The sequence below is a fragment of the Chenopodium quinoa genome, unplaced genomic scaffold (genome assembly GCF_001683475.1).
Source record: "Chenopodium quinoa cultivar QQ74 unplaced genomic scaffold, ASM168347v1, whole genome shotgun sequence".
Taxonomy (NCBI): domain Eukaryota; kingdom Viridiplantae; phylum Streptophyta; class Magnoliopsida; order Caryophyllales; family Amaranthaceae; genus Chenopodium; species Chenopodium quinoa.
In genome coordinates, this window is record NW_018742345.1 from 1,085,875 (window position 1) to 1,157,963 (window position 72,089).

Genomic DNA, 72,089 nt, shown 5'->3' on the forward strand with positions numbered 1-72,089 from the left:
CGTTCAGGTGACGAATGCCTTTACTTCTTCCAAGCAATCAAGAAAAAGACCAGATTTGAATGGGGGGATGAGGCTGAGGCGGCCTTTCAACGGCTGAAAGAGCACCTCCACTTTTTGCCAAGGCTTGTTAGTCCACTGCCTAGGGAGGTGTTATACATGTACTTAGCCGTCTCTGATCATGCCCTCAGTGCCGTTCTCCTTGCTGAGAGAGACGGTGTTCAGCTTCCGGTCTATTTCATTAGCCATGTCTTAAAAAATGCTGAGCTCCGGTACCCCATGGTAGAAAAATTTGGCCTTGCCCTGTATATGGATTTCAAGAAATTGAAACCATATTTCCTGGCTCATCCGGTAGTAATCTACATCGACCAGCCCCTCAAGCGGCCAATGTCTACTTTAGAGTCATCCGACAGAATGTTGAAATAGGCTATTGAAATGCAAAGTCTTGAAATCACTTTTGAACCTAGAAAGGCAGTGAAAGGTCAGGCGTTTGCCGACTTCATTGTTGAAATGACACGATCGGTGCAACCGGATAATATTGACCAGGTTTGGAAAGTGTATGTAGACGGAAGCTCAACGAAGAACGGCTGCGGTGCAGGAATCATATATGAGTCCCCTAAGGGGGACAAATTTGAATACGCACTGCGGTGTAAGTTCCAAGCCTCAAATAACGAGGCGGAATATGAAGCCCTGCTAGCCGGAATCCGCATGTGTAAGGCGGCAGGGGCAACCAAAATTGACGCCTATTCTGATTCACAGTTGGTCGTCAGCCAGTATGAGGGAGCATATGAGGCAACTCATCCGGATATGATCAAATATCTTCAGGCAGTCAAAGAAGAGACTGGGACACTTGAGGAATTCAACCTGAATCAAGTGCCCAGGTCAGATAACAACAAGGCGGATGCGTTGTCTAAATTGGCTTCTTCCGCCTGCTGTGATACTCCTCAGTCGGCCTTTTGGGAAGTTCTTGAAAAGAGAAGCATACATGAAGAGCCCATTGGAATCTTAGACCAAAGCTCTACCTGGATGGATGGCATCCGGGCATATTTAGCAGACGGTAAGCTTCCAAATTCACCACAGGAGGCAGCCGTCATGAAAAAGCGAGCGGCAAACTTCGAGTTGAGAAATGGAGAACTCTTCAAGACGGGTTTCCTCAAACCTTTATTGAAGTGTGTTACCCTATAGAAGGGGAAAGAAATTCTCGAAGAATTGCATGCCGGATATTGCGCCTCTCATATAGGTTGTCGGTCCTTAGCCGTCAGAGCCAGGCGGCATTACTTTTGGCCTACTCTTGAAGCAAACGCCAAGGAGTTAGTCAAAAGATGTGAAAATGCCAAAGGTTTGGCCCACTGATTCGCCGTTCGGCTACTGATCTGACGGCAATCCACAGCCCAGTCCCATTTGCCAAATGGGGCATGGATATCTTGGGTCCTTATACGCCTGCTCCAGGCGGAAAGCGCTACATTTTGGTGGCTGTGGATTATTTCACCAAATGGGTAGAAGCTGAGCCGGTTAAGAACATCAAGACAAAGGATGTCATCTCCTTCATCTGGAAGAACATCATCACCCGGTTTGGGGTACCTATGTCTATGGTGTTTGATAATGGCCCTCAGTTTGAGACCCCCCAGCTCAAGACTTGGTTGGGAGATCAGGATATCTCACATTGTTTTGCATCAGTCGGCCGACCCCAAGCAAACGGCCAAGTTGAAGCCTTCAACAAACTCATCTCAGACGGCATAAAAAAGAAAATTGAAAGAGCCGGTGGTTTATGGGCAAAAGAATTAATTTATGTCCTGTGGGCCATCCGAACTACTGCTAAAGGGGCAACCGGAGAAACCCCATTTCTTATGATATACGGTGCTGAAGCCGTCTTACCCATTGAGCATTATGAGCCAACTCTCAGAGTTATGCTCTATGATGTAGAGGCAAATTGGGAGGCCATGCGGCTGACATTGGACTCCCTCCCGGAACGCAGGGGCAATGCTGCCCTGCGCCATGAGATATACCGTCTGAGAATGACCAGAGCTTATAACAAGAAAGTACACAAGCGTCCCCTGAAAGTGGATGACTTCGTGTTACGAAAAATGGAGGCAACCGGTAGGGCCAATGAGGCTGGGAAGCTAACCCCTAATTGGGAAGGTCCCTACCGGATTTATGAAGAAGTCAGGAATGGCATCTACCGTCTGGAAACTCCGGACGGCCGCCGCTTGCCTAGAACTTGGAATGTAGACAATCTAAAAAAGTACTACTTCTAAGAATGTGTAATTTTTGTAAACAGTAAGTCAATTAATGAAAATTCAAGCTTTGTTTGCAGAATTATTTTTGCCATTTTTATTGTTCGTCCGCCAGGGTAATACCCAGACGAACCCTGTGTTTAACTTACTAAGTTTGATACTTAGTTTGGTTGAATATTATAACTTCTTGTCCGTCTGGGTAAAACCCAGACGGACTCTTTATTTATTTAATTACGTTTGATAGTGTAATTTAATAATTGCTGGACCGCCTGGGTAATACTCAGACGGACTATTCGTTCAACAAACTAAGTTCGATATTTAGTGTAAATCCAATGTTTTAATAATGCTCGGCCAATGATCCGATTAAAAACTAAGCACAAAATGCTTAGTAGCTATACAACCGATCTCAAACAAGACCAAAAAAGGCCGATATAGCCGGATGGTTGCTTATTTTATAAAACCGTCTGTCCCAACATGGAAAAAGGCGTCCAGCGACACCCCTCCGGGTGCAATCGTCGCAGAGAACAGACTATTTGTCGGTTCTACGTACCCATGCAGACGGCAAAAATTGAACGACCAAATTGGTCAACTCATAGTCGTCTGACCAGAATAATCTATGAAGAACGATTAAGTAACCGAGTACCGGATGCCCTGAGGCATCAGTCGGTCATCGGCTGAAATTCTTACTTAGGTTATTTATTTCAAAGCTGCACTAACTTCCCCTATTGGGGCAAAAGGTTATGTGTAATGGCTACGTGTTAACCCCAGACGGAATATAACCGCCTGGATAAGAAGCTCAAAGCACCCGCTTTTATGGCCGGTTGTGCACTTGGTTTGGGGCAATCACCATTGTGATTGATTGGCCTAAAAACACTCCATACTTCTCCTAGTATCAAGTGTTTACAAGCCAATCAATCAACTTAAAATAAAACCAACCATCCAGCCGTCCAGGGGCAAGAGCACCCGGACTACAAACTGCCGCATGCTTTTTTAAGTTAGGCAAAATAGTAATGAATTGCAAACATAACGCAAAATTCAAATCGAAAATTCGTAACACAAACAGGTATAAAAGAACCGACTGAGTCGGAATACTTCATTAATATGGCTTAAAGGCCAGAAGTTGTGTTAACCGGAGTTACATCCGATGAGGAAACAAAAACGAAATTGTTAATCCAACCCCATGGTTAGTAAAAATACAACAAAACACGGCATACAAGCCGGTAAAGAAATAAAATGGCATACTGCCGCAGAATTTGGGGAGGCCCGCCTAAGGCTGAGGTGGATGCTGCTCCGGCTGAGTCTGGCTGTTCTGGCCTTCGTTATGCTCATCTGCCGCCGGCTCCTCGTCATCAGAGACTTCATATCCTTGCTCTGCCGCCCAATCTTTGAAGAGCGGCGGTGGAGCATCACCCAGTTGTTGGGCATCATACACCGCAGTGGCGTAATCATACCTCAGCTTATAGACCTCAAAGTCTATTTCTGGGTAAAGGAGGTTCCAGGTGATCTGCAACCGGGCAAAATTGTCCCGCTCATTCTCCTCTGTCATTCGTTCCTGCTCTTGGGCCAGCTCGTCCGACTGCTTGTTGCGCATATTGATGAGCTCGACCCTCAGGCGGTTATTGTCTGTTCGGAGTTAGGCGTTCTCCTTGTTAGCATCTTCTAATGCCTTGAGATCTGATTTGGCATCTTTCAGCTGCTTATCAAGGTCATCAGCCCGGCTGTTAGCTTCATCGTTTGCAGCCGTCAAACTCCGGATTAGCTCCTCATGTTTCAACTCTACTGCTTTAATCTTTAAATTACACATATAATCAGAATTTTAAGAAAAGTTGAGGTTTTCTAGGGCCCTCCGTTTGGCGTCATTTACCTCTTCTTGCTTCCGCCTGAAGGGGCCCCAGAGATTGTCCACTCTCAGCATAGCCTGAGACAATAACATCCGGTTTATGAGTTACTTAGCTAAATTAAAGAAAAAAGATATCAGGTAGAGGGATTTTTTACCTCAGCCAGAGAACCCATTATCCGGTCGAAGTCCACGACCTGCAGATCAGGTATGGAGTTCTTCTCAGACCGGGTGAGGGTCCTCACCATCCGTTTTGCAAATCTTGCAAGATCCGGCTCGTCAAAAGTCAGATCTGCATCAAAAGTAACGCTTTGTGAGATAGAAGCAGCGTAGTCGGCATTCATCCATTACCGGCTACTGACTAACCCTTTTGAAGGATCAACCTTGGTCTTGACTCTCATAAAATCAAGTGGCCAAGGTATTTCAGTTCGCTCCTTACCTTGGGCTTCCGGATGGGTCTCCGACTTCTTCTCCTCCCCAGTGGTTGCCGCACCGCTTGCAACCTCAGGTGGCTCGCCACCCTTTGATGCCGTAGAGACATCCGGCGCCTTCTGCTGTGAGCGTTCTGAGCTTTCGCTTAATTTTCTCAGTACAGCAGGAGATTTTCCCCCAGTCGTTGGACGACCGGATTGGGCAGATGTTTGCTTCTGGGTTGAAGGGGGGTCCTTCTTGGCGGCTTTTGCAGCCGGAGCCTTCTCCAGATCATCTCCTTGCCTTTTGAGCAGCTTGGAAAATGATCGTGGAACCCTCTTGACGGACTCCTGAGAGATAAATAAAGGGTAAGTATACCCAACCGGTAAAAAAAAAAACAAATATGCAAACACATAAAGTCAGGCGGTCTTACCCCGCCTTTCTTCGAATCTTTAGCCTCGACGGCTGCCTTTTTGGCAAGTACCGCCTCCTTGCGCAGCAGCGCCGCGGACTTAGCCGGAGTTTTTTCCTGATCTACCATCCTCAAGGCTTCGTCTGCAAGAGAAAGAATTTAAATTTAGAGAAAATTAAGGCAAGTTTGCAATTAAAATAAAATAACAATCATTCCGGATGAGAAGTGTTCTACCCCTTGGAAACATGGTACTTAGCCCGCAGGCGGACAAGAAGCACTCGTCCTTGAAGAAGTCCGGATGGGGAATCCAGTTTTTGGGTACAATAATATGAGTCCCATCCCCCATGGGATCAGTTGTTGTTTCAAAGAATCCCGGCTCCATTATTTGCTCCAGGGCCTTAGTAGATAGTGCCGGGAGAGGGCATTTGCGTCCAAGGAGAGCCGGTTCAGTATTGTACCGGCGCAGTGTCCGGTTGTGTCTTAGGGTGGGGGAGGAAATCAAATAAAACTTGTCCTTCCACCCGGACCATTTGGACACTTTGTCAAAAGTCATTAAGTATTGGGGCAAGGTAGTCAGAGTGTACCATGCCCCATAGCCGCCTGGAGCCTTGCTCAAATAGTGCATGTGAGCGAAGGCAGAGAAACTGGGGTTCAAGTTCTGAAACTCGCAGGCGGCGATGTAACTTAAGATATTCACCCACGAGTTAGGGGTGAGCTGCCAAACCCCAAGATCGTACCCCTTGAGGATTTTCCTAATCCCGGGGTGGAGGGGGAACCGGAAGCCGGCTTCGATAACCGCCTCGTAGCAGATGAAGTAATCATCTGCATGGTCAATGTCGTCACTCCAGGCCATTACAACATCAGCCGGAGGGACAATAATCTCCCAACCCCTTCCAAAGGGGTGCTTCTCCTTGAAGGCCCTAAACCCGCTATTAAGGAGGGCGATATTACTCGGCAGCATCCGGGTCTTTTTGGGGTTGGGGTTGTCAGCAATCTTGGGCGGCTGCTGATAGTCAGCCGCAAAATCATTCTGGTCGAAGCCGGAAGATTCGGCTCTTGATCCTTGGCCAGCCTCAGCACCGCCGGCTTCGTTAGAGGAGGCGGCTCCCTCGCCGTCTACCTCTCTTATCCCAGAGCTCCCGGAGGTAGAGGGAGCCTCTTCATCAGATCCTCTCTCCTCCCAATCCCTCTGTTCCCCTTCCAGGAAAACCTCATCGGCTGGCACTCTCATAGTGCGCCGGCTCTTAGACCGTCTGGCCGTCTGTTTCGTTCTGGCCATTGTGTCCTGCACAGACACAGAGAGGGAGGAATTCGGAGATGAGCATATTGGTTCTGACAATCTAGAAGAGGCACCCCCTGTTCTAGACTCAGCCGTTCCTGGGGATAGGCTTAGTGTCCTAGGCAGTGCCGAGTGAGTGGATTGGGAACTCATTTATATTCTCTAAAAAAGCCAGGTATACAGGCGGAAAAAATGGTATACAAATTGAAAGGGAGGAAAGCTAAAATGGTACAGGCGGTTACCTCGCTTTTACTCTGGAAAAATCTGAAAACCGCTACAGCCGGTGAACCGGGTGATGAACTGCTAGCACTCGGAAGCTTGAAACTTGATGTGACGCAGACGGGAGCAGAGAAATCTCTCTCTAGAATCTCTCTTTTTCTCTCTCTAAAAAGTCAATGTGAACGTAAAGTGTGAAAAGGAGGGGGGTAACTTTCTATTTATAGAAAGTAAAAGTGGGGGGAAAATTTCTTATTTGAAATTCAAAAATTTTACCCGTTACTGTTCACCTCTGATAGGTGGACACGTGTCACAGGCCCCACGTGATATGCACGTGCGACCTGTGAGGGGCAAATGTTTAGGGTAAAAATACCCTAGACACGTGGACCAATGAGAGGAAGCCACGTGTCGAGCTCAGGATGGCCCACGTGGCCTAACATCCTCTTGACACTTGGCGCCCTCAGATACACCTCTGAAATTGCGGCCTTCAAGGGCCCAAATCCCTAGGAGCGCTGTTTTACGGCGCAGCCCACTGAAAGTCGGTCAAGTGACCTAGATATGGGCACGCTTTCCAAGGACCCTATAAATAGGGAGATATTTCCCACTTTGGGGGACACATTCAATCATTTATTACACCTGCATTCTCTTACATCAGAGAAAGACCTGAGCTTGGAATCCGAGCAAATACCCACCTAAATTTCCGTTCTCTTTATTCCGTTTCAAGTTACTAACTTGACCGTCGGAGGCGGAGCTCCAACCACCCGGAGTCTCCGTTATTTTGCAGGTACAGCTCAGCCGGATCAGACTTTGTGACGTAACCTCCCAAGGGACAAAAACACCCAAAACAAGACTAATATGAGTAGGGTTAGTCAATAGTTAAGATTATTTTGAGTTAAAGTGTTGTTGTGATTAGAATGAGAAGGTGGTTAATAGTTGAGATTATTTATGTTAATTTTTCCATTATTATGTATTTAATTTATTTAGAAAATTAATAGAGGATTAGTAAAAAATAAAGTTTAACTGGTAAAAATGATTTTAGTTTGGTAAAATTACTTTCACTTGAGTAAAATAATTTATGAAAAATAGACAAGAATAATCCCAAATTTGTTCGATTCGCTTAAAATAATCTCAACTTTTGATTATTTTTTAATAATTCGAACTTTAATATGAATTTGCTTCTAATGGTCCCAACTGGTCATAATACTTGTTATAATAAGTCACCTGACACGTGTCAGGACGTGATTGGTAAAAAAAATAATTTAATTTAAAAATTAACTAGAAATAAAAATTTAAAAAAAAATAGAAAAACCTTAAAAGAATTTTTTAAATTTTTTTTTAAAAAAACCTCCACCGGCCAGCCACCGCTGCGCGCTTGCCCTCACGGCTGCCAGCACCTGTCCCGCGCCTGACCTCTAGGCGTAGGCTGGTGGAAATCACTGGTGCAAATGACCCTTCCCTCGATGGCGAAGCTCGGCCACCTTACGCCTTTCCCTTTCCCACGAACAGCCCTTACTCCTCAAATTCCCACACCCAGATGCGCCGCCTTCAATTCCTACCAATTCCACCGCGTAAACACCCCTCCCTCCTCGAAACGACCCTCGTCCCCTTTTCGCATGCCCCCAAAACGTTAAATCAGACTCAAACTACCCACATTACCCAACGGGAAGCCTATCGTGAACAATCCAAAAAATCAAATGGGAAGGGGAGACGAGTGGGTTGAGCTTTGCCGGCGGGGGAGGGGGGAAATGAGGCAGTGCAATGGTCGCCGACAAGCCTTGGAGTCAGCAAGGTGTCGACCGTTGAAGGTGGGAGTTAGGGGGTGGCGGTTGTTATGTTGTATCTGTGGTGGTGTTTTTTTTTTTTTTTTTTAAATAATTTTTTAAAGTTCATTAATTAAACAATTAATAATTAAATCAATAATATAAATTAAAATTAAAATTAAACTTATATTTGACCAATCATGAAATGACGAGTGTATATTAATTTTTTTTTTTCTTAAAAAAAATTACATATTCAATAGGTTACAAGTCACCCGGGACCATTAAAATCAAATTTACCTTAAAGTTCGGATTATTAAAAATAATCAAAAGTTGAGATTTGATTATTTTGGGCGAATCGAGCAAAGTTGGGATTATTCCTATCAATTTTTCCAATAATTTAAGTACAATAAAAATAATTTTAAGTCAATAATAACACATACTTCGTACATCTTATTTTTATACCATTTGAATAATCCTTTTTGATACATTAAATATTTTTTTTTTAAAAAATACATTATATAAGTGATATGATATCGTATGTCTAAATATCCTACATTAACAAAAAGGATTATAAAATTGTATTTAACATTCAAGCCAAAGACTTTATACTAAAATTTTATCAACCATCTAGGTATCGCTCGGGCACAAAACTAGTGTTACCACCTCCGATTTTTTTAGTTGCAACTTTTGAATATTTTATACTCCCTTCGTTTTTAAATACCTGCTCCATTTATATTTTTCACACTATTCATTCGTCCTACTTTGATTAATGTTTGTGATTTATACATAAGAAAAAATATAGTCTTGTCTCTTGTGGGTACTTGTTGAAATCGTCTCGGTGAATACATTATTAATTTTCAATTGTTAGAATTTATACTTATTTATAATTAAGATATTATTAATCAAAGATTAGCATCGACATTCGTGCCCAAGAGAAATGGAGCAAGTATTTCAAAACGGAGGGAGTATCTTTCAAATAATACCCCAAAGTTGCAACAAAAAAAAATCGGAGGTAATATTTAAATTCAAGGCATTTACATTTTATATGATGACATGTGGCATCCTAATGTTGGCTTGACATGGTGTAACATTAAACTTTCTCATTAAAAACTAAGGCATGACATGGAGGATAATAATATTTTCGGCTATTTCATAAAATGACACTGAGCAATTTAAAAATTCACCAAATGTCATCGGATTTTTCAGAATTCACCAAATGCCAGCCAGTTTTTTTAAAAAATTCACTGGGTGCCATTAATGACCAACGGCCGTTAACTCAGTTAGTCATTAGGATTTAATCATGACACTTGTCATGATATGATTGGATCATTTATCTTAATTCATAAAAAAAAAAATTAAAAAAAAGTTAAAAAAAAACACAAAAATTTTATAAAAAAAGAAAACCCCAAAATTTTCCCAGCCACCCCCCACCCCCCACCCCCGCCAAACCCTAGCCCTTCCCCTCATCTCGCCCGAAAACGGCCGGTCACCATCTTAACCACCAACAATCGGCCAGCCGACCCTTTAGCTCCCCACCTGACCCACCGCCGACTAGGGGGTGTTCAAAAATACCCGACCCGTTTGACCCGACCCGCTGACCCGCAAAGTACCCGACGTGTATTTTTTTACTTTATTCCCCAATTTGCGGGTCGGGTACCCGATCCGCTAAAATATCAGTTTCGCGGGTCGGGTAATGGGCCGACCGCTGACTATAACGGGTACCCGTTAAATACCCGTTTATTTTTTTTAGCTGGAAGTCCCTTTAAATCTTTAATCCTTTAGGGAATTAGGGACTTTAGGGTTACTCTTCTTCCTCTTACTCTCTTAGTAGCCGCACACACTAACTCTTCTCTCTTCTCTCTCCTCTTTCACTCAGTCACTCACCCCTCTTCTCTATCTTCTTTCACTCCCTCTCAGGCGACCTCATTCCTCCCTCTTACGCGACCTCCATCAGACCCTCTCAGAGTCTCAGGCGACCTTCATCAGCCGCGCAAGGGTTAGTCTTCGCTCGATTTTTTGGGTTAATTTATTTGTTTGTTAATTCTTTGCATGTTAATTCATAGATTATCATCCTCCCTCTTATGCTTGCTAAATCTTTGATCAGAATTGTTTTCGGAGGACTTGACGGGGGCAAAATTGAATCAAACAAATGGAAATGCAGACTCTGGTGATTTTGAGATTTTGATGAGATCAGTTTTTTTGAGAATAAAATATCAGATATTTTTTTTAATGAAATCAGCAAGTTCTTTTAATAGATAAACACATCACTTTTTGTTTTTGATGAAAAAAGTTAAAGTTTTAATAAAATCAGCAGGTTTAAATCCATATTAACAACATAGTTTTTTTTTTTAAAAAAAACATATATATTAAAATTGCGGGTACCCGCTTTTAGCGGGTCGGGTAATGGGCCGCCCCACTAACTACCCGCACTTCCGGGTACCCGAAAACCCGGGTACCCGGGTACCCGGTTATGAACACCCCTACCGCCGACCCCCGAAACCTCCCTCACAAACTGCCCTGACCGCATAAAACCGCAAACACGGGCATCACCCACCAAAAAACCACCCACACAGCCGTCCCGATCGACCCGAAAACCCCCAATATAAAGCCCCTACCCCCTTCTCCCACCGTCGAAACGACCGATTTTGAGGGTGGGGAAAGGGAGGAGGGGCTTTTTACTGGTGGGTTTTGGGGTCGAGGCGGATGTGTGGGTGGTTTTTGTGGTCGGGGCGGGCAGCATGGGTGGTTTTGGGGGTTGGCGGTGGGTCAGGTGGGGCACTAAAGGGCCGACCAACCGATTTTTGGTGATTAAGGTGGTGGCCGACCGTTATCCGGCGAGATAAGGGGAGGGGCTAGGGTTTGGCGGTGGCTGGGAAAATTTTGGGTTTTTTTTTTCTTTTTTTAATAATTTTTATGAATTAAGATAAATTGTCCAATTATATCATGACATGTGTCATGATTAGCCCCTAATTACTAACGGAGTTAACGGCCGTTGGTCATTAATGGCCTCTGGTGAATTTTTAAAAACTGGGTAGCTTTTGGTGAATTCTGAAAAGTCCGATGGCATTTGGTGAATTTTTAAATTGCTTAGTGGCATTTGGGGAAATAGCTGTAATATTTTTTAACCTTCTTAATTGAAAATGTTTTTTTTTTATTATTATTTTTTTATTTTATTTTGTTTTTAACTACCTCAATTTCATATTATTTGCAACGATTAGGGGTGTTCGCCGTGCGGTTTGGATCATAAAATGCACCAAACCACAAAAGTGCGGTTTGTAATTTTTTCAAACCGCACCAAACCGCACTTTTAAAAAAACCGCACCAAACTGCATCGCACTGTAAGACGCGGTTTGGTGCGGTGCGGTTTGCGGTTTAACCGTATTTTATTAAAATTGTAATTATTCTTTTTAAAACAAAACTTTTATTTTATATTATAATTATTAGTTGATAAAAATATTAAACTCGTTTTATTAACCTTTAATTAACTAATAGTAAAAAATTAGCTCATATATTTTAGTTCTTTTATAAAATTTTAATGAAAATATAGTATAAAAATCGCAAACCGCATTAAAGTGCGGTGCGGTTTGGTCTCAATAATTTTGGAAACCGCACCAAATCGCAAACCGCGGTTTGATCATTTTAAAAAACCGCACCGCAATTTTCAAACCGCAAACCGCACCAAACCACAAAATTGCGGTTTGGTGCGGTCTAAACCGCCGTATAGCCCTAGCAACGATTAAACATTTTTCTTCTTTACTTTATGTCAAATTGTTTCAAATAATATGAAACGAAGGTAGTATATGTGTTACCTCTCTATCTAATTGAAAAATTCTTCATATTTATATAACCTTCCTATTTAACTTTTTTGTTCTTAACTCTTAGTTATTGCACAATAAAATATGTTGTACAATCTAATTAGCAAGAAATTAAGCACACCAATGGTACGTAATTTATTGGATATTAATATTCTAGATTCAAGGTCGTCTGTTCTGATTTACTGAATTGGGCTGAGCTAAACTGAATAAAGTTGAAATGAATTGTTTACGAGAGAATATATTATGAACTAAACTGAAATGATTGAAGTTGAACTGAACTGAAATTAGAGAACAGACCCTCAATACGCATCAAACAATAATATTACATCATTAATTATTTAATCTTGTAGCGTAAAATGAATAAAATTTACCAATGATTGATCTGATCTTACTCAATTCATTTGTTGCTCTAACTCATACCTCTATTAAAAGAAATTACATGCATGCTAAAACTTTAAATTTATAATAACGTGGAGCATCTCTCGGATCAATAACTAACTAGTTTGACTACTAAATCTAATGGAATCACTCAATGATAAATATTTCTACCATAATTGGAGATTTGTGGTACAAACTGCCTTAACCGAGTTTTAGAAATAGTATTCCATATTTGAACCCATCATAATCACAACAATTAACACTAGAGATTTAACAATTGTAAAATGACGAAGTCGTCCACCATCTAGAGCAGCACCCCGAGCTAGAACTAGTTTGAATACAAAATTTAATCTTATGGAAGTGCTCGCAAATGAAATATTTTTATTCCATTTTCTTTTCGGGCCAATCTAATACGAAGCAACAAGTTTATCACAAAGTCTTATATGTGGCTGGCCACACACCAGCCACTATAGGCGTTACTTTGCTAGTGTAATGGGGGTTACTTGATCAGTGTTAAAGGGGTTACTTCATCATTGTTATAAAGTTATTCGGTCAGTGTTATAACGGTTACTTGATTGGTATTACACGGGTTACTTGATCAATGTTATAGGGGTTACTTTAAGTAGTCAAATATATATATATATATATATATATATATATATATATATATATATATATATTGTTAAATCAGAGGCAAATTAATATGAATATACTTCTCTGTATTCTTCTCATTGATATTCACGGCCAAATACATGTATATATACTATTAGGGTAACAAAACCCCTAATATTCTACCATATCTTTTCACAAGATATATTTCCTAAAATATAGCACAATTATATCACAATAATATCTCCAATACCCCCCTCAAGTTGGAGCATCGGGTCACAAATGCCCAACTTGCGGAGTAAAAATTCAAACTTGACCTTATATATATTACTAGGGTAACAAACCCCTAATATTCTACCATATCTTTTCACAAGATATATTTCCTACAATATAGCACAATAATATCTCCAATAAATATATATATATATATATATATATATATAGGGTCAAATGAGAAGTTTCTTAAAATGAGAAGAATGAGAAAGATTTTATATGCATAAAATTTTCACTAAATGTGCATATTTTTTGAATAAAATGTACAAAAAAAAAAAAAAAATTTGACCGAAATTGAATGTGCATATTTTTTGCACATAATGTGCATAAGTTCTCGTTTTTCCAGAATTTGCTAAAAAAGTATCAGGTTCAAAATCAAATATGCACTTTTAGTTCAAAATAAATGCACATTTCATGCTTCTCATTGGATCTATATATTTCAAAAACAAGTTGATAAAATCCACTTCAAGTCAATAATAAAGAGAAATTACCTTACAATTACCAAATTGCTATGTCTATTGTTTGCATTAACGCGGTAACGTCATTGTACTAAAGTATAACTTTTTCTTGAAATCAATTTTTGTTTACTTTATGTAACAATTACGAAGTACTAATGATGTAGGTTACAATATTAATTCAACTTGACCTATAATTTTTTGGAAATGTAAATTATGTTACGTATTAAACTTTAACTCATCAACTCAACTTAGTAACATACACAGCTCAATACCTTCCATATAAATTCCCACCATCACTCTTTTCTTCTAAACCTCTTCTTTTGCGTTGTTTCGCAAATATAAACCCAACCATTTCCACAAATACACATCCTCAACTTTTTCTTCTATAAATTTTATAGCTTAAACAACATAAAAGCACTCATAAAAGCACATTGCAAAAATGGTGGCACATAGTTTTAAGCCGTTGCTAAACATTTTCGTAGTTCTCTTATTAAACATCAACCTTTGTTCGTATTTTTCTCATGCAAATCCAAATTCTGCAAACTCAAGCTCACATGATCTAGTATCACCGTTGAAGGGACTTAAACTAAATGGTTCGTTCGAATTCAGTAACACTAGCGTTGTAGCATATGACTTTGGTAATAGATTTCATTTCCTACCCTTGGCAGTTCTATTACCAAAAACAGTCTCTGATATATCCACGACAATCAAATATGTTTTCGGCTTAGCCAATAACTCAGAGCTCACCATTACAGCAAGAGGCCACGGTCATTCACTTCAAGGTCAATCACAAAATAATGGTGGCATAGTCATCAGCATGGAAGCACTAGAAGAACAAAAGATGTATATTCAAACAGGGGATTTACCCTATGTTGATGTTTCGGGTGGTGAATTATGGATAAATATTCTACATGAGACGGTGAAACAGGGATTAACTCCTAAGTCATGGACCGACTACCTTTATTTATCTGTCGGAGGAACCCTTTCAAATGCTGGGATTGGTGGTCAAGCATTCAAATATGGACCTCAAATAAATAATGTCTATCAATTGGAAGTTGTCACAGGTTAGCTTTATAAACTCTTCGAACATATTCAAGGACTTAAATACTAGAATATCGAATAGTTAAGTTTAAACATGTTAAACATCTTATTATTCAAGTAATACGTATAAGAATGTTACATTCATTAACATCATGCAATCTAATGGAGAATAAAAATATCATGTGCATGTAAGCATGTTAGGAGATTATAAAATTATTTGTTTTTTTTTTTTTTTTTTTTTTTTTTTTTTTTTTTTTTTTAATGGGTGCAGGAAAGGGAGATATAGTGAATTGTTCTGAGAAAGAAAACGCCGATCTCTTTCATGGTGTTCTTGGGGGACTAGGACAGCTTGGTATCATCACTAAGGCTAGAATATCACTTGAACCGGCTCCCAAATTGGTAAGTATCCTATAATTAAGGCTATAACTTATCTGATTCATCATTCTATTGAGAATTGTCTCAGGACTCATCTTACACTCTCACAGGTAAAATGGATTAGAGTGCTCTACTCGAATTTCAAATTATGCACCAAGGATCAAGAGCAACTAATATCGTTGAATAATACATTTGATTATATTCAAGGATTCGTCATGACAGGTTTGAGTTCAACCCTTAGTCGTACAAAACCTCTGCAGGCTGGTCCTCCTTCAAGATCTGAAGGCAAAATTCTCTACTGTCTAGAAGTAGCGAAGTACTTCAATCCTGAGGATGCAAACACAACAAACCAGGTTAGAGTCTCCAAAAACAACACATTTCATATGATGATACATATGCAGTATGCAAATAATTCATTAAAACTAAATCTGTTTTGTTTTAAATGCAGTTTACAGAAAATATTTTGTCATCATTAAACTACATCCCACACACAATTTTTCTAACAGATGTACCATATGTGGATTTCCTCGACCGAGTTCACCTATCAGATTTAAAACTCAAAGAGAAAGATTTAGCGAATGTAACACAACCTTGGTTGACTGTTCTTGTTCCTAAGAGTAACATACAGAGCTTTGCAAAAGAAGTTTTTGGTAATATCCTCGCCAACACAAGTTATAATCCAATCCTTATCTATCCATTCAACCAGTCAAGGTATTTACATATCTAATTTGTTGTTCCCTAAAATTTTATCTAAAAAAAAGAAAAGTAAATGTATGTGTTATATATACATAACAGTTGGAAGCACAACACATCTATGGTCACACCAGCCGAAGATATTATCTACCTAGCAGCATTTCTAACATCTGCACCCTCATCTTCTTCGGGACCAGATGGACTTGATAACATTTTAACAATCAATAAAAGAATACTAGATTTCTGTGAGACGGCCAACCTGGGGGTAAAGCAATATCTTCCGTTTTATGAAACTCAAGATGAATGGCGAGCTCATTTTGGGGATAGATGGGAAGTTTTTGCACAGAGGAAATCAACTTTCGACCCTCTATCAATACTTGCACCAGGGCAAAGAATCTTCAGCAGAGGACCAGTTTCTTCATGATATTGGTTGCCAAGCACATCACCTTAATTAAGAGCTTGATTCTGTGACAAGACAACAACCATATATCTACAACCTACAAGTTCATGGAATACAACCTTTATTGATGTGCACAACTGAAGCTTTTTCATTCGAAACTTTTTTTTTTAATCAAGAAATCCAATTATTTTTGTATGAAATTATATATAAGTCGAAGGAAATTCATTTGCATCATATGCCAATGAGAGCATAAGGTCAATTAGACATCTTGAAGACCAAGAAAACTTAAGTTTTTCAATACAGATTATATGGCAATGGTAACCAAAGGATGTACGTTGAAATCGACCTACAAAAAATGGCACAACAATTTTACTTTTTAGCAGTCAAAGTTAAAAAGAAGCATATAACCATGAAAGATTAGACACACTAGGGTCTGTTCTCTTCAGCTTATTTTCAGTACAGTTCAGTCTAGGTTTAATCAGTTCAGTTCAGTTCTTAATTTCCTTCTCTCATAAAATATTCATTTCATTCAGCTCCAATAAGTTTAGTTTAGTTCAGTTCAACTCATTAAATCAGAACAGACCCTGAAGGTGTTATAATCATAACATTCCATGAAAGATTAGACATGATAAATATGTTACAGTCAAACATTTTAACAAGTTACATATTAGCTTTATGAAGGCAACAAACATAATTAGCATATACTAGTATTTTTAAAAAAAAAAAAAAATGTACTGTATATTAAAAAACAATCACTTCAATTATATTTAAAAAATATCACAACCCGGTACATATAATACCCAATCCGTTTTTATCCCGGGAGCCAAATATCCAAACCGTTTAACTAGACACAATATTGACCCACAACCGGAATTGACATTGCAACCTGGATTTCTTTATTGTGTAACTTCATTTCACAATTGGTAGCCCAAAGAAGGATGGGAGTGACAACCTAGCGAAGAGGGAAAAAATATTTAATTACTTACTGATTATGACTGATGAGTAACCTATGCTGTACATAAAATGCTGGCAAGTGCGAAAAAAATTTTAAATACAAGATATCAGAACTTATGAGCAGAATCTAGGTAATGATCTGGGATTCATATTGTTGGATGATTTTGATCTCATCATCTTCGCTACCTGAGTTTGCATTTTCTGACACACTTTCTCCAATTCTGTCACCCTGCATTGCATTCCTTGTAAATGTGCTCTGATGTTTTCATTCTCTGTCATGACATCGAATTTTCCTGCATACAGCACAATCTGTTGACTTGATTCATCCTTTCGGCTTCTGGCTCCACCTCCAGTACCAGGGGAAGAGGAGCATGATTTTGGGTTATTTGCATCATGGAGCAAACTTTTAAGCTTTGTTTGCTGAGAGAGAAGAGCTTGCACTGTAGAACTTGATGGGAACTTTGCGTTTTTTGAGAGGTGAACACAGGCTTCTGCTGACAGCTTCTCATAGTTCAAAGCAGAACAAATGTTAAATGTTTCTTCTTCGGTTAAATCAGTATGTACCTACACAACAACAAATTTCTTGTCTGGTTATTTCAAGATGAGAAGAAACCGCCATAACAAGCTAACTGTACAATATAAATTTCCAGATGATAACATAATAAAGAATCAAATGCAAATTACCTCCAAGTACATATCCATGGCATGGTACATTTCATCATAAGAGTCTCTTGACGAGTCTGGTAATGCAGTTGCAAGTGCAATGAATTTAGAAGGTTTTAAACATGGATCTGGGGCTACTTCTGCCAAATACGAATCCAACAAGTGGGATACTCTGATGATTCTATCATTTGAAACCTTAGGCAGACCGCCGCCAAGGAATGATTTCAGTAACCTCAAAACAAGGTTCACATCATATAAATAGTTCATTCCGTGTGGAGAAGGAACGAGGAGGCTATCCAATGTTGCTTCATCCATTCTTAAGCCAATTATACCTTCTAATCTACTTCTGGTGCATTTACTTACGTTAAGGTTTAGCAAAATTCTCAAAAGCCCCATCAAATTCTTGAAAGAAACAGACCAGTGATCAAGGGAACATAAATTGCTGACGACCATCTCAATTATTCTACACTTCTCATCAGATTGGGCAGAAATGAATTTCAATTTCTGGTAATGGAGGAGGAACCTACCTATCATCCCATGATCAAGCTTCCGAGAAACCATATTTTTGACAGCCAGTTCAACCAGATTCTGATTTAGTACTGATAGATCTTCAAACCACCAATTTGCTCGAGAGCAGCTTGTTTTCAAGCTCTCAGTACTCCGAGAATCACATGAGATCCGAAAACCAAAGCTCTCAGGTGAAGAAGTAGACGGACATGGGCTAGTTTCAGAAGCCACTGCCAACCTTCCAACAAGAGTATCCAAACATTTCTGAACTACACTGGCGGTTTTGACATCTTCGGGCATATTTTGGTTTTGGTTTTGCTTTAAAGCCAACAAAAGATCAGACCAAGTCCAGTAGCTTATCTCTTCAAGTGACTTTTCAGTGAGCTCAATTAGATTCTCTGTCCCGGACACAGACCTGCTCATTTCCATGAAGTAAGCCGCAGAATGAAGGAAGCTTAAATTAGTCGGACTTATTTCAATGCTGCCATTATTGTAACAAAACCTTGCAACCAGCTCGAATGTCTCAGCTCCGCCGGGGAAGTCATGAAATATTACTTTAAAACTACTCCCACTGCTTGCAGATTTACCAAATAAATGGCTTAATCTACCCGAGAAAGAAGATATACGTTTCTGCAACACCAAAGTATGGATGAAATGTGATTATCAAACTGTTAAAAATCAGAGTACTACTTACAACAAGAAAAGATTGATGGGGAACTAGTTTTACAACTACTCAAGCATTTCAAGAAATAAAGTCATACTTCTCTTCTTACTTCTCTACTAGGGTGTTAAAGGAGACTGCATAAGACTGCTGAAAGTCGTTATACCCTCATAAACCTTGTGATTACTAACAAAGTTACTTAAGCACATACCTAAGCTAATTCATATTCTTCTTTATCTTACCTCAACTCCTCAAGTACCCTTTTCAGATCTTCAACACTATCACAACGTTATGGAAACTCTGACACTCAAATTTAAAATAATGAAACCTTCTCACAAAGGAACCGAGTCTAGCACTTGGACACAAACCCATGCCCGAGTAACATAGTTCGAGGAAGCGTAGGGCCATAAGGGGGGAGGCAAAATGAATGCTCTGAGCATAAACAATAGTCCCTTTCAAGAGCAGTAAAAGAAACAGACAAAGGCACTCCAACCAGAAAGAGGATAATTATAGCAAAGCAGAACCCAAAGTTCAAAATCATAACCTCTTTTACTTTTGCTCATGATATATGCGAAAACTACCGTACAGAAAAGGGAATAATACTGATGACAATTGGACCCCACCACACTGTAATTTTGGTTGCATATTAAATTATGGACAGCCTATACTCCATTTTTGAAAGGGAAATGTATAGCAGCATCGAAATCTACTACTCACAACTGGGTATAATCTTTCTAGACTTTTAAGCATAGTGTTGATAATTTGTACTAGAATAATTAAAATTTCTCATCAATTGCTAAGTATAGATCAAATATTGATATCAAAATCATGAAACATCTTTCGCATAACAGCTGAGCCGAACAATTGGACATGGACCAATTCCATGTAACATATTCACACATATTGAGTAGTAAATTAAGCTAAAAAGCTCAAACATTCTACAATTTTGAAGTGATTGTTTAATTAGAAAATCAAATAAAAGAACTGAGAAATTGGCTCATATGAACAAGACTATAAAAACATATGAATCAAAGTGATTGTTTAATTAGAAAATCAAATAAAAGAACTGAGAAATTGGCTCATATGAACAAGACTATAAAAACATATGAATCAAATATAAAGCGAATCTATAATTTAAGTACAGAAATTATGAATTTAACCCAAAAAGTTGGGAAAAAAGCTAGTCAATGAGCAAAAGAAGATTTACCTTATCTACCATGAAAACAGCTTCACCATTGACATCTGTTATGGGTCCAGCCCAATTTGTGGTAAAATGTATTTTGTATTTGGCCCATTTTACTTGGTCAAATTTTATTACATTTTGCTAGTTTGTAGTAAGTCTTTTTGGGCTTATTTTTGGTGGCTTTCTTAGAAAGCTTTGGGGTAAAATTTTTGTGAGATTAGGGCAGCAGCCAAGTGAAGTGAGGAGTGGAATTCATTCACAAAAAATGACAACACACAAAAGAGAGAGAAAGTGAGTATTTCATTTTCGGATTTTTCTGGACAGCCTTTAGAGATTTGTCCGTTGCCAGAAATTCAACCGTTGGATCATCCTCAAATTTTGACAGCTTGTTCCTGACATCAAGGGCTTCATTTTGGACGGTGGAGATCGTCGTTTGAGCTCTAGTTTGGTCAGAATCGTCCTTGGACAGAAGCACTGTTTTTGGGTGATTTCTACTCCTCTTGTTCTCTAATTTTCATCTCTTATTGTTTGTTGTTGTTGATGGGTGTATAAACCTTTTGTAGACTGATTTGGGTTTATTTTACCCTCAACTATCAATAAGAGAAGTTAGGGTGGACTCCTTAACGGTCCCGTGGTTTTTTATCCTTCACATCGAAGGGGTTTTCCACGTAAAAGTCTCGTGTGTTGATTATTATCTTTTCTTCCTATTATTGTTGGTGCTATTGTTATTTTGCTACTGCATTATTGCTGGTTGTGTGTGTGGTTATTTGGTTGTGAAATAATTTGGGTTGATTTGTTTGAATTATTGGTTGATTGTCTTGAGTTGGTGATTTTGTGAGAGTCGTAGTGACCTCTTCCGATCCCTACAACTTGGTATCAGAGCCGTGGTTAATATAATCACATTATGGAGTCGAGTAGTAGTAGCTCGATGGTTAAATTGACATCAACTAATTATTCAATTTGGAGACCTATGATGGAAGACTTGTTATATTGCAAGGACTTGTTTGACCCTATTGACTCTGTCACTGATAAAGATGGAAATGTTTCTAAACCATCTAAACCGGATAAAATGGAAGTTAAAGATTGGGAAAAGTTGAAAAGGAAGACTTTGGGGACAATTAGGCAATGGGTTGATATTAGCATATTCAACCATGTGTCACAAGAGTCCGACCCTTATGAGTTGTGGAAGAAGTTAGAAGGTCTTTATGAAAGGAAGACCGCCCATAATAAAGCTTCATTGATTAAAAGACTTGTTAATTTGAAATTGAAAAATGGAAAGTCTGTTTCTGAGCATCTTAATGATTTTCAGGATATTATTAACAAGTTGACTACTATGAAAGTTACTCTTGATGATGAGCTGCAGGCTTTGTTTTTGTTGAGTTCTTTGCCAGATAGTTGGGAGACCTTGGTTGTGACTATTAGTAACTCTGCTCCAGATGGTGTGTTATCTTTGGATGTGATCAAAGATAGCATGTTTAATGAAGAAATCAGAAGAAAGGAGATGGGAGTTGATAATTCACATGCTCTTGTTGTTGAGAATAGAGGAAGAGGCAAGAGTAAGGGTCCCAAAGGTCGTGATAACTCAAGGAGTAGGTCCAAATCCAATGATGGAAGAAATGTGAATACCTGCCACTACTGCAAGAAGCCTGGTCATATCAAGAAGTATTGTTTCCGTTTGAAAAAGGAACAGAGAAAGAAGAATGATTCACAAAAAGAGGGAGATGATAAAAACACTGCAGCAACAGCTTCCAAAAGTGATGATGAGGTCACTTTGATTTGTGCAACTAGTGAGTGTCATCATGTTGACAGTTCAGACACAGAGTGGTTAGTAGATACAGGGGCTTCATACCATTGTGTTCCCAAGAGAGAGTACTTCATGAACTACAAGTCTGGTGATTTTGGTAGTGTGAAGATGGGAAATCAGAGCTCAGCAAGCATTGTTGGGCTAGGTGATATTCGTGTGAAGACAAGTGTTGGGTGCGTGCTTACATTGAAGAATGTGCGCCATATTCCTGATCTACGCCTTAATTTGTTGTCTGCTAATGTTCTTGATTTAGAGGGTTTCCGACATACCTTTGGTGATGGTAAGTGGAAGTTGTCTAAGGGTTCGATGACAGTCGCTCGGGGTGAGTTGTGTTGCTCTTTGTACAAGACATATTTGAGTGTATGTTCTGGTGAGATTAATGCAGTGGAAGAGAAGAATTCTCCTAATTTGTGGCATCGAAGATTGGGACATATGAGTGACAAGGGATTAAAACTTTTAGCAGGTAAAACATTGATTCCTGTTGATAAAACTGTTTCTCTTGACCCTTGTGATCATTGTTTGGCAGGAAAGCAGCATAGAGCTTTCTTTTCCAGGAAGTCTACTAGAAAGCAAGCCAAGTTGGAGTTAGTACACTCCGATGTTTGTGGTCCCATTGAAGTTGAATCTCTTGGTGGCAATAGATATTTTGTCACTTTCATTGATGATGCTACTCGAAGAACTTGGGTGTATATGTTGAAGACAAAATGCCAAGTGTTCGAGGTCTTCCAGAAATTTCATTCCATGGTAGAAAGGGAGACAGAAAGAAAGTTGAAGCGTCTTCGAACTGACAATGGTGGTGAGTACACTTCGAAAGAGTTCAAGTATTATTGCTCACAGCATGGCATAAGACATGAGAAGACAGAGCCTGGTACACCACAACACAATGGAGTTGCAGAAAGGATGAACAGAACCATTATGGAGAAAGTGAGATGTATGCTTAGAATGTCTGACCTTCCTAAGACATTCTGGGCTGAAGCAGTTCAGTGTGCCGTTTATTTGATCAACCGTTCTCCATCAGTTCCTCTTGGTTTTGACATTCCTGATAGAGCATGGAAAGGGTGTGATCCTTCATATTCACACTTGAGAGTCTTTGGATGCAAGGCATTCATGCATGTGCCGAAAGATCAAAGATCGAAGCTTGATTCCAAGACTAATCCATGTGTCTTTGTTGGCTATGGTGATGAAGAGTATGGTTTCAGACTATATGATCCTGAAAAAAAGAAGGTTGTGAGAAGTAGAGATGTAGTATTCTTTGAGCATGAGAAGGGTGCAGATCTTCTGAGTACAAGGTATTCTTCTACTTCAGAATTGTCTTTTGATACTACTGATGATGTTTCTTCTCCTACACCTGTAAATCAGCCTGCAAATGAGAATGTTGAGGAGAATCATGAAGATGTTGGTGAGGTACAACCTGATGGTGATGTACCAATTCATCATAATGATGATGGCGTTCATGAGGATGATGGTGTTGATCATGATGAGTCTTCATCAAATGAGGAAGAAGTACATGAAGAGGTTCATGAGCAGGGGGAGCAACCTACCCCTCAAGTTGTGGATACACATGTTCGAAGGTCAACCAGAGAGCACAAGCCTTCAACAAGGTATCCAAGCTCAGAGTTCATTCTACTCACCGAGGATGGAGAGCCAGAAAATTATCGAGAAGTGTTGTCTCTTGAAGAGAAAGATTTGTGGCTCGATGCAATGAAGGAAGAAATGGATTCCTTACAGAAGAATGAAACTTATGAGTTGGTGAAGCCTCTCAAGGGTAAGAAAGTCTTGAAAAACAGGTGGGTTTTCAAGAACAAGAAAGATGGTGAGAAGATTGTGAAGAGGAAAGCCAGATTGGTGGTCAAGGGATGTAACCAGAAAAAGGGCATTGACTTTGATGAGATCTTCTCTCCAGTTGTCAAAATGACTTCTATCAGAACTGTGCTAGGGTTAGCTGCAAGTCTTGATCTTGAGTTAGAACAGCTTGATGTTAAAACTGCCTTTTTACATGGTGACTTGCATGAAGAAATCTACATGGAGCAACCTGAAGGATTTGAGGAAAAGGGGAAAGAAAATCTTGTTTGCAAGTTAAAAAAGAGTCTTTATGGGCTTAAACAGGCACCAAGGCAGTGGTACCGAAAATTTGATTCGTTTATGACAAGTAATGGTTATAAGCGGACTTCTGCAGATCCTTGTGTGTACTTTAAGAGGTTCCCTGGTGGCAAGTTCATTATCCTTCTTTTGTATGTAGATGATATGCTGATAGTTGGACAAGATTCAGAGATGATTAGCAACTTGAAGAAAAACTTGTCCAAGTCATTTGACATGAAAGACTTGGGTCCCGCAAAGCAAATCTTAGGCATGGAGATTGCTCGTGATAGGAAAGCGGGAAAATTATGGCTATCACAAGAAAAGTATATTGAACGGGTTCTTGAAAGGTTCAATATGAAGCATGCCAAGCCTGTTAGTACACCACTTGCACCACATTTCAAGCTAAGCAAGAAAGCTTGTCCTACAACAGAGAAGGAGAAAGCAAGTATGTCTTCTATTCCATATTCTTCTGCTGTTGGTTCTTTGATGTATGCTATGGTTTGTACTAGGCCAGATATTGCACATTCTGTTGGATTAGTGAGTAGATACTTATCCAATCCGGGTAAGGCTCATTGGGAAGCAGTAAAGTGGATCTTCAGATACTTGCGGGGCACTTCCAAGTTAAGTTTGTGTTATGGAAGTGGCAAACCTTTACTTGAAGGATATACAGATGCAGACATGGCAGGTGATCTTGATAACAGAAAGTCTACCTCAGGTTATGTGTTTACTTTTTCAGGGGGAGCCATCTCATGGCAATCCAAGCTACAAAAATGTGTAGCATTGTCAACAACTGAGGCAGAGTATATTGCAGCTGTGGAAGCTGGCAAAGAGATGCTATGGCTTAAAAGGTTCCTTCGTGAGTTGGGTTTGAAGCAAGGAGAATATGTAGTGCTTTGTGATAGTCAAAGTGCTATGGATTTGAGTAAGAATGCAATGTACCATTCTCGTACCAAGCATATTGATGTTCGATATCATTGGTTACGAGATGTGATTGAAGAAAGGCATTTGAAACTGAAGAAAGTCCACACCGACAAGAATGGTGCAGATATGTTGACTAAGATGGTTCCCGGAAGCAAGCTTGATGTTTGTAGCAAGCTTGTGGGAATGAGCTTCAAGTGATGCTTGAAGCGTGTTGGTCTTCCCCGTGTTGGGCTGGAGGGGGAGATTGTTATGGGTCCAGCCCAATTTGTGGTAAAATGTATTTTGTATTTGGCCCATTTTACTTGGTCAAATTTTATTACATTTTGCTAGTTTGTAGTAAGTCTTTTTGGGCTTATTTTTGGTGGCTTTCTTAGAAAGCTTTGGGGTAAAATTTTTGTGAGATTAGGGCAGCAGCCAAGTGAAGTGAGGAGTGGAATTCATTCACAAAAAATGACAACACACAAAAGAGAGAGAAAGTGAGTATTTCATTTTCGGATTTTTCTGGACAGCCTTTAGAGATTTGTCCGTTGCCAGAAATTCAACCGTTGGATCATCCTCAAATTTTGACAGCTTGTTCCTGACATCAAGGGCTTCATTTTGGACGGTGGAGATCGTCGTTTGAGCTCTAGTTTGGTCAGAATCGTCCTTGGACAGAAGCACTGTTTTTGGGTGATTTCTACTCCTCTTGTTCTCTAATTTTCATCTCTTATTGTTTGTTGTTGTTGATGGGTGTATAAACCTTTTGTAGACTGATTTGGGTTTATTTTACCCTCAACTATCAATAAGAGAAGTTAGGGTGGACTCCTTAACGGTCCCGTGGTTTTTTATCCTTCACATCGAAGGGGTTTTCCACGTAAAAGTCTCGTGTGTTGATTATTATCTTTTCTTCCTATTATTGTTGGTGCTATTGTTATTTTGCTACTGCATTATTGCTGGTTGTGTGTGTGGTTATTTGGTTGTGAAATAATTTGGGTTGATTTGTTTGAATTATTGGTTGATTGTCTTGAGTTGGTGATTTTGTGAGAGTCGTAGTGACCTCTTCCGATCCCTACAACATCAACTTCAAGATCACAAAAACTATCCATCACCCATATACAGAAGTACAAAACCCACTTCAAATCACTGAAAATTCTTATTTAAAATCAAGAATTAATTGTACCCAAATGAAAAAATAGATGCAAAAATGGCAAAAGTTCGCAAAGTCACAGGACGAAATTTAGCAGGGGATGACAATAAGATAAGCACATGAAAGGTGGGGTTGTTAAATTGGGCTAAGTATTAACTATAATTCAGAAGACAAAATCAGAGAAGTAAGTAAAAAAACTGGCAACAAAAAATGGGGAGATTTAGTAGTTAAATAATTGAAAAGAAATTGGAAAAAAGGATTTTGGAGAGGGAGTTGTTGTGGTCGTTGTGTGCCCACTACTCTACTGTCTGACATTCCTGCAACAAAACTTTGTTTTTGGGTTTAAATTTACTTTATTTTAAGTTTTTAACACTATTTTCGTGATCCAAGCTTAACAAATCATGTGGATCGCTGGTTTCCTTTTTTGACACAAAATCTTGACCGTCTATAAAAAAGAGATTTTTAAAAAAAATTATGTTTGGGTCTATTTAGAGGTGATCATCAAGGACCCGATTCGATGGTCCGATCCATTCGGCCCAAAAATTTGCAGATTTGGGCAATCCTATAAAAACTAACGTTGTTTAATTTAGATATGAGATCCGAACTGATTTAAAAATTTTGGATATTTGAATTTTCAGATTGGAGAAATTGCAATCCGAATACAATTCAAAATTTTGCATAACCAGATTTTCATATCAGATCTCCGAAATTTTGGATTGGGTAAATTTTTTGAAAAAATTATGATTCGTATTGGATTCGAAAACCCGAATTATTTTTTGGATATTTGATCCAAAATATCTAAAACCATAAAACCGGATCGGATATCCGAAATTTCGATCAGATCATCTTATTTTAGGATCAAATTGAACACCCCTAATAAATACTACTAGTTTTGTTTTGTTTTTTTTTGTTAAGTGTAACGCATATATATAAATTAATTATTTTATTTATTTTAATCATTAAAATGATTTATTTTGTTTTGGGTGTTTTTGTCCCTCGGGAGAGTTACGGCTCGAAGACTGGTCCGACTCGAGTTGTACCTGTAAAAACAACGGAGAGTCCTGGTGGTAGGAGCTCCGCCTCCGAAGATCTAGTTAGAACTTGAATGAAAGAAAAAAGTGCAGAAATTTAGGTTGGATTTTCTCGGATTCCGAGATCAGGTGTTCTCTGATGAGAGAGAAAACGGATGTAATAAATAATTGAATGTGTCCCAAAAATGAGAGAAAAATCTCCCTAATGGGTCATTCTGGAAAAGCGCCCCTCCCTAGGTCACTCTGACCTAGGTTTTGTGAGCTGCGCCGCAATTGCGGCTTTCTCGGGAATTCTTCTAATGTATCTGAGGCTGCCACGTGTCAACTGGTGAGTGGCCTAAGATGACATGTCCAGCCTTGGCACATGGACCTCTCTGATTGGTCCACATGTCTAGGGTATTTTTACCCTAAACATTTGCCACTCACAGGGGTGACGTGGCAGGCCACGTGATGCTTGTGACACGCGTCCCCACCGTGAGTGGTGAACTGTACAACGGCTATTAGCCTTCTGGGGTGTGACGGGGATGCCCCCATTTTACCCCTATATAAATAGGGTTTTACCCCCCTTCTCTCCCCTCATTTACAATCTTTGAGAAGTTTTCTAGAGAGAGAAAGTGAGATTCTAGTGAGAGATACTCTGATCTCGGTTGCATTAGATCTTCAAGATTTCCGAGTGCTTACTTAAAACACCCGGTCACCGTCTGTTGCAGTTTTTAGATAATTCAAAGCTAAAGTAAGGTAACCGCCTGTACCCTCTTTCAGCTTTTTTTTTTTTTTTTTTTTTTTTTTTTTTTTTTTTAATTTTCGTCTGTATACATTCTTGTTCCGTCATTATACATATTATCTAAAAATAAAAATGGACTCTCAATCCACACACACGACATTGCCTAGGACATTCAGCCAATCATCCGGTACGGCTGAATCTAGAAAAGGGGGTGCCTTTTCTAGACTGTCGGAACTGCTGTGCTCATCCCCGAATTCCTCCCTCACTGTGTCTGTTCAGGACACAATGGCAAGAGTTAAGCAAACGAATTTGAAGCCGAGAAGTCAGCGCGCTAGGGAAGTGCCCACAGGCGAGGTTGTTCTAGATGGGGAACAGGAGGAGTCGGAGGAGCAAAGTGGTTCCGATGATGAGGCTCCCTCTTCCCCAAGTAGTTCAAGTGTAATGGAGGTAGGCGGTGAAGAGGCCACCTCCTCTCATGGGTCAGGGGTTGAGTCAGGCGGTGACGAAGCCGCGGAAAGATCGGGATCAGAGGCATCTGGCTCCGAATGAGACGATTTTGCAGCTGACTACCAGCAGCCGGCTAAAGCTTTAACTTTCCCTGACCCCAAAAAGACTAGGATGCTGCCGGGTGACATTGTCTTGTTACAGAGCGGCTTTGAATCTTTCAAAGAGAACCACCCCTTTGGAAAGGGGTGGATAATTGAGGTCCCGCCTGGGAATGCAGTAATGGCTTGGGGCAATGGGATAGAAAATGATGATAATTACTTCGTCTGCTACGAGGCGGTAATTGCAGCCGGACTCCGCTTCCCTCTTCATAGGGGGATTAGAAAAATTCTTAAGGGGTACGATGTAGGCGTCTGACAGCTCACCCCAAATTCGTGGGTCAATATTTTGAGCTACATCGCCGCCTGCGAGTTTCAGGATTTGGAGCCCAGCTTCGCCGCCTTTGTTCACATGCATTACATGAGCAAAGCCCTAGGCGGCCATGGGGCGTGGTATACTCTTACCACCCTTCCCCAATATCTGATGTCTTTGGACAAAGTGTCCAAATGGACCGACTGGAAGGAGAAATTTAATTTGATATCCTCTCCAAGGGTGAGTCACAACCGGACCCTCCGCCGGTACAATAGAGAACCAACTCTTCTAGGTAGGAAGTGTGCCCTCCCTCGCATCTCTTCCAAAGCTTACGAGCAAATAATGGAGCTGGGATTTTTTGAGACCACGACTGAGTCCTTAGGGGATGGGACTCACATAGTCGTACCAAAGAACTAGATCCCCCATCCGGATTTTTTCAAGGATGAGAGATTCCTGTCCGCCTGCGGACTTAACACGATGTTAGCAAGGGAAGACCCACTATTCATTCGGAAAATTGTCGTCTCTGCTTATATACTTCAATTCTTTTAATTATTTTTCCTAACTGTTTGTTTGCTCCTTGTAGAAGAAGCGCTGAAAATGGTGGACCCAGAGACAACTCCAGCTAATTCTGTCGCGTTGCTGCGCAAGGAACAGCTGCAAGCCAAAAAGGCAGTAGTCGAGGCCAAGGAGGCTAAGAAGGGCGGGGTAAGACCGCCTTACCTATTGTTTTTACTTTTGCTTTTTGTCCAACATTCTGCCGGCCGTAACCTTTTTGGCTTTTTCTCTGCAGAGTGTTGGAAAAACTATTCCCCGCTGAATCTCAAAACTAATTAAGAGACTGGGTAAGGAGTTGGAAAAAACTCCCTCTACTAAGGCTTCCAGGAAGAACCCTTCCTAGATAACCTCTTCTGCCAACCCGGATTGTCCTACAACCGGGGGCAAAACTCCTGCTGCTATGAGGACTCTGAGTGAAAACTAAGAGCGCTAAAAAAATGTGTTGGATGCCTCTACAGCATAAAAGAGGTGGCCAGCCACCCAATGTTGAAGTCGGTGCGGCAACGACTAGGGAGGGGGAAACTTCACAACCCCATACTCAAACCCAAACACAAGGTAAGAATCAGATTGAACTTCCTTGGCCGCTTGACTTTATGCGAGTCAAGACTAAGGTCGATCCCTCTTGAGGTTCAATTAGCAGCCGACAACGAATGAATGCCAACTATGCTGCATCCCTCTCACCAAGTACTTCTTATGGTGCAGATGTTACCTCCGATGAGCCGGATCTGCCTGGATTTGCCAAGCGGATGGTGAGGACCCTCACCCCGTTAGAGAATAATTCCGTGCATGATCTGCAGGTGGTGGACTTCGACCGGATAATGGGCCAGCTGGCGGAGGTAAGTTGATCTCAACTTAACATTATGCTTTCTTCTTTAATTTTGTTAAGTATTAAACTTTCCGGCTGACCTCTTCTTTTGAGGTGATGCTGAGAGTGGATGGGTTACGTGGCCCCTTCATGCGCAAGCAAGAAGAGGTAAATGATGCAAAAAAGAGGGCCACTCAAAATCTCAACTCTGCTGAATATGCTAACTTTATGTGCAAATTAAAGATTAAAGTAGTAGAGTTGAAACAGGAGGAGTTGATCCGGAACCTGACGGCTACTAACGATGCTGCTAACAACCGGGCCAATGACCTTGAGCAACAACTGAAAAATGCTCAATCTGATCTCAAGGCATTTGAGGGAGCTGATCAAGAGAACTCAAAGCCGGGTGGACGTCGCTCGGTTGGGGGTGGAGATGGTCAACTGAGGAACCAGCAATGGGATGAGATCGCTAAAGAGCAAAGCTGGATGGTCGAGAAAAATGAGCGAGACAATGAGGCCCGCCTGAAGATCTCTTGGGGTCTCCTCTACCCAGACGTAGACTTTGAAGTCTACAAACTTAGTTATGACTATGCCACTGCGGTGTATGATGCCTAAGTGCTAGGAGAGGCAGCTCCACCTCAATTCAAGGCCTAGGCAGCTGAGTTGGGATATGAAGTCTCAAATGATTAAGGGGAGCAAGCTGAAGGCCAAGGGAATCAAGCCCTCCAGCCCCAAACGGCTGATGCCAATGTTGAGGCCCCAACCAATCAATCCCAGGCGGCTGATGCAACTGAAGGATCCCTCCCCGCCGGTCAGGACCAGCCAGAGCAGCAGCCTCAACAACTTTGATCCAGCCACCCGTTCTTCTGCGGCAGTATGCCATTTATATTTCTTTCCGGCCTGCGTGCCGAGTAATGTTGTAGTTTTACCGACTATGGAGTCGGGTCAACAATTTTTCTTTTCTTTTCACCGGATGTGTATTCGGTTCACAATATTATGTGGCATTTATGTCGATTTCTATTTATGAAGTATTCCGACTTAGTCGGTTTTTCACATATTGCATTTGCGTTTGAATTTTGCATATATACTTGATATTTTGCCTAACTTATGAAAAGAATGTTGTAGATAGTAATCCGGCTGTTCTTGGCCTTGGACGGTTGTGTGGTTGATTTAATTTTAAATTGATTGATTGGCTTGGAAACGTCTAATACTTTAAAGAGTATGAGATGTTTATACGCCAATCAATAACAATGGTGATTGCCCCAAACCAAGTGCACATCCGGCCATTGAAGCAGGCATTCCCACCCTCTTACCTAGGCGGTAGATAACCGTCTAGGGTGGTTGCATAACCATTCCACAAAGCTCATTGGCCCCCGTTAGGGAAACCTGTGTAATTTTGGAATAAATAATCTAAGTAGGAACTTTTGGTCGATAGCCGGTTGATGTACTATGACATCCGGCTTCTCGCGTACTTAGTCGTTCTTTAGATTATTCTGGTCAGACGACTATGAGTTGACCAATTAGGTCGTTCAATCTTTGTCGTCTGCATGCGTACGTAGAGCAAACTATAGAGTTCTGCAACGATTGCACCCGGAGGGGTGTCGCCGGAAGCCAAGTTTCATACTGGAACAGGCGATTTTGTAAAATGAGCAACCATCCGGCCATAGGCGTCACGTCTTAGTCAAGACCGGTTGTGTAGCCACTAAGCCTTTTTGTGCTTAGTTTGTTTTGGTGTCAAGTTTCAAACTTAACTTTTTAAAGAAAACATGAAATATCCGTCTGTGCATTGCCCATACGGCATAAAAACAAAAACAATAATGTAATTGAAACAAAAGGCAGTTTTTCATTGATAGACTTCTTGTTTACAAAAAAATTTACAACCCTCAGAAGTAGTACTTTTTAAGTTATCTACATTCCAATTTCTAGGCAGGCGTCTGCCGTATGGAGTTTCCAAGCGGTAGGTGCCATTCCTAACTTCATCATAGATCCGGTAGGGGCCTTCCCAATTAGAAGTTAGCTTTCCAAGCTCATTGGCCCTACCGGTTGCCTCCATTTTTCGTAACACAAAGTCCCCAACGTTCATGGGTCGTTTATGCACTCTCTTGTTATATGCACGAGTCATTCTAAGACGGTATATCTCATGACGCAAGACAGCATTGACCCTGCATTCCGGGAGTGAGTCTAATGCTAGTCGCATGGCCTCCCAGTTTGCCTCTTTATCATAAAGCGTGACTTGTAGAGTCGGCTTGTAATGCTCGATGGGCAAGACGACTTTAGCACCATATACCATGAGAAACGGGGTTTCACCGGTTGGCCCTTTTGTAGTTGTTCGGATGGCCCATAGGACATGAATTAATTCTTCTTCCTATTAACCACCAGCTCTTTCAATTTTCTTATTGATGTCGTCTGAGATGAGTTTGTTGAAGGCTTCAACTTGACCGTTTTCTTGGGTCGGCCTACTGATGCAAAATAATTTGAGATCCCTTGATCTCCTAACCAAGTTTTGAGTTGGGGGGTTTCAAACTAAAGGCCGTTATTTAACACCATAGACATAGGTACCCGAAACCGGGTGATGATGTTCTTCATAATGAAAGAGATGACATCCTTTCTCTTGATGTTTTTGACCGCCTCCGCCTCCACCCACTTGGTGAAGTAATCCACAGTCACCAGAATATATCTTTTTCCGCCTGTTGCAGGCGTGTAAGGACCTAAAATGTCCATGCCCCATTTAGCAAACGGGACTGGGCTATGGATTGCCGTCAGGTCAGTAGCCACACGATGAATGAGCTTGCCAAATTTTTGGCACTTGTCACATTTTTTCACCATCTCTTTAGCGTCTGACTCCAGAGTGGGCCAAAAGTAACCCTGCCGCCTGGCCCTGATGGCTAAGGATTTTCCGCCTATATGGGAGGAGCAAAATCCCGCATGCAATTCTTCGAGAACTTCCTTCCCCTTTTCTGGGGTAACACACTTCAAAAGTGGTTTCAAAAACCCTGCTTTGAAGAGTTCTCCATTTCTCATCTTTAATTTTTCAGCTCGCTTCCTCATGACGGCTTCCTCCCGTGGTGAATTCGGAAGCGTGCCGTCTGTGAGGTAAGCCCGGATGCCATCCATCCAGGTAGATATTTAGTCAAGGATTCCAATGGGATCTTCATATATGCTTCTTTTTTCAAGAACTTCCCAAAAGACTGACCGAGGCATGTCACAGTAGGCGGAAGATGCCAATTTGTACAAGGCATCTGCCTGGTTGTTGCTGGACCTGGGCACTTGACTCAGATGAAATTCTTCAAGTGTCCTAGCCTCTTCTTTGACTGCCTGAAGATATTTGATCATTTCCAGATGTGTAGCTTCATACTGACCCTGATACTAGCTTACGATCAACTGCGAATCAGAGAAGGCGTCAATTTTTATTGCCCCTGCTGCCTTACACATGCGGATTCCAGCTAGCAGGGCTTCATATTTCGCCTCGTTATTTGAGGCCTAAAACTTGAACCGTAGTTCATATTCAAATTTGTCCCCCTCGGAAGACTCATAAATAATTCCTACACCACAACCGTTTTTTTGTTGAGCTCCCGTCTACATACACTTTCCAAACCTGACCAAGGTTATCTAGAGGAACCGGTCGTGTCATTTCAAAAATGAAATCGGTAAACGTCTGACCTTTCACTGCCTTTCATGGTTCATAAGTGATTTCAAGACTTTGCATTTCAATATCCCATTTCAACATTCTACCGGATGACTCCAAGGTAGACATTGGACGCTTGAGAGGTTGATCGGTGTAGATCACCACCGGATGCGCCAAGAAGTATGGTTTTAGCTTCTTGAATGTCGTATACAGAGCAAGGACAAAATTTTCAACCATGGAGTACCGGAGTTCATCATTTCTGAGTACATGGCTGATGAAATAGACCGGGAGCTAGATGCCGTCTCTCTCAGCAAGGAGAACAACACTAAGGGCATGGTCTGAGACGGCTAGGTACATGTACAACGTCTCTTTGGGAAAAGGGCTAACAAGCCTTGGCAAAGAGTGCAAGTGTTCTTTCAATTTCTGAAAGGCCGCCTCAGCATCATCCCCCCATCAAAACCTAGTCTTCTTCCTGATTGCTTGGAAGAAGTAAATGCATTTGTCACCTGACCGGTTGAGGAAAATCCCCAATGCCGCCAGGCAACCGGTTAGTCTCTGTACTTCTTTGACAGTGCGGGGTGACTTCATGTCAGTCACCGGCTGTATCTTCTCGAGGTTAGCCTCTATCCCCCTTTGATAAATCAGGAATCCGAGAAACTTCCCAGACTCAACACCAAAGACGCATTTCTTAGGATTCAACATGACCTTATGCCGCTTGAGTGTGGTGAAGGTTTCTCAGAGATCAACAAGGTGATCCTTATGCTGCTTGGATTTATCATGTCATAAATGTATGCCTCTACATTCCTCCCAATTTGATTAATGAAGACTGTATAAATCATCCGTTGGAAAGTAGCAGGCGCATTCTTCAAGCCAAATGACATCACATTATAGCAAAATAACCCCTGATCAGTGACGAAGACCGTCTTTTCTTGATCTTTTTTCCACAGGGGTATCTGATGGAAACCGGAAAATGCATCCATAAAGCTCATCAAGGCATGACAGGCTATAAAATCGACCAGGCTGTCGATCTTTAGGAGCGGATAATTGTCCTTTGGACATGCCTTGTTGAGGTCAGTGTAGTCAACACACATACGCCAGGTACCATTCGGTTTCTTTACAAGCACAACATTTGCAACCCAGTCGGGGAAGTTACATGGCCGAATGAACCCAGCGTCCAACTGCTTTTTTACTTCGGCATCTTCCGCCTGACTTCTTTCCTCGCCGTGACTTCTTTTCTTTTGCCGGATGGGCTTCATTTTTGGATCCACGGCGAGTTTGTGGACAGCGAGATCCGGGCTGATGCCTGACATCTCTTCCACTTCAAAGGCAAAAATGTCTTTGAATTCTTTCAGCAGGAGGTGCAAATCTGCACCCAAATTTGCATAAACAGCCGTCCCCACCTTAATAGTACGCTCTGGACGGCTGTCATCCAGAGGTATATCAATATGCTCACCAGCTGTCTAGGGACGGAGCTCATCTGACCGTTCACCGATTAGTGATTGCTATATTTTCTCTTTCATCACCACCACCAGCTGATGAGCCTTTCTTTTCTTTCCAGCTGCTAGTGGGGGTGGATTAAAGTCCCTGACATTGTCAAGGTCTATTGGCTCCTGTCCTTGGCCGTCTGAGGCCACCTTGGACTTAATGGCTGAGAGATAACACTCCCGGGCTGTCTTCTGATTCCCATTCAAGAAACCAACAGAACCGTCATCCTTCTCATACTTGATCAGCATGAGGGAAGGAATGATTACCGCCTTGGCCTCGTTGAGAGTTGGATGGCCTAAAATGATGTTATAGCCGGTCAACTCCTCAACTACCAAGAATTTCACGACTAGGTGTCGCCCTTCTCCTTTTTCTCCCAGCCGGATCGGTAGATTAATCCTACCGACTGGGTACACCATCCCCCCTCCAAAGCCAACCAAGGGGTGGTTTACCGGGTGCATGCAAGAACCTTTGAATGATGATGTCCGACAAGCTGCCAATGTCAAAAAGGATTCGCCTAACCAACTGATTGGCTACCTTACATTCAATGACAACCGGGTCGTCATGCGGGCAACGAACACTTCCCCTGTCCTTCTCAGTGATCAGAATGTCTAGGAAGGTGGAGCTAGCTAACGCCTGCTCATTTTTTCATTGTCCATCTTTTGAAGATGGCTCTTGGTGCCCTGGATGGTTGGGCCACCGCATGAGAACCCGCCTGCTATAGTGTAGACCGGCTCCTTGTTAGTTTCCGAACTACTAGCAGGCTGGGGAGTCTTATACGACTGCCCTTGGTTCTTCATATTAGTCCCTTTAGACTTTGAAATGTAGGACTTTAGCATCTCCTTGTCAGCCAGACGGTCTAACGCCCATTGTAGGCTGAAGCAGTTGTTGGTGTCATGGCTAACTTCCTCATGGTATTGGTAGACTTTATTTTTGTTCCTTGATTGAATGGAACTTTTCATTGGATTCTGCTTCTCAAGAGACAGCTTGTCCTTGATCTCCATGAGGATAGAGTTGCAGTCCTTGTTAAACTCGTACTTGGGGACGTACGATTTAAACTCTTTCTTTTTCTTCTAGGACGGATGGTCAGAATCACCCACCGCCCAGACTTCTTTTCTCTTCTTACTCTCTTCTTTTTTTCTTTGCCGGCTAAGCAGTCCGGCTGTCTTTCTGTTTGTTAGACTTCTTGGAGTCGGACTGGTTGCCAGGCAAGCAAAGGTCGGTTGCTGAATGTAGCTTTCCGCCTCCCTCAGGGCCGCCTGGAGGGTGAATGCCCCTTTTCTGACAAGGTTAAACTTAAAAGTTAACCCGTCTCTCAGACACTTAAAGAAGTCTGTGAAAGCTACCTCGTCAGACAGTCCCTGAATTTGTATTCTTGTCAGATTGAACCACCTGACGTAGGAGCATAACCCTTCTCTCTCTCCTTGCTTAATGGTGCTAAGTCAAGACTTCTTTTCTTCGTAGGGATATTCATTGAGAAGTTGGAAGCAAACAAGAAGGCAAGATTCTTGAAGATATCAATAGAACTGGCTGGCAAGTTGCCAAACCATTGTTGGGCGATGCCCTTCAATGTAGCCGGGAAGCATCGACACAATGTGGCATCATCCAACCCCTGTAGATACATGAGGTTGGTGTATGCCATGAGGTGGTCTTCCGAGTTGGAGGTACCATCATAAGTACCTACCAACACGTTTTTAACCTTGGCGGCTGTGCTACCTCGGTTATTTCCCTATTGAACGCAGAAGGTTGTTCATCAAGGCGGAGTAGACGAAGCTGCCAGTCCAGTGGCTGGACATTGCTGTATGCCGCCTGACCCCCAAAGAGGGTCGGCTACATGAAGTGAGGAGAATACGGGCCGTAGACCATAGGTGATATGTACAGTGCATTCCCAATCATCTGAGGGCCAGAGTGGACGGTATTACCGCCAGTATGACTCTCATGCAAGGATTGGGCATTCCCTGCAGATGTATTCTTGAAGCTGTCTGGAAAGCTCGAGGTGGAGGTTGACTCAGACAACTGCTGATTTCTCCAACGGGTGATGATTTCCCGAGCATCAGGAGTTGATTTTTTGTTACCCACCGGCTGTTCACTCCGGCAGGTGCTTTTGGTATTCTTCTGGGGTAGAAGAATTTTGGACCAGTCAAGGGTCTCGGCTGCCTTGTCCTTTGGATGTGGAGTCGGCTGCCTGTCCCTGACTTGCTTTCTCCTTTCTAGAGGAGTTTTCCTTGCCGACTGACCCTTGGGCTAGCCCTTCCTTTGTTGATCATATCCTTGATCTCACCCTTGAAGCTATTCATGAATTTCATGAGCTCATCCCGGGTGACTGGAGTTGATCCTCTAGCCGTCTAGGTTACCCCTTCTAGCCGCCCAAGGGGCCTTCTTGGACCTTCCTGGCTCGCATGTCGTTCCAGCTGCTCTTTGGAGCGACGATATTTGGAAATGAATGAGTCATCCTTGGCCATATACATGTTCACTTGGTCATCATCATCCTCATGGTCAGTGAACACCTCCGGCTGAGGAATATTGAGGTTACCCGGCTGACTAGCCGGTTGCTGGTTGGTAGAATCAGGAAGTGGTACAGACTCTTGCACCATATTTGAGGTACTCTCCCCACAGACGGCGCCAAATATTTTGGGTGTTTTTGTCCCTTAGGAGAGTTACGGCTCGAAGACTGGTCCGGCTCGAGTTGTAACTTCAAAAATAACAGAGACTCTTGGTGGTAGGAGCTCCGCCTCCGAAGATCAAGTTAGAACTTGAATGAAAGGAAAAAGTGCAGAAATTTAGTTGGGATCTTCTCGGATTTCGAGATTAGGTGTTCTCTGATGAGAGAGAAAATGGATGTAATAAATGATGGAATGTGTCCCCAAAATGGGAAAAAAATCTCCCTATTTATAGGGTCATTCTGGAAAAGTGCCCCTCCCTTGTGGGATGCGCCGCAATTGCGGCTTTCTCGGGAATTTGGCCTTGAAGGCCGCAATTCTTCTGATCTGAGGCTGCCACGTGTCAATTGGTGAGTGGCCTTAGATGACCTGTCCAGACTTGACACGTGGTCCTCTCTGATTGGTCCACATGTCTAGGGTATTTTTACCCTAAACATATTTTATTTTAAAAAGATATTATGTATTTAAATAAATTGTAAATGTGTATAAATAAAATGGATCATGAATTGAGGGCCTGTTCCGATTGACTGAACTCAGCTGAACTGAACTGAACTGAACTAAACTTAACTGAACTGAACTGAGCTGAACTGAACTGAGCTGAACTGAACTGAACTGAACGAAGCTGAACTGAACTGAACTGAACTGAACTAAACTGAACTGAACTACACTGAATTGGACTGAGCTGAACTTATTAATTAGTGATTTTTAACTACGGATTAGTGATCTTTGATTATTTATTGATTATTTATTACTATACATATGTGTATATACAAATGTACATATTAATAATAATAATAATAATAATAATAATAATAATAATAATAATAATATTATTATTATTATTATTATTATTATTATTATTATTAGTTATTGATTATTATTTATTGATGATTATTATTATTATTATTTATTGATTATTATTATTAGTATTATTATTTCAATTATTATTGTTATTATTATTATTATTATTTATTGATTATTATTATTATTATTTATTACTTATTGATTATTATTATTATTATTATTATTGTTAATATTATTATTATTATTATTATTATTATTATTATTGTTGTTGTTGTTGTTGTTGTTGTTGTTGTTATTGTTGTTGTTGTTGTTGTTGTTGTTGTCGTTGTAATAAGAGCTTAAAAGAATGAAATTTGGCTTTATATCATTAGCAATATCATTAGACGTAAATTAAGAGCTGAACTGAACTGAACTGAACTGAATTTCAACGGAAGAGAACAGGCTCTGAGACAACAAAAGTATTTTAATTAGGTCAATCCTAGTTAAACGAGTTGACCAACTTATTGGGAATTTAAGGGCCCAATAAGTTGGCCCAAAGGGAGAATTTGTAAGGGAGTAGGAATTAGTAAACACAAAGTTGTAAATATGGATTTTATTTTAAAAAGGAGAGTATAAATACTTTAAAACCTCAAGATTTTTCTACACAAGTTCATAATTGTCACATTTCACAAAAATTCAAAGGTTTTCTCTTTATTTTCTCTCTCTTCTTTTTCCTATAGTTTTCTTTTCCTTTTCTTCTTTTCCCCCCCTAAATCCCAAGCCTCTCCTTTCTCCTTCTTCCTCCTCTTGCGCAACCAGCTCATCGACACCACCACCACCACCACCACCACCGGCGGCACCAGCAACGTTGGTAGCCCTGCTGGCCGATGCCCCTTTCCTCCTTCTCTCTCCTCTTTTCGGTTTGTGTGTATGAAAAAACTTCTTTTAATCTAAAAATTAATTCTATTGATTTATTGTTTTAAAGGCATGATTTTTTATTATGTTTTGGTATTGATTTTGGGATTTTGATGTTGCTAATTTATTAACATAAATTTCAGATTTTTTTATGTAATTATAAACCCCAAATTATAAACCCTAGAAATTGCAGATTTTGTATAATTGGTTAAGGATTGAGGCTAAGTTGTTGTTGTTGATTAATTCATGGTCTAATCATGTTTTTGATGAGTCTAAAGCCTTTAATTTAATGCTGGAGTTTATTTACACACTACTTTTTGATTATGGATTTAGGGTTTGATTACTTGTAAAAGGGAAAAAGGTTTTAATGATTTATATATGATTTTCTAGTCTAAAATAGATGTTTTATACTAAATAATATGATGGAATTTTATTTAAGTTATAAAAATCAATTCTTGTTAAAGGATTTAAAGTACCTACTTAAAGAAAAAGTTTTATGGCTTTATTGTCATTAAAAGGGGTTGATTATTGTTGTAATGCCCCGTATATTTAATATATTATTTATTTAATTATAAAATATATTTTGGGTCAAATTATTTTACTAATAAAATTATTAATATTTGGGTCAATAAGTATTCAATCCTAATATAGTCCGTCTTCATAATAAACCCAATCATTCTTTTTTTTTCTTTTTTTTTGACATTTGAGCTACTAATTCCATTATTCAAGCCCACAATTTTTATAAAGCCAAACCTACCCTAAACAACCCTACACTATAACTACTCCTTCAATCCCCAAAATATTCTTACACAAGAATCAAATTAGGGTAAGTATCATATTTTCTTTTTCCTTTATTTCTTTTTCCTTTTTCTCCTTTTGTTTCTTTTCTTTCCTTTCCTCCTTCCCCTAAATTTTCTTTCGGTTTTCCCTTAATTACGTGAAACCATATTCACGCATGGTCCCTCATGCCACTCGAGACCTGCTGCCATGCCACCTTGCGGCCACCTCGCGCCACCGCTCACCCGCGGTGGTCTCCTTCTCTCTCCTCCTTGTTTTTAACTTAATTTATGTAGTATGAATATATTTTGGGTATTGATTTTTAATTGTGTAAACATGATTAGTATGTTTTATAATTATGTTATGATGATTAAAGATTATAAATTTTATATTATAAAGTGTTTTATTTTCATATTTTATTAAGTATTAATAGTTAGGGTTTTAAAGTTTATAAAGACTTGATTTTTATAGTTCTTTTATCAGTTAATTTGGGGATTTCGAATACCCATTGATTTTGATTGTTAACCAAGTATAAAGATATGATTTTTGATGAGTTTTAAGGATTTTTTAACAAAGTAATATTGCTTGAATTTTAGTTAAGGTAGGGGTATTGTTATTTCAAAGAAAGGGTTTAATACCCATTAAAAGAGAAACTAGTTAAGAGTTTTAAAATAATATTCAGATTATTATAAGTTGTTTAAAGTGAGTTTAAGTTGCTGAAAATTGTGTATACAAAGGTAATTGATATAGAATTTTGTCCCTTTATGTAGGAGACTTGGTTCGGGAATTGTTGTAGTATACTTGGCTATTTTAATAGCTTATTTGAGGTACGTTCACGTACTTAGCATAATTTTATTGATGTAGTAGCATGCTAAATGTTCTTAATTGATTACAAGTAGTATCTGCTAGATTTGGATTGTAAATTATGACTTGTTGTTGTTGGTGATTGAATTATGAAGCATGATTTATTTGTGATGGATTAATGGATGGAAAATTATAGTTTGGAATATTGTTCATGAACCACACTTTTATTTATGGCATGTTAGAGAGCATGTTTAATCAAACTAAATGTTTAATTTGGTTTGGAATATTAAAAGGGAATTTTATTATGGTTCATATAATTTTTATTGATGCTTTAAGCAAGAGAAAGGAGCTATGTAACTGTCTAAGTACACGAGGAATAAATTATATTTTGGTGCCTTAGTGAAATTAAAGTGTATTTAACAGGGATAGGATTTGTGGCGCTTTATGCGTTTAAGGTGTCATTGGCACCGAGGTAGATTTAAAAAGGGTTTAACATTAAATTTTTATGTGGTCACTATTTATTCAAGAATTAAATTGGTATGTTTGAATAATTATTGTTGATTGAATGATTATGGTTTGAGATTCATCACCAAATTTAATAATATGTAAAGAACGTAAAATGAAAGAGATTACGCACTGTAGGGAATATTTCAAGCATCCCACACTTGAGCCCCACCGTGATCATACACTTATGCATGGTGGCATCCAAAGGGATGGAAGCTAGAGCTAAAGAGTCGGGAACAAGTTTTAGGAACTTGTAAACTATTCACAGGATGAAGGTTACACCCCTTAACGATCCAGGCTATCGTTAACTCAAATAGGTTTGAAACCATGACTGGAAGTTCGGGGATGAAGGTACAAATCCAACCTAAAAGAGATTGAACTTGCCCTAAAAATAGGCCTCTGCTTTATTCTTCTCGTATTCATGTGCACTTTCTAACTAACATGCAATCGTTAGATTAATCCTAAACCTATTTAATCTATGTTGGTTGAATATTAATGCACAAAAAAACTACTATTGACGATAACTTGAATCATAATAATATTAGCCTAAACAAGATTATTAATTATCTTATTAAACGTGATTACAAGTACAAATTCCCTTTAAACATGCATAAAAGGCATGATCAAGCAATAACAATAAACAATATCAAGCAACATAATAATCAATAATAATAATAAAAATAATAATCATAATCATGTTAAAAATAAAGCATAATTAAAATAGCAAGATCCTAGGTATGATACTAACAAGATTAATATCAAACACTAGCATGTCACTAAACATCAAAGATTAAAGCTTTAGCCCTAACATGATATTAACATGAATATTAGGAAAGAAATAGGAAGCATCATAATAATCATACTTGATATTAGAAATTACCCTAAACATGATACTAGGAAGCTATAAAACATCATAACATGATACTAGGAATCCAGGCCATATAATAATCTAAGCATGATTTCTATATCAAAAGATCAATAAAATAATTAAATTACTTACTTCGATGCCTCATACCTCTTTTTAAAAAAAAAATACACGCGTTAATAATTTCAAGGAAAATATTAAAAAAAACAATTAAATTAAATAATTGAAATAGAGATTTAGGACCAAATCCTCAGAAATATCAAACCTTTCACGTATAGGGCGAAGACAACTTCGAACTTGGCTAGGTATTTCTAGGACTAATGAGTGAGGAATTTATGAGAGGGAAGGTTTAGAAAAAGAATAGAGAGAGAAGGAAAGAATAAGCTTCTAGCTTTTAGAGAGAGAGAGAGAATTCTGGGTGTTGATGATTGTGAATGATTAAAAACGGTGAGATACGACCCCTATTTATAGAAAAAATAGCACGGGATCAAAGAAAATCATATTCGGAATAAAATACCTTCTGTCACAAATGACAGGAGTTAGCGCCAGACGACAAGCTTGTCGCCAGACAACGAAGGCCAGCGTCAGGCGACGAAAGTCAGCGCTTGGCGACGACTCTATCGTCTCGCTCTGGTTTAAAAGTCAACGCACTTTTACACGCGGAATTACCTTCTAAGTCGGTTACAGGTAATTCTTCGTCCAAGCAGTTTTAAAATCAGATTTAACATATTTTATTCTAAATAAAACGTCTTTTAAAAATATAATTGTCAATCCTAACCTCATTAGAATTAAAGAGAACCTTTTAGATATTCCTAAAAGATTAAAATGAATCTTAATCACTTTAGGAATTGTTTGGGTCTAATTATGCTAATTGGGCCTGGTCATTAAATGATTCAATATATGCCAAGGTCAAGGCCCAAGCCTCCATTTTTCCAAGTCAATATAAAGTCAGCGGCCCAAATTGTCATGGTTGGCCCATGATTAAGTCCAGCCCATTCATTCTCCTTGCCAAGCTAAGGTATAAAAGCCTTCAATTATAACATTTATGATTCATTCACATACAAGCCTCAAGCATTAATTCTCTTGCATAACTTTCTCTCTCTAAACACTGTTTGACTTCGGCATCAGAGGGGCCTTCCTCGGAACCACCCCCGAGGCCAGTTTACGTGTGTTTGCTGTGCAGGAAACCTTCGGCCCAACATCATTTGGACCGGATTAGTCTTCATCCACTTCATTGGACCTTCGGCAAGGTCCCATTGTTTTCACCCGAAATAATTTGGCGCCGTCTATGGGGAAGACTTAAAAAAAAAATCTTTAAGCCAATCAAAATCATCTTACCAAAATCTTAGTAACAATGGCTAAGAATCGCAAGAACAAGCGAGTAAGTCAAGGAGCAGGTGAAAGGCCTACGGACCCTCCTACTCCTACACCATCACCTTCCCCGGACCGGAACTCTTCTAAGGGTGCCAGTTCAGGAGAAGCATACTGGGAGGATTCCCTTTCTTCCGTAATTCGTCAATCTCATCATAGACCGAGTCCTCTTTGGTCTAACAAAAGTCAGTCCGATCGTAGGACTCAATCAGTGCCTGTTCTAACAAAAGTCATTCCGATCGTAGGACTCAATCAGTGCCTCAAAGCAGACCTTTGAGTATCCACTCTCATTCTCACACTCAGCCGAGGACCCCTTTAACGGGGCCCTGTTCGGAAGAGGTGGCGAGAGCGTTGGCGGTGCTCATGGAAGCGATGAAGGCACAGAGCATGCCTCCTCCTTGTGACCGAACTCCTCCGCATACCAGGCATCAGCGGAGAAAGCTCGGCCAAGATGGGGAGAAACCTCCCTCCTTCAGGGAGCTGGAAGAGTGGGAAAAGGACACTTGGAGAACTGAGAAAGAAAGGAAAAAGAGCCCCCACTTCTTCAAAGGATCCTCCACTTCTCGACCAGAAACTCACAAAAGCAGCAGCTCTGCCTCTCGACCAGAGACTGTTCGCCGAAGCGCTCTCGACCGGCTCAGCGGCAGGGAGCGGAGTGTGCATAGCCGCCTCTCATTCCCTATAGCCGAAGCCCGAACACTCTTTGCCCCATGTCCGAAGCGACCTGGTGTAAGTATTTTCCCACTACTCTCAAGGGGGTCGTGCAAGCGTGGATCTCCAAGGGAGTGAAGAAGGCTCTATAACGGGGTGGGACGACCTGTCCACCAAGTTCAAGAGCAAATTCTCCACGGCAAACCGCTGAGAGAAAACCAGTGCAGAGCTCATGGGCCTGCAGCAAGGGGAGACCGAGAGTCTCCGGGACTACATGACTCGTTTCAGCAACGAGTCTTCCAGCATTTCCCGACTGGATCAAGGGTTGGCCGTCTTTGCAATGCAAAACGGCCTTCAGCCAGGAAAGTTCCTTGACTTCATGGTCATGCATCCTCCGGAGACCTTGGAGGAAGCTTTAAACGCCTCGGATAAATTCATCCGAGCTGAAGAGTGGAACAAAACAAAATCCCAACCCCAATATGGGAGTGGAAAACAAAAACAATCGTCTGAAGGCCAAGGCCAGAAGACGAAGGGTAAGGCGAAAGCCTCAGAACAATCTTCGGCCAACGAGCCGAAGAAGGAAAAATCTGCTCCTTTCACAGGCAGATAAGAATCTTATACTCCGCTGGCCCTTCCGCGCGCTAATATTCATAGCGTGATGAAGGAAGAGCAGAGTTATAGAAAGCCGAGACAGCTCCCTGAGTGGTATCAGCGCAAAAATAAGAATCAGTGGTGTGAGTTCCATGAATTACCAGGACACAACACTAAAGAGTGTATCCAGCTGAAGGACCAAATCGAGGATATGGTCCGGAAGGGATAATTGAAAAAATACATCGCGGATCACCGCGAGAAAAAAGAGGCTGAGAAGTCCGAAAAGGATTCTCGGCAAGAACTCGATTTCCCCCGAAAGAACAACAAAAATGCGGAGGGAAAATTTCCTCCAATCAACGTTATCTCGGGAGGAATGTGTTCTCGGAGGGAGCACAAACGTCACCTTAGGGCTCTGACCCACTCGGTGAACAATGCTAGCATTCAGCCGCCCCAGTCACCGGTGCCGAACATGACGTTCACATCCGCCGACTGTCGAGGTGTGATGTACCCTCACGAGGATCCGTTGGTGATCATCGCCACGGTGGCCAACCATGACGTCATCAAGGTTCTTGTTGATGGTGGTAGCGGAGCAAACATTTTGTTCCGAAAGGCCTACAATCAGATCAAGTTGAAGCCCAAGCACCTCACGTCGGTACCCTACCCGGTATCCGGATTTAATGGGGCTTCAACTTATCCAGACAGGAAGGTAACACTTCCTGTCACCATCGGCTGTGATGAGGCAGCCAGGAACGTCATGACCGAATTCTTGGTCATCGACGCTCCTTCTATGTACAACATGATCATGGGGAGACCCATCATTCACGAGATCCAAGGGGTAGTCTTGACATACCACCAGCTGATGATATATGTCTCGGATGCTAGCTACCCCGAAAGAATCGAGGGCAACCAAAAGGAGGCCCGAAGGTGCAACTACCTCAAGCCATCCACCAGTCGTACAAAAGATGACGACGAGGATGAGGAGGAGAAAGAGAGGCAGCCAAGCGCGAAGAAGCCGAAAGGCCTAAGTTCTTCGGCCAAGGAGACTTGGCCAAAGAAAAAGGGTCAGGAAAAGAAAAGGCTAGCTCATCATCAGAGCCGAAAGACTCAGAGAGCCAGCCGAAAAAGAAAATGTCTAAAACCCCTGTTGATATAGACAGCAGGCCAGAAAGCGAAGATTCCAGCCCCACGGCAATGGAGCTGGACCAGCAGACCGAAACGATCGAGTTAATCGAAGGAGACACCGAAAAATGTGTTACAATCGGGCTGGATCTTGATCCGAAAGTCCGCGTTGAGCTCATCTAACTCCTTAGGGACAACCGAGATGTGTTTTCTTTCTTTGCAGCTGACATACCCGGGATAAGTTAAGACCTCATCTCTCATAAGCTTAACGTCGACCCAACATGTCGACCAGTTAAGCAAAAGAAGAGGAATTACTCCGCAAATAAGAACCGAGACATCGCAGCCGAGGTCAAAAAGTTGTTGGATGCAGGTTTCATCGAACCCTGTTAGTATCCAGAATGGCTGGCCAATGTGGTGATGGTTCAGAAGGCGAATGACACCTGGAGAATGTGCGTTGACTTCACGGACTTAAATAAGGCTTGCCCGAAGGATTTCTATCCCTTGCCGAAGATCGATCAGCTAGTCAACTCGACAAGCGGCCATGCCTTGCTTAGTTTCATGGACGCATTTTCTGGGTATCATCAGATCTTCATGCACCCCGACGACCGAGCAAAGACGGCATTCGTCACGAACGTCGGGGTGTACAATTACAGAATGATGCCCTTCGGATTGAAAAATGCGGGGGCAACATATCATAGGCTAGTAAACCAAGTTTTTGCCGAGCAAAAGGGACGAAACATGGATGTCTACGTTGACGATTCAATCGTCAAAAGAAAAAAAGATGAAGACCATGTTAAGGACCTGGCAGAAATTTTCGCCACCCTAAGAAAGCATCAGATGAAGCTGAATCCGAAGAAGTGTATCTTCGGCGTGAAGTCAGGGAAATTCCTTGGGTTCATGGTCAGCAAAAGAGGGATTGATGCCAATCCCGCTAAGGTGCAGACAATGCTCGATCTTTTTGAGCCAAAAACAAAGAGGGACGTTTAGCGGCTCACCGGAAGAATGACAGCCCACTCGAGGTTCATTTCCAGGGCCTCGGATAAGGGGTTACCTTTCTTTAAAGCCCTGAAACTCCCAAAAACTAAAGAGCTCGTTTGGGAGGACGGGCAGAGAGAAGCCTTCAAGCAGCTTTGGGAGCATCTAGCTCAACTTCCAACGCTGGCTAGCCTAGTAGAGGGAGAGCCCCTTTACTTATACATGATTGTCAGCCCAGCCACCATCAGTGCAGTGTTGCTGAGGGAAGAAAATAAAATTCAGCAACCGATCTACTTCGTCAGCCACACTCTGACGGATGCCGAGACCCGCTAGCCCTTACTCGAAAAAGTTGCTTATGCAGTGGTGGTAGCTGCTCGGAAGTTAAGACTCTATTTTGATTGTCATCAGATAATGGTCTTGACTGATCAGCCGCTGGAAAAAGTTCTTGGCAAAGTCGAAAAATCTGGTAGGCTGGCCAAATGGGCTTTCGAGCTCACAGAATTCAGCATCAGCTACCAGCCGAGAGCGGCCATAAAGGCTCAAGCTCTGGCGGACTTCCTAGCCGAATGCTCGTACCAGGAGACGCTAGACGATGAAAAGAAAATATGGACCGTTTTCACGGATGGATCCTCCACCGTAAATGGTTCGAGGGCAGGAGTGGTTATAACCTCTCCCGAAGGCAAGTCCTTCGAGTATGCACTAAAATTTTCATTCAAAACTTCGAACAACGAAGCCGAATATGAGGCGGCGATCGCCGGCCTATAATTGTGCATCTCGTTGGAAGCCGAACATGTTTGTCTGAAGGCATACTCTCAGCTAGTTGCATATCAGATTAGTGGCAGTTACGAGGCCAAAGAGCCCTCGATGATATCCTATCTTGCCAAGATCAAGTCACTTATTGCAAAGCTGAGAACTTTTGAAGTTTAGCTGATCCCAAAGGGTCAGAATGCACAAGCCGATGCACTCTCCAAACTTGCTAGTTCTACTCTTACTGAGCTGAACCGATCCGTTTATGTGGAGGTGCGCCGAGAAAGAAGTGTTGACGAAGCACCTGAAGTGTGCTGCGTCGACCAAGAGCCAAGCTGGATGGATCACATCCTAGCTTTGAAGCTTCAAGGAGAAATTCTCGAAGACAAAATTTTGGCCTCCAAGTTGAAGCGAACCGGTTCAAGGTTCATTGTCTTCAAGGGGGAGCTTCTGAAGAAATCCTTCTCAGCCCCATTAATGAAATGCGTGGGTCCGATAGATGCAGATTACATCCTCTGGGAAATCCACCTCGGCATCTGTGGGAACCACATTGGGGGAAGGACCCTAGTGCATAAAGCGCTGAGGGCAGGGTACTATTGGCCTACCATGATCTCGGATGCAAAGGAGCTGGTCAGAAAATGCGAAAAATGTCAAAAATTTGCACCAGTCATCCATCAGCCAACCCAGGAGCTTCAGCTCGTGCTGAGCCCACTTCCATTTGCCTAATGGGGATTGGACATCTTGGGCCCATTTTTGGATGCCGCATACCAGAAAAAGTGGCTGATAGTTGGTGTTGACTATTTCATTAAATGGGTCGAGGCCGAAGCAGCCTCGAACGTTACAGAGCAAACTGTTAGGAAATTTATATGGCAAAATATCATCACTCGTTTCGGCATCCCGAAAGTATTTGTCTTTGATCATGGAAGGCAATTTGACAATCTACCGCTTCCAGATCAGTTCGGCATCAAACTGGCATATTCAGCGGTATGCCACCCGCAAAGTAATGGACAAGCCGAAGCTGCAAATAAACAGATTCTGAATGCCCTTAAAAAGAGGGTGGAGGATCAAAAGTCCAAATGGCTAGAGGAGCTCCCAGGAACTCTCTAGTCCATTCGGACAACCGAAAAAGAAGCAATGGGCCATTCACCCTTCGAATTGGTGTATGGCGCCGAAGCCGTTCTCCCAGTTGAAATTGGCTCTGAAAGCCTACGAGTGCACCATTTCTCGGCTGAGAATGAGCAACTTATGAAGGAATCTCTCGATTTCCTTGACGAAGTAAGAGACTCGGCCCGAGTCAGAATGGCTGCGTACAAGCAGAGAATCAGCAAATTTTACAACCGAAGAGTTCATGCAAGGCCTCTCAAAATTGGAGACTCGCAATGCTGCCGCAGTTCAGAAAAGTCGAATTCATGGGAAGCTCTCAGCTGCTTGGGAGGGACCCTATGAAATCTATGATGAGCTTCAACCGGGAACATATCGACTCCGACAGTTGGATGGAACTGAGCTAAAAAATTATTGGAATGCGGATGTACTTAAGAAATATCATGTGTAAACCCTTCGGGGCAGAACAATCCTTGTAAGTACATTTTGAATTATTAATGAAAGGCCTCTGAGCCACTATTTTCTACGAACATTTGCAATCTTTACTCTGTCATCTTTTCTTAATTCTATCTACTCTTTAAGGGTTTCCTTCGGCCCTGTCTGAAACCTTCGCCCACAGGGCACCAGGTTTTGGATTGCCGATAAACTCGCCTTTTTAAAGAACAATGGTCTTTCAGCTGAGGTGAAAACCTCAGTAAGACTTGTTCTACAAGGCAACGAGTTCATGGACAAATCAGGGATATTGCCTTAACTAAGCCTTGTATCCCAGAAAGCCATTACTTGAAACACTGCCTTCAGTTGGCCCTGTGTTTGAGATATCCGTTTTTACAGATAGACATAAAATTAAGAGCAATAGCACAGCTGCTAGAAAATAAACAAGGAAAAGAAAAATGATCTAAGAAATCTGAAGATCAAGTCTTCAAATCTCTGGGGGGGCAAGAAGCACAATAAGTGCAGACTGCTGAGACCTCCAAGCCAAAGCTTTGTAATTAGCACAAAAAAATGGACTCTCGTTCAAAGCAATCCAAATATGCAAGCATGCAAGTTCAAAGCAAGGCAATAAGAGGAAAATGTCAGATTCATAGATGGAAATCATGCTCGGATTACGAGCTACAAGCATAAAAATGTCTGAATAATGAGAAAGAAAATATCGGCATCTGCCCACAAGCGGAAAATAACAGCTGCCGAAATGCGTACAAGGCAAAAATAAGTAGTTTTTACACTGAGGCAAGCTGAAGCAAAAACAAAGGCAAAAAACATTCAGAAGCGGCATCTATCATTTTAAGAGCACGTTGACCCGCAAGATTCTGAAGACGACTGCCCGAGTCCCTAGGCTTTAGCAAAAGGGTCAGGCTTCCCAGCAATGTTAAGATCTAGCGCGGCGTCAGCTCCGGCTGCAGAAGAGGCAGGTTGAGCCTGAGTTTTGGCTTCAGCTTCCTTCCTCTCAGCTTCCGCGGCCGCAGCATCCTCAGCTTGGAGGCGGGCCAGCAGATCAACCTCAGCCTGGCTGGCTTGTGTCATATGAGGGTCCTCGGGGTCTTCAGCCCAGATTTCACACTGATACCAATCTAGGTCAGGTGCAGCATGGAGGGCCAGTCTTCGAGCCACACATAACCATTAAGGTAGGCGGTCGAATACTTTTCCTTAGAGTAGACCTTGATGGCTAGCTGAGCCTCAGCATCGACCAGCTTCTTTTGTACCTCCTCCAAGGCCTTCTGGGAGGACTCCTGCTGCTCCTTCAGCTTAGCCTCGGCATTAGCAAGCCGCTACTCAATCTGTTCAGCCTTGTCCCGGGCCTGGGAAAGCGTTTCCTCCTGGTTCTTCAGCTGAACCTCCAAGATGGTGATGCTCTGCCTCTGAGACTCTAGATGGACCCCAGCCTCGACTAGCTCGTTCTCCCTGATTTCATAGGCTTGGAAATGACGGTTGGCGTCAGCCTCCAAGATCTTGATCTTCTGCCGAGATATCTCTTCTTGGGCCAGCACTTGAGATTGAACCTTAGTGTCGATTTTATGCTGGATCTTGGCTTTGAGGCTTTTGACATCAACTGTGCCGAACGCTTTGAGCAAGGCCTCTCCCTCGTCCACCTGAAGCAGGACGTCCTTCTCCATTTCTTCACAGAAAGTGTTGAAGGAGTCAACCACAACCTTGGCCTGGTGCTCAGCGCTCTCCTGCTTCAGCTGAGCGAGTTTTACCTCTGCTTCAGCGATGTCTACCCTCTCTTGAAGCGCATCAATAATCTCACAGGTCAGAGTATGATTGTAGACAACCTGCAGAATCGGGGTTCAATTCAAGGTAAATAAAATTACAAGTAAATGAAGCAAACTGGAACTGCTGAAGGTGCGAAATTCTATTACATACCTACATCAGCAGCCTCTGGTTGTCTTTGACGGGATCTGGTACTGAGGGACCAGGTTCGTCAATTTCAGCGGTTGCGCGAACAGACCACTCTCGGACTTGCTCCATTTCAGATAATTCGGAGCAACCGCCGAAATAAGCCTCAGCGCTTTCTCCGTGTTTACCCCTGATTTCGGCCCTAACGCCAGCTGGGATGGAGCACTTCTTGGCTGAGAACCCCATGTCCCCAGACTGGAAATATTTGAAAGAGGGGAACGAGGTTGATGGAACTTCGTCTGCTTTTTCGGGCTCAGTCGTTGCCCCTCCTTCAGCATGGTCCCCTCTACTCTGGACCCTTTCAGCCTCCCCAAGAGGTTGACTTGTCAAGGCGTCAACCTCTTGCTGGATCTCAACAGTGAAGCCCCTAGGGGCCTCGTCTTCAGCAGCAGCCGCCTCTTCGGCTGCTTTAACAACTTTGTCCTCAGGGAGCTCAGCAGCACTCCCCTTGTTAGAAACCGCCTCAAGAACCCCCTCCTTTGGGTCAGGAGTTCGCTGATCCACCTCCATGTCGTCAGCAGGAGGAGGTGGTGGAGGGGTCCTCGGCGGTGACGGAATTGGTGGCGGCGGCTAAGTCGGGAGCGGAGGACCACCCGTACCTCTGGGAACCCTGCCTTGGCCAGCGGCAGGCTCCCTTATTACAACGCCAGGCATCGGCCTCAGCGTAAAATCTCCCGGACCCACTACAGCCGGGCCTGTCCTTCTTCTCTTCCTCTGCTCCAGAGGTTGATCGTCCATGTCGTTAGAATCCGAGGACTCAAGTTCAGAAAGATCGTCTGATGACTGTGGAGCCTTCCCCTCACTCCTTCTGCCCTCTTCCTCAGACTGTAGAAGTGGGGGAGCAAGAAGGGATCAACAAAAAAAAAAAAAAAAAAAGAAAAAGAAAAAGAAAAGTGCTGAAGGCCTTACCAAAGTCCTCGACTGAGCCTCGGCAGCACCAGAAGTCCCTTCACCCCTTTCTAGGGAGTTGATTGCTCTAGTCACGTCCGCGGCAGTTTGAGCGGCCTGCACTTCTTCGGGTAGCAGGGGCCTCAAAGGATCCTGCTTCTCCCACCAAGGCTTCTGCTTCAGATTGTCTGCAGCAGCCTCAATCTGAAGGCCCGTTGAGTGCAAATGCAGCGGACGGTCCTTCGGACTAGTGATCGCAGGAGCTCGGTCTAGAATGACCCTTTCGGCGTTCACTCCTAGCCGATCGTAGTCGATTCCGGAGGTGGCCTCGCTCTTCTCTGAAAGGAAAAAGTGAAGGTTATTAAGAGATAGACAAAGCGAATGAAGCGATAAGAAAATAAATAAAGTAAGTCCTCGGCCCCAGCCGAAGGTACTCACTGCCTCTATGCTTTTGGCTGAGGCCGACAACTGCCAACATCTTCTCTTGGAAGACGTAATGGTTATCTGGGAGCCATCTTGTCGGGATGAACTTCATTCGGCCAGCTCCCCCAGGATTCTCCTGCTTGCCGAAGAATTCCATCTGCTCATAACTAGGATGCTGAGCAACATCAGGATCTTCAGGACCCAAGTCTTGCATATTCGGATCAGGCCTGGAGAGATAGCGGGGGGGCCCGAAAAAGTGGGGGTGCTCTGGATCTGCTGGAGCCCTCACCCAAATCCATTGGCCTCGCCAATCCTTGTCCGAAGAATTGTTCGGCCACATGGTTAGATATTGTGGGTGACTCTCAATTCGCCACCAGCCAGGCCCGTGATGACCATATTGACTCTGGGTGTTCTACACTAGCTTGTGCATCTTTTGGAAACAGTGTAAACTCGGCTCAACAGCAAAAAACCAACACACCCAGAGATAAGTCATTACCCGGCGAATGCTGATAGGCGTAAACTAGCACAGGGAAATCCTGTACTTTAATAAAATGTCCCTGACGAAGGGATCTAAGGGGAACCGAAGCCCGTACTGCAATTGCCGAGTATATACCCCCAAATACCCAGGGGGAGGACGATGAATTCTATCCGTCGGCGCGGGCATTCAGCACCAATACCCATCTTCTTCAAAGATGCCATAATGCAACTCTATCTGTTCGGCAAACCGATAAACTTCGGCATGCCTAACCCACCAATAGTATGGGGCGTTTTTCCTCATGGCTCTCTAGGCTTCGGCATTTTGCCACTCAACGTGCCCAGGGAGCAAGTCCTAAAGCACGAGAGGCAGATCTTCCTCCTGTTCAGCGCCACCAGCCTCGGCGCCTTGCTGGGGGCAGCAGCGTTCAAGGGGACGGCCGGAATACCCCTTTCTGGGTCTTCCCGCACTTGTTCCCCGTTCCATACATCAGCACGGTCCCTGGCCTGACCTCGTCTTCTAGTCCGGCGTCCTCTTCCTCGAGCCATTGATGGATTCGCAAGAAAGGAAGTCGGGAAAAAGGGAGTTCTTTCAAAAAACTAAGAAAATTAAGGGGAATTCGAGGAAATTTACCTTTATGAGAGTCGAAACTCGCCGATTCAGTCAGTCGGAGCAACGGGTTTGAGCGTCAAGCTTCGATTTTAGGGTGTGGAGTGAAGTTTCGAAGCGGAAACAATGGTTTTTCAGGGAGTTCGAGAAGGAATGGGTGAAGAAATGAGGAGAGAAATGGCGAATTTGGCTTTATATTTCCAGAAAATGGGAATTTCAAGAGTCAGAATGCTTAATCTCTCTTAAATACCTCCTTAAGTAACCGTTAAGTAACATGTAAAAATCACTGGGCCTAATTTAATTTAATCCATAACTTCCTCATAATTCATCGGAATTGGGCTTATAATATATCATTGGAAATCTCTTTTCGGGCCCAATCTTACTACACAATTATTGGACCCTTATCATGGACCAAAACAAATTGGACTGGCTATTTTTCATAAATAGGGTAAGAAAAGAAATATTTTAGAAAACAGAAATAGAAGTATTTTAATAAAAAAAAATCCTCATCATTAGACTTTCCACACTTTCACTTCATCCGATAATCAAATGACATGAAAGGTATTCATCGCTGGGTTTTGTTTTGGGGAGACACATTTGGGTGTCTATAGAAGCCCCCACTTTGACTGAGTTTGGAGAAATGCAAGTTTCAAAAACAAAAGTCAAAGTAGCGATAGGGACGAAGAATGATTCAGAACGTTCTGCAATCCCAAATTATTCTTATAACGCCGATACCTGTAAACTAGCGTTAGTTAAACAGATAAAAGAGTTATGAAACGCGTATCTTGCACCGTCGAGTACATGTCTCTAGAGTAACTGATTTATGACGATCTACCTCAAGCTAGGGGATACCTCCTGAAGACTACCACGCTTGCAGTTGCCTCCAATTTCCGCTGCTTTATAACCATCTTCCACATCCTAGGGAATATGATCGAAGATAACTTCGCTTGAAATCACCTCCTGCTTTTGACAACCTTCCACATCCTAGGGAACGCCATTAAAGACCACTTCACTTGAATCCATCCTCAGTTTTCTGACAACTTTCCACATCCTAAGAAACGCTGTCCAAGATAACTTCGCTTGAAGTCTTCCTTAGTTGTTTGTGACAACTCTCCACGAGCCAGGGAACGCCGTCGATCAATGCTGCTACATCTCGAGCTTTTTTCTTGAATCATGGTGACAACTTTCCCAATCATAGCGAATGTCATCGAAGACTGCCCATCTCATGCTATCTTCTCAAATCTAGGTGACAACCTCCTCAATCGTAGCAAATGTTGTCGAAGACTGCCCTTCTCATGCTATCTTCAGTTGTTGTGATAATATTCCAAAGAAAATTACCGAAGACCAACGCTTGTCAATCCTTAAAGCTCGCTTGAACTTTGCTGATGTGATATTTGCTGAAATTTCCACGGTGCCAGTACGTCGGCACATTTTGCTATTTATGAACCATTACGCCGATGCCTTTTACTACTTGTGAACCATTATGTCGGTGCCTTCTGCTGCTTATGAACCATTATGTCGGTGCCTTCGCGATGAGCCAATGTTTAGGCGCTTTAAACTAAGTGAGACGATCTTTTATTAGGTCGATCACCTACTGTGATTGTAATCAAGCCAATTACTTAATCATGTCAAATTTCTTATAGGGGCTAACTAACGTACTAAGGAACCAAAAGTGCTGCATAAGGTCCGCATAGTTATTAATGAAGGCCATATATCCTGTCGCTGCACCAACGCACACCGGAATGCACTGTCGTCAGACGAAAAAGATCAGCACCAGACGACAAACTTGTCGTTTGGCGACAGAGTCTAGTTTTTCAACTAAAAACTCCTTTATTCTCCATTATTGTTGTTCGTTGCTCGATTTTGCTCTGAAACTTCAACTTGGTCGTTTCCTTTCAACCAAATCTGCTCAAATCTTTTGCAAATTAAATCTCTTCATCTCTAATTTATTGATCCATGTAAGTTTTGCTCAAACTCCTCTTATCTTGGAAGAATTTCATGCGTTTATATTTGCGGTTTTTTTAAAAATCCGGGAACATTCTTGCTCGCTTGCTCTTTGGAAGTGATAGCTTCCTATGCCTTGAAACTCTGTCGAAAACCCTATCCTTTAGGATTTTACCAAGTCTGAGGTGCTTGATCAAAATCTGGATGTGATCAATCAATCAGGCCGATCATCAATCTGACTGCGATCAGGTCGACTCTAGTTGATTTGCTAAGCCATTTACATCCTTTTGCTTCAAATCATTTGTACCTGCATTTTTATTTTGGACTATAGGACTTTGCTCATCTTTTCTTTAGGGGTTGACCTAAGGCTCAGTGTTGCTTAACTAATTACATAATACTTAATGTGTTTTTAACACATATGACTTGTCATGACTCGACTCAAAGCGTTTTGACACACATGGCTTGACATGACTCAAGGTGTAAACTTGACTTAATACAATTGACCGACTCGAGGTCGACTCAACTCGATTGTGACTTGTGTGTGCAAAGTATTGACTCACGAGACTCGATATGTACATGAATTATGTGTGTATTTGAATTGAAAACGCAGAAAAACAAAAAATTTCCGTCATTTTTATGGAGGGTGCCGAATTTCTCCCGAAAAAGAAAGACGCGAAAAGACAGGAGTAAAGTGTAACAATGCTTGTTGAATGAGCTTAAACAACTATACGTGTCGACGTTGTATCTTAGGGTGCAATATCCTAGGCTACCTTGAAAATATTTCGGTAACTTAATTAGGCACGAAGGCTAAGCACTTCATACTTCATGATGCAATGATGACAAGGTATGCTTCCACGTTATGTTAAGATTTTGTGACAAAAGGTTCCTAAGGGAAGTATCATTTGCTCATGTATCCGTGCAGTGTGTGAAAGTGACACTAAAGCTAGGCTACAAAGGCTAAGTGTATGGGAAAGTATAATGAGAAGAGCCAAATAATGGTGACTCTTTAGGCTAGGTAAGCTAATGGTGTAGGGATCAAGCCCCCAAGTCTAGCTCTAAATGGATAAGGATGAGCATAGGAGATCCCCTTGATATGATCAATTATGAACGTAAATATAAATGCATTTTTATTACGGACGCACCTCGATGTGAGGTTGCCTACGTATTCATTAGGAATCAGGCCGAACGTAGCTCTAGCCGAACCTCGCACAAGTATGTGTATACCTCAAAGAGGTATTTTAAGGGTTGTAACGTGGTTAGGCTAAAGGTTAAAGAAGAAGGGGATAAAAGGCTCAAAACCCTAGATAAGCCCACAAGGTGTGCAACCTTGCTTTTACATCTTTGTATTGTATGCTTGAGGTTTTCTTATTTTTGAATTCTTTCTTTTTTTTAATTTTGCTTTTGCATTTTTTTTATTTTGAACATTTTTTGACAAGTGTGGGAAATCCCGATCATGCGGTTTATCACTCACTTGGCATTCATGTTTCTCAGGCATGGTACCGAGCACTCGATAAGAGACGCAATCTGAGACCTGTTCATATCAAAGACATGTTCATATCAATGACATTGTGACACTTTTCCTTTTGCACACTTTTATTACTATTTCATTCTTTTGAAATTTTTATAAAATCACTCAAGCTTTTATTCTTTGAAAATCGCATAAATTGCACACTATCCCATACCAAGGTTAGGTAGATGTGGGTTGAAAAAAGAAAGGCCTATCATTAGGTGAGGCTCAAAGCGGTTTATCAAAAGAGGGATTATATATTTGAAGGGTGAAAGGTGATATGATATGGCTATAAGGGGTGCCTTAAATCATTTATATATCTTGTGCTTAGTTCGACATGGATTTTTTTTTTATGCAATGCAATGATCATATGCAAGGAAATAAATGCTCATTTTAGTAAGAGGAAAAAAGAAAAAACCTACAAAGTAAATCTAAGGAAAATGCAGGGTACCTATGCTAGACTTATTGGGGAAAAGAAGAATGAAAAAGAAATAGAAAAAGAGGTCATGAAATCTTGTCGTTGAAGCCCGCCTTGTGTCTTGATTTTATCATCACCTAGTCTTCTTGCCATTTAGAGGTGTGGGAAGCTTGTTACTATCAATTAGATATTGGATGACCTTTTTTATCTTCCAACAGTTCTCAGTAGTATGACCCCTACCTTGATGGTATTTGCAGTGTACGTTTGGGTCCCAACTGGGAAGTCTTTTCTCAGGTGATGATCTTGAATAGGTCCAATGGGAGTAATGAGTCCCTTGGCATGGAGTCGATCAAAGGTAGTATCATAGCTCATCCCAATAGGAGTGAAATCTTTCCTTAGTTGCTTTTTAGACCCTTGATTTTCCATGGCTAAGACTTCATTGAGATCAAAGGTACTAACATTGTTACAAGAGTGGGCGTTTTCGGAAGAAGAAGGATTGTCGTTCTTCTTTCATTTCCAGCCACTGTTGTTGCTATTGTTAGTAGCCTTTTGCTTTGCAAGGTCATCTTCAATTTCAATACCTATGTCATATACGGATTTGAAAGTATTTAAGTTGTGTTGATATTTCAAATGCTTTGAATACTTGTATTGAAGATTCTTGATGAGCATCCTTATAGACTCCTTTTCCGTAGGGACCTCGATCATATTAGCGGAAGTTTTCCTCCACTTGTTAAAGAAAGAAGTGAACCCTTTGTTTTCCTTTTGCTTTAACATCTCAAGTTGTCTATGGTTTGTTTTCAACTTGAATGTTGCATTTATATCTATCAATGAAAGCGTTTATTATTCCATCCCAAGTAGAGGTCTTCTTATCAGGAGAAAAGAACCATTGTTGACAAGCGGTTTCAAGTGATAAAGAAAACAATGTATGAAAAATTTTCTTATCTATCCCCTTAATATTCATTGTTGTCTCGAACGCTCTTATGTTGAAGTAAGGATTATCTGTTGCCTTGAACTTAGGGATGTCACTGGCATTGAACTTCTTCGGAAGAAGTTCCTTGTCAATTAAGACCCCTTGTGAGCTATGATGAGTGACATTTATGTCACTCCTAAGGAGTAGTTTTAGAGTCTTTTCCGTGTTTATTTTCCCTTATTTTCCTTTTATTCTCTTGTTTTCTCTTTAATAAAGTTTCTAGTTTATTTTGGTAATTTTGGAGTGTTTTAGTTTATTTTCTTTATTTTATTAGTTTTAGTCTATTTTCGTATTTTATTTCACTTTCTTTACTTGTATAGTTTTATTTAATTTTTATTAGTTTAGTGTTATTTATCTTATTTTGTTTTACCTTTTCTTTATTTTATTTTATTTTATCTCTTAGTAATACCCTCGTGTTTTTGGTTGTAGTTGTCCCGGGTTTCAAGGTCATGTTCGCGTTCGGAGGTCCAAGGTTCGAGGCGCAAAACTTGAGCCAACCCAAGCTGATGCCTCCTATCCTTCACCCCATCTCCTTCATTATCCTACACCACACCAAAACACAGCACTTCGCTGCCCTGCTCCACCAACACCAACAGCAACACAACCAACCACCTGACCACCGCAACCAGCCAATCCACTCCGCTGCTTCACCCCGCAGCAGCACCAACACAAACAAACCGCACATAGCAGCGCCACCACACATCACAGCAGCTCCCTCGACTAGCCAAACAACCACACACACTAGCACCAACCACAGCCTGCAACCCCGCAACACCACCACACACACTAGCACCAACCACAGCCTGCAACCCCGCAACACCACCACACACAACAGCATCTACCCCCTGCTTTCACCACCTCACACGATCACAACCAAACACCACACACAACCAGCCTGCAACCCCGCAAGCACTACAACACCCCTCATAGCTGCTGCCTCCCTCAATCACCTCCGTACCCACCACCAATCAGCAATAACAACCACCATCAACCATCAATTCTACTCACCCTCACAACACCAACGCGCACCCCGCAACACCACTCCCCTGCTGCCACCAATCAACCACCAGCCACAACAACAACAAAACAACCACCAATTAAGCAACAAATCGCCCACCAGCATCAATTACAGAAAAAATTTTCAGAACAAATTGAAAATCAATCAAGTTCGAGCAAACCCATTGAGATGTTCGGCCGAACTTCTAGTCAGAGACTTTGGGGGATTTTGGTTTTATTTTTCTTTTTCTTTTATTTTTATTTCTTTTCCTTTTCTTATTTCTTTTTTCTTTTGTTTTCTTTTCTCTTTTATTTTCTTTTTATTTCCTTTCTTTCTTTATTTTATTTCCTTCTTTTATTTTTCTATTTTACCTAGTTTTATTACTGGTACGACTGTCGCATGTCTACCAAAAATAAACCTAACTCCAACCTCCTAAAATGTAGTAGGGTAAGCTAGGGTCGATCCCATGGAGAATTGGTTTATTAAATTATAACTTGTGTAAGTTAGAAACCCCTGTTTTGAAGAAATAGTACTACGATCTAATAAATAAACTACTATGAACTATGGGACAAATAAAGTACGAAAGATGGACTACTAAAATTGAAATACGATAAAAATCAATAATAATAAAACAGGGATCGGGAGACATATTATATCATTGGAGTATTTATTGATCATCGAATTATAAAAAAATATGTTCTTATCTCAATGTTAGCCGATGAACACAAACAAACATTCAACACTTCCCTTAATTGCAAATAAACCAAACAAGCTCTTGGAGTATTGTCTAACTAACTAACAATCTAGAACAAGCTCTCTAGACTCGATTAATTAGTAGCATTAATAACTAGGAAAGTTAACTTAAGCCACAAATCTCACAAGCTCGGATTTGTGCAACTCAAAGGGTTGATAATCTTAGACATCGGACAAGTTTCAGTCACCTATCAAATACCTAAGTGCTACTAAGGAATACTAACCCGGACAATTACGTATCACACGGTAGTACTCTAGCAATTAAACTAACAAATTATACTAAAGATGGCTTGTCTATAATATAATCTGGCAATTCATACTAGTAAAATAGATTATCAAACCAATCAAGAAATAAACATTATACTATCAAATTACCACATTCTTATTCTCACAACCATAATCCAATGTATACTATATCTCCGTACCCACGACAACTCTAGCCTGACATACTAAGAATAAGAACAAAAGTAGAAACTATGGAATTCATAATTAACAAAGCAAAAAGTAATTAAAAATGAAAACTTGATAAACTAAGTAATCAAATTCTAATACCAACCACGAAAATGGTGAAAAGTAAGAAGAAAAACGTGACTTTTTCACTTCAATTCTTAAAACAAAATTATAGTATTACCAAATTAAGTAACTAACAATCAACTTAGCTAATACCACTAAGAGAATAAGCTCGCCGCTGTCGCTGCTCTCTTTTTCCCAAGTTGTCAAGTATCAGCCCCCTCTATCATGCAATTCGGTTTTCTCCTCCGTAATTCGCTGCCCAGAGTAATCCCCAAATTAATCTCCAGAATCCCCAAAAATACGGGACTCTATTGCTTTTCTTGTTTTGTTGCAGCCGATCTCCAGCTAATCCAAATCTCCCCCTCCAATTATTATCCAATTTCATCTTTATCTCTTCTTGCTTGACAATTTGATTCCCGCAAAAATCGCTCAAGATTTATTTGTGCCTTACCCGCAATAAACAGTGAGAGGAGTTCTCTTGTTCTTCTTTTTTTTTTCTTTTGTTTTGACTGAGTAGCCAGTTGGTGTACTTCATGAGTTCATGGTCCACTTGGCTATTTGCTATGAAACATTATTGGGTTGACACACATGTGAGTTGATTGGGCTTGTGAGCTTTGCTTCGTTTAATCCGGGCGGTAATAAAATATCACTTTGCTATCGTAATCTTCCTTCCTACAACCAAATAAATAAAATAGTAGTAAACTGTGTCTTGGGAAGAAAATCACTTAGTATATCATTAAACCATTAAATATCAATATAAAATCGAGAGTTTAATAAAATTAAATAATATACTTTTATGACTCCATCAATTAGCTTAGTATAAATACTCAATTTTGGGGTAATTAGAAGAACATTGAATAACTATCTATTCCTCTCTCTAATTAGTTTTAGTTTTAGGTTAGGTTAGGGTTTAGTCTTCATTGGTAGAGAGATAAAGTGAGGTTTTCTTCATTAATGAACTTGGATTTTGAAGAAGGAGCTTGTTCAATCCTTTTTAGACCTTCATCTTCAATTAATGAGCAATTTCTTACTCTTTCTCTTTACCTTTGTTTTTTTATTTTGTTTATTTGCTTTTATTTTTCTTCTTTGCTTATTAATCATGTTGATGCTTATTGATTTGATGATTGATATTGTTTTCAACATGATTTGTGAGTAGTCATCTAGCCAAGGGTGTGGGGATGGTGTAGTTGCTAATTGTTCATGCTTTTAATGTTGGGGTTATGTTAATGGTTATTAAAGTATTTGCATGCTTGATATTCTTTGATCTTTCTTGCAAGTGCACATTGTTAGTTGATCAAAGATGAGTCTTTACTAACAAGTAACGGAAGTTGACTTAGTTGAGATTCATTACTATCGATTGTTATTTAATAGTACCTCCTAGTATATGGTTCTAATGTGGAAACATAGAGGCTATGTTAGGAGAATCCAATTGACCCCGGAAGGCGGCTAGATTGGACCCTTTACTTCGGTATTCATGCATGTTTAGTTTACCATTGATATGCTACTTTGTTATTGTATGGTCAAGCGTCAACTTCACCTACCCATTTTCCTTGGTGATATCTCGAGATTCCTCACTAGTTTTGCATCCACTTTTAAGGTTATATCTCGAGATTCCTCGAAGAAATCGGAAGAAATAATCAATGAAAAACATTTAGGCTACCCGACATCTTGGCATTGATAGCTCGCTCAATAGGCTTGGCTTGATTACCCTCCATCGGTAGTAACTAAACCTCACTAAGGTCAAAAGGTCTTAAAAGGGTTGAAACGTTTAGGCTAGGGTAAAGGGTGTGGAAATAAATTTGGAAATTGGTGGTAAACTTAGAAGTGAAGCAGGGTTGATCATTCCTCAATTCAAACTCAATAAACTACCAACTTTCAAATAAAAAATTCTAGCAACTCCTCCCCCAAGCTTATTCTTTTTCAACCAAACAACAAATATTTTTGTATTTTCTCAATATTTTCTTCTTTTTTTTCATTTCTTTTTATTCTTTGCTCTCGCCTCTTTTAACTTTGAGCGGCTTTTTCTTTCATTTCCTTTATTTTCTTCTCATTTACTCAAACCATTCAACATGACAAATATAATCACAAGTACCAAAATTTGAGTTTTTCACTTCTTTTTCATTCTTTTTCTCACTTTCATTAACCAAAAATACAAATCAAGTCCCAAGAATGCTTCACAAAACTAATAAAGGTGAAAATAAAGCAAAGGTCCATTGGTTTTTAATGTGGTTATGCTAAAGAAGGGAAAATGGCTCAAATTGGGTTACTAAATGAGCAAATGCAAAGGGAAAAATAAAAGAAAAGAAAATAATAAAACAAAACAAAAATCCTAATTGCCTTCGTCTTCCCCTAGGTTGCTTCGGTCTCGATCTTGGGTAGATTAAGCCAAAATCTCGATATAAGCTAGCAATGCCAAGGATCCAAACGCCACACATGCAAGAAATGTAGAAGGCTAGAACAAAATAGACACATCCTCACAAAAATGACGGTAGTGGAGTAGCAAAAATCACCTTTAAAGCTTCAACTAGCTAGAGAGCGACAACCATCTTACCACAAACCAAGTGAGCTAAGGTCTCATAGCCCTTAAGTTCTACTACCTTGGCAATGTTATATGTGTGAACCAACCTCGACATTCAAGTGCACAAAAACCTCTAACAACTAGTAAAGAGGGTATTCTAGGTGCTAAAGCCCAATTATGTCCAAGTTTAAAACAAAACATTTTAAAACTTGCCTTGAATGCCATGGAAAGAAACTATACACACAAATATTCACAAAACCAACAATACTCAAGAATGCATATACAATTGTGCAAAATGAAAGCATGATCAATCAAAACTACATATACCAAGAGTCAACTCAATAAGGCGCTCATGGCCATCCAAACATAAAAAACCAATCTCAATAATAGACTTTGGCAAGTATGAGAGAAATAAATCAAGCAATCATGAGACTATGGATTAAGAAACCACCAAGAGATATAGATAACCCCCCCAAGCTAGCGAATAGCTACTCCCCAAAGCTAGAATGGAGCATTGTCCTCAATGCTGAAAACAAAGGCAAAAAGGGTGGGTGGGAGGGGAAGGAAGAAAACTCATTCACACAACAATTCATAATCATTCAATCCAAATGCAATTAAGAAAGAAAATCCAAGATGAGGGAAGAAGGAAAGAGTAAACCAAATGTGAGGTGGGTGTTGAAACCCGCAATTGAGCACATTGTCCACAATTTCATCTAATTCCTCGTCTTTGTTGCTTTTCCAAATGCAAGCAATCATTGGTGTGCTTCTTCTCAAGGAGCTCAATCCAAAATCCTTACACATGAGTATATGCATCGAGTACCTATACACATAGACAAGAGAGTAAACAAAAATGAGAAACACAAAAGAAAGAAAAAGAAAGCAATAAAACACGGGTTACTTCCCGCAAAGGCTTGCTTAACGTCCAAGCATGACCAATCTAGTAAATAACCCGACAAAGAACGCAATAGCTTGTCATATGCACCGGCAAACATATCAAGAAATAGAGCATACGCGATGCTCAAATGTCAAGCAAACATAAAGTACAAGGAGACTTTATGCTTGAGAGAAGGGAGAAAAAGAAAAAGTAAAAGAATCAAAAGAAAAATCAAGAAAATAAGAAGAAAAAGTAGAAGAAGAAAAAGAAAAATCCTCACAAAAATCTTTTTGGTTGGCATTATAACTCTTTTCCTCATCAACAATGAAAGAGTTGGGGGCTTCGGAAGCATGAATAGAAAGAGGATCCCTAAGAGGTTCTTTGAGAAAAGAAGGGAGGAACATAAGATAGTAGGAGATATGGTTAAACCTTTGGGAAAAAGGTGTATGAGAAAGGGAAAAAGGGGTAGCTAATCCCTCATCACAAGATCTCACATCACTAATGAGGGAATGAAAATCAATCATGGAATCCTCAAATGAAGAACCCTCATGTTCTACATCTCCCTCAAGCTCAAAAACTCCAAGGTAATCAACCTTATCCTCCTTTTCACCACAATAAACAACCTTTCCTTCTACTATCTCAAAATCAAGAGTGAATGGGGGAAAATTTCTCTCAAACTCATCTCTTTCTAATGAAGCCTTATCAATGAACTCACTCATAAGGTTATGGGCTACCGTTTGAAACTCAAGAAATACTTGGGCCATAATCTCAAATGAGTCCAAATTATCATGGATAGACGAGTCAAAAGCTTGCTCATTGGAATCATTTAGGGGACTATGGGGCACACCTTTAGAATTCATGCAAAAATCGGATGCCATATGAGAAAGAACATGCACTTCATCATCATTAGAATGTACCTCATTACATTGAGCTATAGAGGGAGGGGAGTTGAAATCATGCATTACATGGTCACTATGGGGAGCATCAAGCACATCATGGGAATTCATATTAGACAAATCATGACAATTAGCATCAATATTAAAAGCATGAGAATCCCGAACATAATTCTCATGATTGGCCCTCTCCCAATCATAATTATCCCTAGCTAACCATGAATAGAAATCTCAAGCTTCATCCGAAGACATGTCTTGAAATTTACCATTTAACATATTATCAACTATTCCTCTAAAACACTCATTTAATCCCAAATTAATGATTTCACAATAATCACCCTTGGTTAAACCTTTAACACCATCTAGGAAATCCTCAAGTCTATTGAAATACACCCAAAACGGTTCATTATCAAATTGAGGAATAGAAATATAAGTCATTTTTTCTCAAATAAAGCAACACAAATAAAAACCAACAAATCAAAAGAAAATTATAAACAATGGACTAGTCTCAATAAGATAACACAATGGTAATGGAAGCCGTTCCCCAGCAACGGCGCCAATTTGACAAGGGAATAAACGCGTCGTCAATTGTCTATCCCTAGATCAAATACAACTTATACAACCTCAACAAACCTAATACGAGTATAAGCCAATCATAGGGGTCGAACCACAGAGAACGGTAAACACCACCAAATGTTATCGACAATTAAGCTAGTCTGGAATAGGAGATAAATAAACTAAAGTCTAAAAATGCTAAAACAAGAAATAAAACATTAAGGCACCAAGGAAAATGGGTAGGTGAAGTTGACGCTTGACCATAAAATAACAAAGTAGCATATCAATGGTAAACTAAACATGCATGAATACCGAAGTAAAGGGTCCAATCTAGCCGCCTTCCGGGGTCAATTGGCTTCTCCTAACATAGCCTCTATGTTTCCACATTAGAACCATATACTAGGAGGTACTATTAAATAACAATCGATATTAATGAATCTCAACTAAGTCAACTTCCGTTACTTGTTAGTAAAGACTCATCTTTGATCAACTAACAATGTGCACTTGCAAGAAACACCAAAGAATATCAAGCATGCAAAGACTTTAATCACCATTAACATAACCCCAACATTAAAAGCATGAACAATTAGCAACTACACCATCCCTACACCCTTGGCTAGATGACTACTCACAAATCATGTTGAAAACAATATCAATCATCAAATCAATAAGCATCAACATGATTAATAAGCAAAGAAGAAAAATAAAAGCAAATAAACAAAATCAAGAACAAAGGTAAAGAGAAAGAGTAAGAAATTGTTCATTAATTGAAGATGAAGGTCTACAAAGGATTGAACAAGCTCCTTCTTCAAAATCCAAGTTCATTAATGAAGAAAACCTCACTTTCTCTCTCTACCAATGAAGACTAACCCTAACCTAACCTAAAATCATTAGAGAGAAGAATAGATGATTATTGAATGTTCTTCTAATTACCCCAAAATTGGGTATTTATACTAAGCTAATAAAACTAGGAAAAATAGAAAAATAAAAGAAGGAAATAAAATAAAGAAAGAAAAGGAAAATAAAAAGAAAATAAAATAAAAAAGAAATAAAAGAGAAAAGAAATAAGAAAAAGGAAAAGGAAAAGAAATAAAAATAAAAGAAAAAGAAAAATAAAAAAAAACCAAAATCCCCAAAACAATCAGACGTTTTTATTTCTTCTTCCCCTTCACATTGGCTGCTTCAAGTTGAACTCCATTGAAGCTCATCTTATCACCACTTTTCATCAACCATCATCATCAAATCGAGGCCGTTTGATCCTCATTAAAAGCCATGTGCATAGCTCGTGAAATGGTTCGATCGAACCGTGGGTTGGTGCGGTCGAACTACGGGGTTGGTTCGGTCAAACCATGGGTATGTTTGACCACTCCTCTTCGAATAACAAAACCCACAAAGTCTCTGACTCAAAGTTCGATTGAACCACAAACGGTATGCTCGAACTTGATTGATTTTCAATTTGTTCTGATTTGCTTAATTGAGGGGCCGAATTGCTTGTGCGAATTGGTTGCTTAATTGTTGCTGGTTTAGGTGCGGCTGATTGCGGGTGTAAAGTAGGCTGTTGTGAGGTGAATTGCGGGCTGCTGTAATTGGTTGAGGGAGGTTGATTGCGGTGGCTGGGTTGCGTTGGTGTTGGTGGTGTTGGTGTTGGGGATAGCGTGGCTGCTGTTGCGGGGCAATGGTGCAAATTGGAGCAGGGGGAAAGGGAGGTGAGTGGTGGTGTGTGGTGTGCGCTGTTGCGGCTGGTGGTGCTGGTGTGCGTGGTGTTTGCGGGGTTGCAGTTGGTGGTCAGATGGTTGGTTGTGTTGATGTTGGTGTTGTTGCGGGGTGAAGCAGGGGATGTGCGGTGCTAGGTGGCTGGTACAGTGGGCGCGTGAATTGGTGGGTGATTGTTTTTGTTGTTGCTGGCAACTGGAAGTAAGGCAGGGGCAGCGAAATGCTTGTGTTGTTGGTGTGTGTGTGGTGGAGGATAAGGGAGGTGGGGTGAAGGTTAAGGGGCAGCAGCAAGTAGCAGAGCAAACCCGAGACTCACTCCATTTGGAAATTGCAGCGTATACCTTGAACCTCGAACACACCTACAAACACGAGCAAGATTGAGGAGACTATTGGGACAAAGAATAAAATAAAATGAAAATAAACAAAGGACGAAATAAAACAAAACCACGAAAAATAGAATAAAATAAATAAAAAATAGAAATAAATAAAATGAAATAGAAAATAAGAGACATAAAACTAAACTAATAAAAATAAAACAAAAACTATACAAGCAAATAAAGTAAAATAAAATACGAAAATAAACTAAAGCTAATAAAATAAAGAAAATAAACTAAAACGCTCCAACACTACCAAATAAACAAGAAACTTTATTAAAGAGAAAACAAGAGAAAGAAAGGGAAAATAAGATAAAAATAAACACGAAAATGACTCTAAAACTACTCCCTAAGAGTGACATAAATGTCACTCATCAAGCTAATGCCCTAAAATCTATAGTCATTGGATATTTTGCTCAAGCTTTCTTGCATGAGCTCCATTTGTTGTTGCCTTAGAGGGTCATTGACTTGAAGAGCTATACTCTTCATTAATTCAATTAGGTTGGCCACATCCTTCTTGAGTTCATTAACTTCTTCCTGAGACGTCGTTATCTTCTTAGCCTTTCTTTTCCGACTAATTGGTTTGTCAAAAAGTAGCACTTGAACAAAGGTGTTGTTCTTGATTAATCGCCCTTCCCGGCCTCCTTGACCAAGTGCTGTGGAAAGGGAAATTAGGGGTAAGTTTTTTCATTTTTGACTCAAGCTCTGTTCAACATGCAATGGATGGGAAGAAATCATGAAAGAAAGGGGAGAATGATAGGTATGGAAAAAGTATGTAGAGAGTGAAAAAAGATATAAATGGGAATATACAAAATAATTTAGGAATAGAGTGGACCCCCAACTCAAATGACGGAAAATTTGTGCATACGAGACTCTCTGGACATGGTCAAAATGTGAAATATTATGTGTGTTCTTGTGAGTGACATACTTTGACTCTTGTGTGGGACTATGTGCCTAGACTCAATTAAGGACTGAACATGATTACTTTCATTAATAAACTAATTAAACCGTTTTAGCAAATTGATTTGACTGATTCATTGTGCAGACTCGAGCAAAAAGCAGGCTGTCGTCAGACAACAGTACCGTCGCCAGACGCTAAGGGTCAGCGCTAGATGACAAAATCGTTGCCTAGCGCCAATCACTAGCGTATGGCGCCACAGTCCAAATCTTTGCGCCATTTTGGAACATCGATCTGGGACTGTAGACACCCATTTGTGTCTCCCCAAAACCAAACCAAGTGATGAGTACCTTTCATGTCGAATCATAATCGAATGAAGTGAAAGTGTGGAAAGTCTAGTGTTGCGGTTAGTTTTATTTCTTTTCTTTCTCTCTGTTTTCGAAAACCTATTTTAAGAAAATAGCCAATCCAGTTTATTTTGGTCCATAAAAAGGGTTCAATAATGGTGTAGTTGGATGGGGCTTGAAAAGAGCATTCCAATGATATATTATAAGCCCAATTTCGATGAATAATGAGGAAGTTATGGCCAAATTACTAAATTGGGCTCGGTTTGATCCTTATATGCGGCCCAATGATCTAGAGAAGGGCCTAATATGGATTTATCATTCCTAATGCAATTAGAATTGATTTTAGTCTTCTAGATTCTTCTAGAAGGTTCTTTTCATACCTAATTTAATTAGCATTGATAAATTGACTTTGGTTGACATTTTGGAGTTTTAATCAGAATAAAAGAGTGTTTTTAAGGAAAATACGAATTTTCTCTTCTGTACGGCTAAATTTTATCAGAATTAAAAAAACGTGTGAAAATAATTGTTAGCGCCTGACGACAGGGATTAGCGCCTGGCGCTAATGCTTGGCGCCTTGCGCTTGCCTTAGCGCCTGGGTCTAATGTTCAGCGTCTGGTGCTAACCTGTTTTATTCTCGTCGAAACTCTGATTTGTTTTTCTATCCGTTTGGATGATTCTCTATAAATAGCCTCCTAAAACCTCCGTTTTTCATCATCAAAAATCATTTACAATCATCAAATATCATATATTCTCTAGTTTTCTTATTCTCTCTAGTTTTTAAGAATTCTCTTCTTTGTCTATCTTTCTCAACAAAATTCTGCATTCACAAGATCTAGACACACCTAGCCAAATTCGAAGTTGCCTTCGCCCTAGACGTGAAAGGTTTTAATTTCTGAGGGTTTGGTCCCAAATCTCTTTTTCCATTATTATTTAATTTAATGGTTTGATTTTATATTTTCCTTGAAGTTACTAACGCGTATATTTTGTTATTAGAAAAAGGTACGAGGCATCCAAGTAAGTGCTTTTAATGGTTTTATTGATATTATGATATAGAAATCATGTCTAGGTTGTTATTATGATTCCTAGCGTCATGTTAGGGCGTTTTGATCTTCCTAGTATCATGTTTATGATAAAGAATAAGTTCCTTAAATCAAGTATGATTCCTACGATGCTTCCTATTTTCTTTCCTAATATTCATGTTAGTATCATGTTAAGGCTATATATTTGATCTTTATTGTTTAGTGACATGCTAGGGTTTGTTATTAATCTTGTTAGTATCATGCCTAGGATCTTGCTATTATTATTATGCTTTATTATTAACATTATTATTATGATTATAATAATTGTTATGATTATTTTTATTGTTATTACTTGATCACGCCTTTTATGCATGTTTAAAGGGAATTTTTACTTGTAACCACACTTAATAAGATAATTAATAATCTTGTTTAGGGTTAATATGAGTATAATTCAAGTGATCGCCAATAATAGATTTATTTGTGCATTAATATTCAACCAACATAGATAAACAAGTTTAGGGTAATCCTATTGTTTTCATGTTTGTCAGAAAGCGCACATGAATACGATCAAAATAAAGTAGAGGCCTATTATTAGGGCATGTTCAATCTCTTTTAGATTGTATTTGTAACTTCATCCCCAAACTACCAGTCATGGTTCCAGACCTATTGGAGTTAACGATCTCCTGGATCGTTAAGGAGTGTAACCTTCACCTCGTGAACGGTTTACAAGTTCCTAAAACTTGTTGGCGATTCTTTTTCTCTATCTTCTTTCCCTTTGGACACCACCATACTTTAGTGTATGATCACAGTGGGATTTAAGCTTGTGATAATGATCACGGTTTTTTGGAGACTCCACTGGGGACGATTTCTATTTTAATTCCTGAAATTTATTTCGACAATGATTTAGAATGAGTGTTTGAGACTCGAAAAGTTCTAAGTATTTCATGTGCGTAATTTTGATTAACATTATTGTCATATGCATAAAAAAGATCTCATTGGTAAGACCATCCGTAATGAGTTAAAACATAAGATTTTTACACGTAGGAAATTTGAGGAATATCTTTCACAACTAGGATCGAAATAATGCTGCGCGAAACTGGAAAATTTTATCGAGCACAGAAAGCTGCTGAGGCATGTAGGAACTAGCGTCAGATTACGGAGTCTAGCGCCACTAATTTGACTCTGGCGCCTGGCGGCAACTTCTGTCGCCAGGCGCCAAAGCCAAATTTTTGGCGCTGGCCTCTGTTTCTTGGCGCCAAGTTCTTCCAATATCGAGCCAGAAATATGCGTTCTAGTTTTGGCCAGTTTTTAGCACTGTTTTCTCGATCTTACTTCCTGATTGAGTTTTTCTCACTTTTATGAAACCCATATGTGTTCTACATATGGACATAACCCTCTGGGAATTCATGCTCCATCTACCTGACTGAACGCTCTGTGCAACAAAGGGTACATCCGAGAATGTTGAATTCACCAAACCATGGACGCGAGTTTTTGTTTAAATTCGCGGTGTCCCATCCACTCGCGACAACCCTTCACGGTTAGGCTTCCGCGCGGTGCATCCGGAAAATTAACCATGGACCCTCTTTGACTAACCCATATACCGAACTTTAGAGAACTAGAGCCATGGTTAGGTTGCAAACTCATAGCATCATGTTGTGCCTACTTGACTACTTGTGAATTATTGGTTGTGCATACTCTATGTGTTTTGCCTAACCGTTTGTTTGACTTGTGTTAAGACTAAATAAACTAATTTATGACTAAAAAGAACTTTGCCTAATGTAGCACCCATTTGTGTCTCCCCAAAACCAAACCCGGTGATGAGTACCTTTCACGTTGAATCGTAATCGAATGAAGTGAAAGTGTGGAAAGTCTAGTGTTGCGGATAGTTTTAATTTCTTTCCTTTTCTCTCTGTTTTTGAAAACCTATTTTAAGAAAACAGCCAACCCAATTTGGTTGGTCCATGATATGGGTCCAATAGTAGTG

At 40.6% G+C, this 72,089-nt stretch overlaps 2 protein-coding genes and 1 long non-coding RNA gene across 3 annotated transcripts; 2 read left to right on the forward strand and 1 right to left on the reverse strand.

Annotated features, from left to right (window-relative positions):
* Positions 1 to 9,886: 9,886 nt before the first annotated feature.
* On the forward strand, positions 9,887 to 10,381 carry LOC110694005. Its single transcript, XR_002505715.1, has 2 exons — positions 9,887 to 10,142; positions 10,251 to 10,381. It is a non-coding gene; the product is annotated as an uncharacterized LOC110694005 (long non-coding RNA).
* Positions 10,382 to 13,037: 2,656 nt separating this feature from the next.
* Positions 13,038 to 16,388, forward strand: LOC110694024 (cytokinin dehydrogenase 1-like). The gene is made up of 5 exons (XM_021871186.1): positions 13,038 to 14,743; positions 14,992 to 15,119; positions 15,206 to 15,448; positions 15,544 to 15,806; positions 15,891 to 16,388. The coding sequence occupies exons 1-5, from the start codon at positions 14,119 to 14,121 to the stop codon at positions 16,210 to 16,212; spliced, it is 1,581 nt and encodes a 526-aa protein (XP_021726878.1). The 5' UTR covers positions 13,038 to 14,118; the 3' UTR covers positions 16,213 to 16,388.
* A 516-nt stretch (positions 16,389 to 16,904) lies between these two features.
* LOC110694017 (BTB/POZ domain-containing protein At3g22104-like) lies at positions 16,905 to 26,421 on the reverse strand. Its single transcript, XM_021871177.1, has 4 exons — positions 26,018 to 26,421; positions 20,181 to 20,215; positions 17,827 to 18,942; positions 16,905 to 17,706 (listed from the first exon to the last, which is right to left on the reverse strand). The coding sequence occupies exons 1-4, from the start codon at positions 26,043 to 26,045 to the stop codon at positions 17,257 to 17,259; spliced, it is 1,629 nt and encodes a 542-aa protein (XP_021726869.1). The 5' UTR covers positions 26,046 to 26,421; the 3' UTR covers positions 16,905 to 17,256.
* Positions 26,422 to 72,089: the final 45,668 nt, after the last annotated feature.

What these genes read in the sequence shown, in the direction of transcription:
- LOC110694024 (XM_021871186.1), top strand. Translation starts at nt 14,119, where the DNA reads ATGGTGGCACATAGTTTTAAGCCGTTGCTAAACATTTTCGTAGTTCTC. An exon ending in TTGAACCGGCTCCCAAATTG is followed by an intron (nt 15,120 to 15,205) that starts GTAAGTATCCTA and finishes ACACTCTCACAG; the next exon opens with GTAAAATGGATTAGAGTGCT. An exon ending in ATGCAAACACAACAAACCAG is followed by an intron (nt 15,449 to 15,543) that starts GTTAGAGTCTCC and finishes TTTTAAATGCAG; the next exon opens with TTTACAGAAAATATTTTGTC.
- LOC110694017 (XM_021871177.1), bottom strand. Translation starts at nt 26,045, where the DNA reads ATGGATAGTTTTTGTGATCTTGAAGTTG. An exon ending in CTGTTTTCATGGTAGATAAG is followed by an intron (nt 18,943 to 20,180) that starts GTAAATCTTCTT and finishes TTGGTGTTGCAG; the next exon opens with AAACGTATATCTTCTTTCTC. An exon ending in CCATGGATATGTACTTGGAG is followed by an intron (nt 17,707 to 17,826) that starts GTAATTTGCATT and finishes GTTGTTGTGTAG; the next exon opens with GTACATACTGATTTAACCGA.